General features: G+C 36.7%; 5 protein-coding genes and 1 pseudogene across 9 annotated transcripts in view; 1 reads left to right on the top strand and 5 right to left on the bottom strand.

The window, feature by feature from the left end:
* Window positions 1–8,562: 8,562 nt before the first annotated feature.
* On the bottom strand, window positions 8,563–10,312 carry LOC132862511 (ecto-ADP-ribosyltransferase 5-like). The gene is made up of 3 exons (XM_060894551.1): window positions 10,238–10,312; window positions 9,554–9,641; window positions 8,563–9,465 (listed from the first exon to the last, which is right to left on the bottom strand). The coding sequence occupies exons 2-3, from the start codon at window positions 9,632–9,634 to the stop codon at window positions 8,794–8,796; spliced, it is 753 nt and encodes a 250-aa protein (XP_060750534.1). The 5' UTR covers window positions 9,635–9,641; window positions 10,238–10,312; the 3' UTR covers window positions 8,563–8,793.
* Window positions 10,313–15,635: 5,323 nt separating this feature from the next.
* Window positions 15,636–19,339, bottom strand: LOC132862500 (erythroblast NAD(P)(+)--arginine ADP-ribosyltransferase-like). The gene is made up of 3 exons (XM_060894542.1): window positions 19,163–19,339; window positions 16,624–16,717; window positions 15,636–16,535 (listed from the first exon to the last, which is right to left on the bottom strand). The coding sequence occupies exons 1-3, from the start codon at window positions 19,174–19,176 to the stop codon at window positions 15,867–15,869; spliced, it is 777 nt and encodes a 258-aa protein (XP_060750525.1). The 5' UTR covers window positions 19,177–19,339; the 3' UTR covers window positions 15,636–15,866.
* Window positions 19,340–26,709: 7,370 nt separating this feature from the next.
* On the bottom strand, window positions 26,710–27,466 carry LOC132857730 (ecto-ADP-ribosyltransferase 5-like; annotated as a pseudogene).
* A 6,200-nt stretch (window positions 27,467–33,666) lies between these two features.
* On the bottom strand, window positions 33,667–42,394 carry LOC132858983 (erythroblast NAD(P)(+)--arginine ADP-ribosyltransferase-like). 4 transcript variants are annotated; one of them, XM_060889522.1, is made up of 3 exons: window positions 42,320–42,379; window positions 34,798–34,888; window positions 33,667–34,712 (listed from the first exon to the last, which is right to left on the bottom strand). In XM_060889522.1, exons 2-3 carry the CDS (start codon window positions 34,879–34,881, stop codon window positions 34,047–34,049), a joined length of 750 nt encoding a protein of 249 aa, XP_060745505.1. In that variant the 5' UTR covers window positions 34,882–34,888; window positions 42,320–42,379; the 3' UTR covers window positions 33,667–34,046. The 4 variants fall into 4 exon arrangements, 3 of the variants coding, with proteins under 3 accessions (XP_060745505.1, XP_060745514.1, XP_060745496.1); XM_060889531.1 differs by lacking the exon at window positions 42,320–42,379 and adding an exon at window positions 38,639–38,746; XM_060889513.1 differs by lacking the exon at window positions 42,320–42,379 and adding an exon at window positions 35,862–35,913.
* A 14,893-nt stretch (window positions 42,395–57,287) lies between these two features.
* On the bottom strand, window positions 57,288–59,214 carry LOC132859003 (NAD(P)(+)--arginine ADP-ribosyltransferase 2-like). Its single transcript, XM_060889550.1, has 3 exons — window positions 59,054–59,214; window positions 58,370–58,457; window positions 57,288–58,281 (listed from the first exon to the last, which is right to left on the bottom strand). The coding sequence occupies exons 2-3, from the start codon at window positions 58,448–58,450 to the stop codon at window positions 57,565–57,567; spliced, it is 798 nt and encodes a 265-aa protein (XP_060745533.1). The 5' UTR covers window positions 58,451–58,457; window positions 59,054–59,214; the 3' UTR covers window positions 57,288–57,564.
* A 6,706-nt stretch (window positions 59,215–65,920) lies between these two features.
* Window positions 65,921–72,089, top strand: part of LOC132862529 (NLR family CARD domain-containing protein 3-like) — a 15,072-nt gene continuing 8,903 nt past the window's right edge. The window contains exons 1-3 of one of the 2 annotated variants that reach the window (XM_060894600.1): window positions 65,921–66,011; window positions 69,120–69,192; window positions 69,479–70,185. The gene's annotated coding sequence lies outside the window, so the exon portion shown is untranslated. The remainder of the gene's footprint in view (window positions 66,012–69,119; window positions 69,193–69,478; window positions 70,186–72,089) is intronic. The other variant, XM_060894591.1, reaches the window with a different exon arrangement.

Genomic DNA, 72,089 nt, shown 5'->3' on the forward strand with positions numbered 1-72,089 from the left:
CTGTTGAGGCAGGCTTGAGAGATGAAGTTCCCTGCCGAGCCGGAGTCCACCAGCACATCCACAGAGAGAGAGAGAGGTAGTTAGAAGCGTCACCGGGAGTGTGGACAGAGTAGAAATGTCTGATGGAAACTCTACCGTACTCACCGCTGCAGGAGCAGGACACGTGGGGCATCTGGCGATGGAGTGGCCAGGGCTGCCACCATACAGGCACTTGCCCGAAGCCCGGCGGCTGTTCCTCCCCCACCGGGGAAGCCTCTGAGAACCCAGCTGCATGGGTTCGGCGTCGGGAGCGGGCGCCAGTCCAGGCTGTTCCCCCGAGGTTGGTGACATGGGGTGGCATGCGGACAGTCGCTGAGAAAGGCCGATGGATTTCCCAATGAAGTCCTCCAACCCCGTAGCACCATCAAACACCGCCATGGCCTGTTTAATCTCGGTAGAAAGACCCAGCCGATATACCCCCAGTAGCGCCGCCTCGTTCCAGCCACTAGATGCCGCCAAGGTGCGGAAACGCAAGCTGTACGCCGTGATGTCATCATTCCCCTGGCGCAAGCTAAGCAGCTGGTCAGCCGTGGATAGGACCCCGGAAGCGGCACTGAAAACTTTGCGAAAGTGTGCCGCGAAATGAGCGTATACGTCCATCATGGGGCTGGCATAGTCCCATAACGCTTGAGCCCAAGCTAGCGCTCTTCAATTTTTCAAAAAATTTCAAAATTTATTTTTTCTTTCCTTTTTTTCTTTTTTTTTTTTTTTTTTTCTTTTTTTTTTTTTTTGGAGGTCCGTTATTCTGTTATGCTAGACACAGAGGTGGAAGCCGAAGTGAAGGCAAACAGAGTTTTAATGGCAAAAACACACTGGTTAGCAGAGACAATGATATATCCGGTGGTGCGCTAGGGAGAGCAGCCCACGAAGTCCTGAAGAGAATGCCAAAGGCAGTCTGTGTCCAAATCCGAAGGAGCGCTTTAGCCGAAGCGCGAAGCTGGGCATTTACACAGGCGTGTAGTGAAAAGCACAGCCAAACCATAGATAATAACGGACGGAGGTTAGAGTGAGAGAGGGGATTATATATGGTGGGTGATGAGGTTGAAACGAGAGTCAGGTGTGTGTAATTAGTAAGCCGGCGAGCCGCTCCGTGCGGGCGGGGACAGACTGGTGTTTTATTTAATAAAAAGACAAACACAGGAAAACTAAGCAACAATACACAAACAGGATACAGGGAATAAAAGAGTACTGTATTAATGTATTAATGGTGGAGGTAATTAGAGAAACATAAGGAACAGGTGTGCAGCGGTGGGAAGGGGATAAATATCAGGAAGGGCAAACACACATGAGCGCAAAACAAAAACAAAAGCCCTATTCGGACAGGACTAGTTTTACAGGGGGTCGTTAGAGAAATTTCAGTTTCACAGACGTACTTTGTGATTTTAATCCCGTCTGAATCTGCCATGTCTGTCTTTTTCTCACACGACCTGTGTAAAAATTCCAGAGCAAATTACCTACTGTTTTTCAGCAAAATCGGTGCTCCTCTGAGAAATCTAATCCCGTCCGAATGCGAATGTCTGTGATTGCCGAAAATATTTTTTCCAAAACGCGTTTTCTTGTCTGTTTTGGTCAACGTGAACTACCATATTAACCCTAGCGCACCGGTATTCAAGTTTCTGCTTTCTGCACACCAATAATGGATGTAAATGTGTTTGCTACTTTGCGAAGAAATAAAAAAATGAAATCAACAAGAAGAGCCAAATCACGTAAATTGTTAAGACTGGCTACTGTAATATCAGTTTCAGGTACTTTCATTTCTATATAGTCAATTACGTACATAACGTGAAAATTATATAAAAACGTATTTATTCCAGTGGGTTTATAAGAAGTTCTATATAAAACCATATGATGTTAAACATTTTTTACATTTGTTTTTTATTATTATTTTTTCGCCACCATTTTACAATTGATCGGTCATATGACCATACGCAATCCACGCATCCTGGACATGTGGTCTTGTGCAACTCCCACATGTAAAACAGACACTCCTACCTCCGTAATAAACACAGAGATTAGTCCCGTCCGAATCCATACATGAAATGACAGACGTCGGCTGGAAAAAATTCTAACTCAAACGTCATTTGGAAAACTAGTCCTGTCCGAATAGGGCTAAAGACACATGGCATAAGACATCCAAACCTCTGCTTGAACGCCCCCTGGTGTACAGGCAGAAACGAGTCCAAGCCAGCTAAGACAGTTTGTTTAAATAAAGAATGGACAAAAGATATTTCTGGTTCACGTGTGGAATGTGTTTCAATAGCATTCATAAGCTATATATTTATTTTAAATAAATAAAACTCAGAATTTAATGTGGATTAATCTGGCTGGTGTCATGTTTCCCAGAATTCAGCATGGCCTCACATCATGGGAAACAAAAATGGCTCCTTTTTCCAACCGCGCCTACGTCCATTTCCATAGATGAGGTCTCCAGCCTTCTAATTACGCACACACCTTCACACAATCACACACACACACACTCCTTCACACTCCTACACACAGCCCAGATTCTCAAATACACCTTGTAAAGTCAGACACCATCATCATCATCATTATCATCGATTCTTTGGTGATAATTTTTTGACCATTTGTGACATTTTTGTTTGACATCTTTGGTAACCAACAGACTAAGCATCTTATTTCTCTTAGATCACAGTTCCTTGGTTTAATCTTTTGCTCTCAGCTGTAGACTACGTGTAGAATAATTAGACAGGAAGTAATTAAACTCTTCCTTTGGCTCCGACTTAAAGGTAATGAGACTTAAAGCTGCAACCTGCCTAATTATTTCATTAACTCATAAGCACTCGTGTGCTTTGCATATGGATTTTAATTGCACTGTGTGCTTGAGAAAACATAAAGGTAAAAAAAAAAGGAAAATCACATACAGGCAAATGGATCTTGGGTGTGTATGTAAAATCTGTAGCACTCTGAAATGAGTCATTTACAAATCAATGAATTCATCAATCAAACGATCAATCAATCATTCATTCATTCATTCATTCATTCACTCATTCATTTTCTACCGCTTATCCGAACTACCTCGGGTCACGGGGAGCCTGTGCCTATCTCAGGCATCATCGGGCATCAAGGCAGGATACACCCTGGACGGAGTGTCAACCCATCGCAGGGCACACACACACTCTCATTCACTCACACAATCACACACTACGGACAATTTTCCAGAGATGCCAATCAACCTACCATGCATGTCTTTGGACCGGGGGAGGAAACCGGAGTACCCGGAGGAAACCCCCGAGGCACGGGGAGAACATGCAAACTCCACACACACAAGGTGGAGGCGGGAATCGAACCCCCAACCCTGGAGGTGTGAGGCGAATGTGCTAACTACTAAGCCACCGTGCCCCATCCATCAATCAATCAATCAATCAATAAAAAAAATCTTTTAGACCTGTTTATACATTCAATCAGTTTATGTCTATGTACATGGTACGAAGTGCTGGGATCAGAAATCAAAGTCGTGAGCACGGTGTGCCGAACGCAAACACTGCTCCTTTAATGAGAAATGCTCGTTATATCCCTGAACAGATGTTTTAATATGACCATGATGTAACTCCTGCTCGTGTTATGATGGTGTTTTCTGTTTAAAAAGGAGGCAATACACATTAAAATTGAAGGACTTAATCCGAGTGCGGTCCATCATCCCATAATGCGGGAGTACTTACCGCCCGATATGAGGCTTTGGGTGCACTTAACAGATCAGATCTGCTTCAATTAGATGTTTTTAATGTGGCTTTTGCAATGATTACACCACTGTGCAGGGCCTTCTGTTGTGCTGGTGTGCATAGCAAAGAATTTTAGGGATGGAAAGCAGACTGAAAATAAAAAAATAAATAAATAAAACATAAGTGTATCTTATGGTGAGGTTGCTACAGAGGCTGCAGATGGGAGTCTGAAATCCATTAATCTCATCTATGTATATCTAAAATCTCAGTCTAGCCGTGTTTATAGTGTTCATTTACTCTTTTATTTGGGGTTTTTATTTTTTCCAATGGCTAACAAGCATCGTTCAACTTTGAAGCCACTTTTTTTTAACTTCCTCATACAGTCTGTATGAATTGTGGCCAAACAATTAAACTGATATCCAAAATTTTCTCAACTCACCAAAACACTTCATAAATGTCACAAAAAAAGCTCATTGGAACAAAACGCTGGCAATGACTCTCACTCTGAAAGCACAAATTACACTCACAACGCACACACTCATCATAAAACACTAACAACAGGGAGCATATATGATGAACCTTTGATTTATTTAAAGTTTGAATTAGTTTTTCACATAAATCTGCATTTTATTTTAAAGTAAGAATCACCATTTTCACTTTATTGTACAAAATTATAGGTATTGTAACAAAAAACAAATCATAAATGCAATAATTTGCTTCAATATCCTTTATTTTTTGTCTTTGTTTAAGTTTTTATATGGATCTGTCTCTCACTGCCCCATATGTCCCAATATTCTATCACCCCCCCCCCTCTCTCACCCTCCTGTCTCTGTCCCACCTTCTCTGGCTCTTCTCCTCCCCCATCTCTCTTTCCCCCCTCTCTGTCTGTCTGTCTCTCTCTCTCTCTTCCCCCTCTCTGTCTGTCTGTCTGTCTGTCTGTCTCTCTCTCTCTCTTCCCCCTCTCTGTCTGTCTGTCTGTCTGTCTGTCTCTCTCTCTCTCTTCCCCCTCTCTGTCTGTCTCTCTCTCTCTCTCTCTCTCTCTCTCTCTCTCTCTCTCTCTCTCTCTCTCTCTCCCCATCTCTCTCTTCCCCCTCTCTGTCTGTCTGCCTGTCTCTCTCTCTCTCTCTCTCTCTCTCTCTCTCTTCCCCCTCTCTGTCTGTCTGTCTCTCACTCTCTTCCCCCTGTCTGCCTGTCTGTCTGTCTGTCTGTCTCTCTCTCTCTCTCTTCCCCCTCTCTGCCTGTCTGTCTGTCTGTCTGTCTCTCTCTCTCGCTCTCTCTCTCTCTCTCTCTCTCTCTCTCTCTCTCTCTCTCTCTCTCTCTCTCTCTCTCTATCTCTCTCTTTTCCCCCTCTCTGTCTGTCTGTCTGTCTGTCTCTCTCTCTCTTCCCCCTCTCTGTCTGTCTGTCTGTCTCTCTCTTCCCCCTCTTCCCCCTCTCTGCCTGCCTGCCTGCCTGTCTGTCTGTCTGTCTGTCTGTCTGTCTCTCTCTCTCTCTCTCTCTCTCTCTCTCTCTCTCTGTCTCTCTCTCTCTCTCTCTCTCTCTCTCTCTCTCTCTGTCTCTCTCTCTCTCTCTCTCTCTCTCTCTCTCTCTCTCTCTTTCTTCTCTAATTCTCTCTCTTCATTCTCTTCCTTTCTTCCTTGTCTTCTTTAATCCTTGTTTCCAAACAAAATCATTACAAAGGAAGACATTAATATAAACATTTTTGGACTTGATTTCACAGCTGCTGTTATACAGTAGAAAAACACATTTTGACCAATCAGAATAAAGAATTCAACACTGTGGAAAAACTATCATAAATTACTTTTCGAACTAACCGAAAAGCGCAATCTTAGCTCGCTAGCTGTCAAGGTAGTCACTTACATGTAATTACCCATTGAAAATGTATGACTAACTTATAAATTAAATGTTCTACAGCTTTTCTTCAGCTGGCTCCAGGTGCTTTGTTAATTTTTGAAATGGTTCTCAAGTCTATCGACACATGAAGCCAAATTTCAGTGCTTGTGTCACACTCGCTTGCTTTTCTAGTATGTTGACAGACATCTGTGCAACCATAAATGATCCATAATCCTGTTTGCTGCAGCAAATATCCACTGACTTCATTCAGGCTCAGACATATTGCCTCTATGTGCCTGCTAAGAAACTTGCCAAAACGGCTTTGTTGTCACATTTATCAGAGGAAATGCCCTGAATCAGCCGTTGTAAACACTGATTCGTTGTGGTTCGTGTGGTCACTCACGGTCTCACGAGACACCCGGTTTCACAAACGCCTGCTGAAGGTGTGGTGGTACTGTAAGGTTGTTGTCTTCTTCAGGATCGTCTTGGATTTAATTCTGTACAGAAAACATGTAGAACAAGAACTTCTAAATGATAAGTGTAGAATAAGTCTTGCAGATTAAAACAGACGAACAGAAAATGTATGTATTATCTATAAACAACAATTCCTACCCAATAAACAACAATTCCTTATCAATAAACAACAATGCCTAAACTATGAATAATTTCTTATCTACAAACATCAATTACTGATCTATAAACCATTCCTGATGTATAAATAACAATTCCTTATCTATAAACAACAATTCCTGATCTATAAACCATACTTATGTATAAACAATAATTCGTTATCTATAAACATTCATTTTTGATCTATAAACAACAATTCCTGATCTATAAACAATTCCTTATCTGTAACAATTCCTGATCTATAAACATTTATTTTTGTATAAACAACAATTCCTGATCTATAAACAATTCATTGTGTATAAACAACAATTCCTGATCTATAAACAATTCCTTATCTGTAACAATTCCTGATCTATAAACAATTCATTGTGTATAAACAACAATTCCTGATCTATAAACAATTCCTTATCTGTAACAATTCCTGATCTATAAACAATTCATTGTGTATAAACAACAATTCCTGATCTATAAACAATTCCTTATCTGTAACAATTCCTGATCTATAAACAATTCATTGTGTATAAACAACAATTCCTTGTGTATAAGCAACAATTCCTTATGTATAAACAGAAATTCCTGATCTACAGTATAAACAATGCCTGAGGTATAAACAACAAATCCTGATCTATAAACAATTCCTTATCTATAAAGATTAATTATTGATCTATAAACAATTCCTTATCTATAACAATTCCTTATCTATACACAACAATTCTTAATCTATAAACAATTCCTTATCTATAAACATCAATTCATGATCTATAAACAATTCCTGATCTATAAACAATTCCTTATCTATAAACAACAATTCCTTATATATTATAAACTTAATTACTTATATACAGTTTGTTATCTGCAGACAAAAATTTATTATCTGTAGACAAAAAATTATCTGTAGACATCAACGAAGATTTCCCAAAGACTTTTTGAGAATGCATTTGGAGATATTACAAAAATATGTCTACATATAAAATATGTCTACATATTAATTATTCATACAAAATTCTTCAGAACACTAATACACTAGTACATACGGCAGGAAAATGAAGATTTCCGCAGTGTAGTGCTTTAGCGCCTCCCGGTGGTTCAATAGAGAAGTGCTGCTCTGAGGTACTGTAAGATATAACAGGAGCAATCTTCTCTCAGATGTTCCTCAACGCTACAGTACAAAAAAAAGTACAATTATTATATAAGTAAATAAGTAAAATAAAGTAAAATAAAATAAAATTATAAGTAAAATACAATTTTTATTATTATATAGAACAAAAAATCAAATTATTATAACAGAAACATGTTCAGGGTTGACTGCTATAGTAAAGTAAATAAATAATTAAATAAATGAATGAATAAATAAATAAATAAATAAATAAATAAATAAACATCAGCTCACACAGTGACAAAAAGAAAATCATTTTGCATAAAGAATTCAATATTTTGGGTGTCACAACATTTTGCAGACATAAAGCAGAGTTGTGATGTCCAATAAAACAGAAAAATAGAGTAAAAATAAATAGCTAAAATAAATACAAATAAAAATAATACAAAACAAACAAACAAACAAATAAATAAATCATACATACATACATATTTGAATATAATATGACTGTTTATGAATAAAATATCTGAATTCATTGTGTTTTGGGGACTTTTATTTTGTCAGCCATTGTTCAGTAATTGATTTATATTTAGCCCTTACTTCACTTCTTTGTGTTTCTTTTCCTGTATTGTCTCGTTTGTTGTTCTTAATGTTTTTGTTTTGCTTCTTTGTGTTAGAATGATTTGTGTTAAATATTACTCTATGGCATGTTTGCTGAATCTATTTATGGTTATATTTTTATTATTATTTGGTCTCCCTGTCAGTTTTATTTTATTTTGTTTTGTCTCTTTTTTCTTTTTCATCTTCTTTAAACCAACTCCTATAATCATCAATCAAAAACAAGGACCATTATATCTGTCCATTCATCCCTCCATCCATCCATCCATCCATCTATCCATCTATTAATAAGTGAACAATCATCTAAACTCTTTATATTATATGTACATACCATAACATGTGGTATATTTTTTGACTGAGGTTTGCTCCTATCACAAAACCTATGCTTTGTATATTGTCCTAATGTAAGTGTAACACAGTTTGGACATTAATTTGTGTGTAAATGTTATTCTACAGAAATGTTATTCTGTTGTTGTTGTTTTGTTTGTTGTTTTGTGTCTCATCCCTTTTTTATGTAGAAAATGAGAATTTAAAACTATTGAGCCACCACTGCAATAAATATTTATTTATTTATTTGTTTGTTTGTTTATTTATTTATTTATAATATTCTTGGGACTATAATAACAACACAAAAAAAGACACAATTCTTTATTTATGAACCTCGAACATATGGTCCAGATGTCTTATAATTTCAAAAGCATTCAGACATTAAATTCCATTCAAACAAAAGCTCAGACAAAATGGTTAAAATTACAATGTTGTCATTATTATTAAGCAATTTTATAATGTAATAACAAATAATGTATATCCTTGACATCAATACATGCTTAGAACACATTGCATCATGGCCTTAAATTATCCAGTCATGTTAGTGGTTGTGCTATAATAACATCAACAGTTCAGTAGAGCTTTTTAACCAGCTTGCAGTTCATATTGCTAAAAGTTCCCGCACTCTTTAGAGTGTAAATGACTTCACAGTTCATCTGGTTTTCTGTAATGTTTGTGATAGTAAATTTTTCAAAAGGTGGGACTAGCACCTCTTCCTCATTAGTTATCTTAGAAATTTTGGCTATGTTTGAACCATAGCATGTGTTAATCTTAAAACAGGATTTAGTTCCAAATATTTTGTGCATGTCATCTTTTACTGAAGTCGATGCAAACCTGCCAAATCGCATTTCATCATTAATCTTGGGTCTCTCAAAATCAACAGTGGTTCTACGGAAAACATTAACACAGCTCTGCACTTTATAAATTTGTATGGCACGTGTTAGCAAGAAATGAAAGGCTACGTAGTTGAAGTTTTGGGGGTAATCGTTTTTTCCTGAACTGACAGCATCATTTAATTTTGAATAAAGTTTTCCCAGTGGATCGGTGTAGACCATAATTATTCTTATAAAATTATCCTTAACGTTTGAGTATTTATTCCAAGATTGTTGAAACTTTTTATTTTTATTTAACTCTTCCCCTAGGACCTTGTCTATTATCAGTTTGTTGGTTTCTTCAGCGCAGCCTATAAATTGGTCATCAACAGAATCCTTTGCCATGTCCAGTTTATAAGCAGGGTTTTTTTTCTATAAAATTAGAGGAGGGAAAAACAATATAAGAAAATTACTGATAAGAAAATGTCTACTCAGTGCAGAACTTGAAAGAGAAACCCACCCGGTTGGACAAAACTGCTCCAGTGTTGATGATGACGATGATGATGGCAGTGGTGGTGAGGATGAAAACAGCTTGCCTCATTGTTCATCTTAAATAAAAAGCATGTATAGAGAATATATACAAATTGTATACAAAGGACTATTCTACAAATGAGTGAGACATCAACTGAATTTATCATTGTGGAGATTATTGAGTAGTCCTAGTGCATTTTTTGTATATCTTTCTCACACAGAAAAAAAAGGAGGCATGTCTCTGTTCTTTATGTAAACTCCAAACGTCTTGAAACATCTCCACTACAGTCTGAATAGTGCTTAGGTTTGGCATACTGTATGAGTTGTGAAAACCATTGTGTGAAAGTTTGGTATGAACAATGCTTCATTGCGCACGCAACTCAACTGCCTGAAGAGAAAAAGTTTTCTGCCTTTCTATCTGATAACACAATGCATCATATCAACATGTACAATATTGAAAACCTCAGAAACAACCTCACATGGTTTGATAACACATTTTCTAGCTTGAATTATTCCAGTAACATAGTGAATAATGTTCTCATAATATCATAAATAATACAGTATTGTGTCTTAAGTAAATGTACAGTATGCTTGAAGATCAGATAATATAATTATATCTAAACAAACTGTGATGGAAGTAATATAACTTTTCCAGTACGATCATAATACTCACAGATCTGATGCGCTCAAGGCTTCTTAAATATATAACGAGGAGGTGCTCAAACCAACAGTGTGTCAGACCTTCAACTCATCGCTATTTATACTCAACTACTTCCCTTTTTATTTACCATAAATGGAGTTGTTTTCTCCTCAAAATACAACGTGTGCATTTTTGAAAGAAAGGCAGAAAGAAAGACAGAAAGACAGAAGTGATGATTTACAATCCTGAATTATTTCAATTGGATTAAGGTAAATAATATGAATAAATGCAGTTTATAGTTTTCTTCAAGAGCAAGTTTGACTGCCAAAAATTTTCCAATCACAGATGTTGTAGTTTTGCTCTTCTTGGGGTCACCTTGATGGAGAAAAAAAAGCCACAGGGTCCATCTTCCTCCCAAAGCAATGGATAAGCACAGACATAACCCCTGTTTCTGAGCCATCTACTGCTATAATAATGTAGGACCTGGCAGGGTCATAGTGTAGGATATGATGAACATGTGTATATGTAGTTCTGTAAGAAACTAGAGGAGAACGTTATAGCATATGTGTGTGTGTGTGTGTGTGAGTGTGTGTGTGTGAGTGAATCCACTTGCCAATTTTGTAAAGGATATTTTCTTCAATTCAAGTAGTTTTCCATTTAAAAAGCACACTGCACATTTTGAAAAGAAAAAGCAAAAGCAATAATTTTTTGGCCAAAGATTCTGTGAAATCCTGAATGAACTGACTAATAAGAAAAAACAGACTATCCCAGATTAATGCATAAAAAAGTACAGCATTGATACTGTATATTTTCTACAGTATGTTCAGTGCCACATCGGCAAAAATGTTTGACTAAGGAATTGAAAAGTGTGAAAGAAACTTAATAAAAAAAGAATGTTAGCGTGCACAGTGTGTGTGTGTGTGTGTGCATGTGTGTGAAACACACATGAATAGCACTAAACTTCACACTCTGCAAATTGAAAAAAAAAAACGGCTGCAAAATCAGACATTTGTGTTATTTGTTAATAAAACAGCACTCAGATATATTTACTTATAAATTGGTTCAAATGGGAAAATATTCAGACCTTGTATTGGACTGTAGATACAGCTTATATCTGGTGCTTCTAGTGTGAGAAAGTCTATTTTACTTGAATTAAAATGTGATTATTATTTAATATTGATACATTTTTGTCGTAGTTTGAAACTATGTGTTTGAACCAACATAATTTACACTGAATATTTAATACAGTAGAACTACACAATCTACTCAATCACTCACTCAAACACTCTTTGACCCTTAGTAGATTTTTAACCTTAATGTAAAGCTTTAACAGTTGATCTTATGAGACAAAAAGCAAAAATAAAGCGTAACTTTGGACATCAAAATTTTAAAAAAACTCAAACTTTTCCAGCTGCTGGAAGGCCTGTTCTGTCTCCTCCATCAATTGCACCCGGTTGTCCTTTTTTTGTGTGTGAGTGAATCCACTTGGCAATTTTGTAAAGGATATTTTCTTCAATTCAAGTAGTTTTACATTTAAACAGCATACTGCACATTTTGAAACGAAAAAGCAAAATCAATAATTTTTTGGCCATAACAAAAAATTCTGTGAAATCTTGAATGAACTGACTAGTAAGAAAAAAACATAGACTATCCTAGATTAAAGGCGGGGTCTCTGATTTTTGAGAAATGCTTCATAAAACTGAGTCGGGCCAAAAACTAAACAAAAATCTAAACAAACGTGTAGCCAATGAGTAGTAAGGGGCGGATCTTGTCAATATGCGGTGGAGAGAGTGTTCAGTTCGCATGTGTGACATTAACAGAAAGCGGTTTTAACATTGACATGGAGGATAAAAACAAAGAAAGAAAGCAAAGAAAGGCTTACGATAAGACAAGAAGTAGGACGTGTTAATATAGGATCAGCTTTGCAGCGCTGGAGAGAACTGAAGGAGCAGGAAGTTGGTCACATATTCACAGATTGGAGTTTCCTGAGTCAATAACTCCTGAGCTAAACGCTGTTACCACACAAATAACCTCTTTTCTATCGTAGTAATGTAGAGACGCAGCTACAACCGTGTAAGTAACAGTGTTTAGCTCAGGAGTTATTGACTCGGGAAACTCCAATCTGTGAATATGTGCCAACTTTACTTAAGACGCCGAGGCGCTTTTTTCCTTCTCGATAGGTGAGTAACATTGGTTTTGCTTTGTTACACAGAACTAATATATGTCTTTGTCCTTTACATGATTATGCTTGTGTGTCATTTTTGCTTGTTTGTTTATCTGAAATCGTATTGTTCTTCCCTTCAGCTATGATAAAGACACATTTCTTTCCAGTTGTTGCCTGGGTTACGTATGTATGTGTGGGCGGAGCTATCAATACAGGGGTGGGACCCATTTGGGTTAGGGGCGTGTTTGTTTTGGTGATTTTATATGTCAACATTGGCTTTCAAAAATCTGAGACCCCACCTTTAATGTACAGCATTGATACTGTATATTTTCTACATATGTTCAATGCCACATCGTCAAAAATGTTTGACTAAGAAATTCAAAAGTGTGAAAGAAACTTAATAAGAAAACATGTTAGACTGCACAGTGTGTGTGTGCGTGTGTGTGTGTGTGTGTGTGTGTGTGTGTGTGAGTGAATCACTTGCCAATTTTGTAAATTATATTTTCTTCAATTCAACAACAATTCCTGATCTATAAACCATTCCTTATATATAAACAACAATTCCTTATCTATAACAATTCCTTATCTTTTAACAACAATTCCTTATCTCTAAGCAACAATTTTTGATCTTTAAAAAATTCCTTATCTATAAACAACAATTCCTTATTCCTTATATATGATAAACTTAATTACTTATATACAGTTTGTTATGTACAGACAAAAAGTCATTATCTGTAGACAACAATTCTTTATCTATAGACATCAACAAAGATTTCCCAAAGATATTTTAAGAATGCATTTGGAGGTATTACAAAAATATGTCTACATATAAAATATGTCTACATATTAATTATTCATACAAAATTCTTCAGAACACTAATATTACAGGAGCAATCTTCTCTCAGATGTTCCTCAACGCTACAGTTTGTCTCAATGCGAATATTATTATTATTTTTTTTTTTACTTTTAACAATACTTTTACATTTTTTATTAATTTAATCATGTTTGTACATGTTTGTGCACAAACATAAGTATAATTATCTACAATTTCTTACAAATTTTCACAGTTCATAACTTCATAATTCATCACATGCAAATCGATCTATTTAGTTATCTAAATCTCTCAGACACAAATTTATATTCTATAAAAGTGACCCTTTTTATAGTAATTTTCTTTTCAGTGTATAGAACATGACAAATATTTTTAAGTATAGACTTTAGGAAATGTGTAAAAATGGACAATCAAGTGTGACTTTTCTGCTTCCATGCAACATTTAGCTACAAAATAAATCCACTGTATACATACAAATGTGCAAATTCATTTTCTTTGTAAAACTACAGTGGCCGAGAAGTCCAAAACAAATTAACAAATCCGGAAAAAAAATTAACAAAACCGAAAACACATTAACAAATCTGAAAACACAAAAAGTCAGACAACCCGGAAGAGGGAGGTATAGTTTGTGAATGGAAACTTACCGATCATCGGACGAGACACCTTTCATTCACCTGTATATCTTGAATGACAGGTGTCTTGTCCAATGATCGGTAAGTTTCCATTCACAAACTATACCAACCTCTTCCGGGTTGTCTGAATCGGTGCACGAAACACGTTAACAAATCCGAAAACACAACGACAATTCAGACAACCCGGAAGAGGTTGGTATAGTTTGTGATTGGAACACGTACCGATCATTGGACAAGACACCTGTCACTCAAGGTATACATGAAGTTCAACAGTCTGCTGCAGGGAAAAGTTGGAATGGATGGATGGAATGGATTACTGTGGATTCATTCTGTTATTTTCTTATATTTAAACGGAGAACTTTACACATTACACATAAGATTCCATACCTGTATATCTTGAGTGACAGGTGTCTTGTCCAATGATCGGTAAGTTTCCATTCAAAAACGATACACTACCGTTTTCGGGTTGTCTGACTTGTCGTTGTGTTTTCGGATTTGTTAATGTTGTTTTCTGATTTGTTAATGTGTTTTGCACTTCTCGACCACCGTATAAAACAGATTTTTTTCCCAGTAAACCTGTATATAATGTATGAAAAAAACACAATACACAACTGAATTCAGGTTAACAAAACTGACATGCTTGTATGGTAAATGAAGATGTTCAGGGTTGACTGCTGTGGTAAAAAAAAACAAAAAAAAAAACAATCAGCTCACACAGTGACAAAAAAAAAAAAACATTTTGCATGAAGAATTCAATATTTTGTCCAGAAAAACAGAACAATTGTCAAAATAATAAAGTTAAAAAAAGATATTTTTAGAGAAAAATAAAAAAAAGTAAAGTAAAATAAAATAGAATAAAATATTGTAATTGGCTGTAAAAAAAATAAGGAAAAATAAATAGCTAAATAATAATAATAATAATAATAATAATAATAATAATAATAATAATAATAATAATGTTATTTGAATATAATATGACTGTTTATTAATAAAATATCTGAATTCTAAAATATCTGAATTCATTGTGTTTTTCAGACTTTTATTTTGTCAGCCATTATTCATTTTGCATGAAGAATTCAATATTTTGGGTGAGTCACTAAATTTTGCAGACATGATGTAGAGTTGTGATGTCCAATAAAACAGAAAAATAGAGTCAAAATAAATAGCAAAAATAAATAAACAAAAATAAATAAATAAATAAATAAATAAATAAATAAATAAATAAATAAATAAATAAATTATTATTATTATTATTATTAATAACAATAAATTTGCTGAATCTATTTATGGTTATATTTTTATTATTATTTGGTCTCCCTGTCAGTTTTATTTTGTTTTGTCTCTTTGTTCTTTTTCATCTTCTTTAAACCAACTATAATCATCAATCAAAAACAAGGACCATTATATCTGTCCATCCATCCATCCATCCACCTATTAATAAGTGAACAATCATCTAAACTCTTTATATTATATGTACATACCATAACATGTGGTATATTTTTTGACTGAGGTTTGCTCCTATCACAAAACCTATGCTTTGTGTATTGTCCTAATGTAAGCGTAACACCGTTTGGACATTAATTTGTGTGTAAATGTTATTCTACAGAAATGTTATTCTGTTGTTGTTGTTTTGTTTGTTGTTTTGTGTCTCATCCCTTTTTTATGTAGAAAATGAGAATTTAAAACTACTGAGCCACCACTGCAATAAATAAATATTTATTTATTTTTTTATTTATAATATTCTTGGGACTATAATAACAACACAAAAAAAAGACACAATTTTTTATTTATGAACCTCGAACATATGGTCCAGATGTCTTATAATTTCAAAAGCATTCAGACATTAAATTCCATTCAAACAAAAGCTCAGACAAAATGGTTAAAATTACAATGTTGTCATTATTATTAAGCAATTTTATAATGTAATAACAAATAATGTATATCCTTGACATCAATACATGCTTAGAACACATTGCATCATGGCCTTAAATTATCCAGTCATGTTAGTGGTTGTGCTATAATAACATCAACAGTTCAGTAGAGCTTTTTAACCAGCTTGCAGTTCATATTGCTAATAGCTTCCACACTCTTTAGAGTGTAAATGACTTCGCAGTTCATCTGGTTTTCTGTAATGTTTGTCATAGTAAATTTTTCAAAAGGTGGGACTAGCACCTCTTTCTCATCGGGTATCTTAGAAAGTTCGGCTATGTCTGCACCATAGCATGTGTTAATCTTAAAACAGGTTTTCCTGCCAAATTTTTGCAAGTCCTTGTTAAGTGAAGTCGATGCAAACTTGCCAAATCGCATTACATCATTAATCTCGGGTCTCTCAAAATCATCAGTGGTTCTACGGAAAACATTAACACAGCTCTTCACTTTATAAATTTGTACGGCACGTGTTAGCAAGAAATGAAAGGCTATGTAGTTGAAGTTTTGGGGGTAATCGTTTTTTCCTGAACTGACAGCATCATTTAATTTTGAATAAAGTTTTCCCAGTGGATCGGTGTAGACCTTTATTATTCTTATAAAATTATCCTCAATGTTTGAGTATTTATTCCAAGATTGTTGAAACTTTTTATTTTTATTTAACTCTTCCCCTAGGACCTCGTCTATTATCCGTTTGTAGGTTTCTTCAGCGCAGCCTATAAATTGGTCATCAACAGAATCCTTTGCCATGTCCAGTTTATAAGCAGGGTTTTTTTTCTATAAAATTAGAGGAGGGAAAAACATTATAAGAAAATTATTGCTAAGAAAATGTCTACTCAGTGCAGAACTTGAAAGAGAAACCCACCTGGTTGGACAAAACTGCTCCAGTGTTGTTGTTGATGATGACGATGATGATGGCAGTGGTGGTGAGGATGAAAACAACTTGCCTCATTGTTAATCTAAAATAAAAAGCATGTATAGAGAATATATACAAATTGTATACAAAGGACTATTCTACAAATGAGTGAGACATCAACTGAATTTATCATTGTGGAGATTATTGAGTAGTCCTAGTGCATTTTTTGTATATCTTTCTCTCACAGAAAAAAAAGGAGGCATGTCTCTGTTCTTTACGTAAACTCCAAACCTCTTGAAACATCTCCACTGCAGTCTGAATAGTGCTTAGGTTTGTATTTGTATTTGTATTTGACAACCTATCATTGTTGTTTACCGCCCTCCTGGTCCACTAGGTGACTTCCTGGAAGAAATGGACACACTGCTTAGTGTTTTCCCTTCCGATAGCTCCCCTCTGACGCTGCTTGGTGACTTCAACCTCCCCTCTGACAAGCTACAATCTTCTTCCCTCCTGTCTCTTCTCGACTCATTCACCCTTACACTCAACAGCTACATCCCCACACACAAAGGAGGCAATGTCCTGGACCTGGTTTTCACCCGTCCTTCTCCAGCTACAGACGTGACTGCTACCCCACTACACGTCTCTGATCATCACCTGGTATCCTTCACCATCACTCTCCCTACCCTACCTAAAACTACCTCTCACCCCCTCGCTCTTACCCGCCGCAACCTTCACTCTGTCTCCCCTTCTGTAGCTTCTGGCACTCTTTCTTCCCTTCCTGATCCTGAGTCTTTTTTCTCACTACCCTTGGACTCAGCCATGGATACTTTCCTCTCATCTCTTTCCTCAACTATGGACTTTCTCTGCCCTATGTTCACTAAACCCAAGAAAACGTCTTGTTCTGCTCCTTGGCTTTCAGATGTGCTGCACAACAATCGAAGAGAGCTATCCTCAGAGAGAAAGTGGAAGAAATCACAACTTGATGCAGATCTTGATTCTTACCGAACACTTCTTGCCAAGTTCTCCTCAGATGTGACTTCTGCCAAGACTTCCTTCTACAATAAAAGCTTGAAGCTTCCTCACATGACCCTCGGAAATTCCACAACATCATCTCTTCTCTGCTCAACCCCCAGCTCCACCTTCTTCATCCTCCCTGACTGCAGAAGACTTTGCTTCTTTCTACCAGGAGAAGACTGAGGAACTCTCCCGGACCTTCACTTCAGCCCCGACTGCACTTATATCTCAGAATATGGATTCCCCTACACCTTTGTTGTCGCATTTCTCAACTGTAGCAGCAAAAGAGATTTTGCAGCTCATCCAGTCTTGCAATCCTACCACATGCCCATTGGATCCACTCCCTTCCACTATGCTCCAGACCATCTCGCAAGACCTTCTGCCCTTCATTTCCACTATCGTCAATAGATCCATAGCATCTGGTCAGGTACCAACTACTTTCAAGAGAGCAAGGGTTATTCCCATCCTAAAGAAACCCGCTCTGGATCCATCAGACATCAGTAACTACAGACCTTTATCACTTCTCTCATTTCTTTCAAAAATTCTTGAACGCATTGTCTATAATCAACTGTCTGTCTATCTCTCACAGAACAACCTCCAAGACCCCAACCAGTCTGGCTTTAAAGCAGCTCATTCCACAGAGACAGCCCTTTTGGATGTCTCTGAGAAACTACATGCTGCGAGATCAGCCAAACTGTCATTTGTCCTTATCCTCCTTGACCTTTCAGCAGCGTTTGATACAGTCAACCACAAGACTCTCTTATCCACCCTCAGAAGTCTTGGGATTTGCGGATCAGCTTGGGAATGGTTTGCTTCCTACCTGGAAGGACGCTCATATCAGGTAACAGGGGAGTGACATCTGCTCCACGCAGATTCTCCACTGGTGTCCCACAGGGCTCAATACTTGGTCCTCTTCTTTTCTCCCTGTATACTCACTCTCTTGAAGTTATTTCCTCACATGGGTTCTCTTACCACTGCTATGCTGATGATACATAACTTATCTTCTCTTTCCCACCCTCAGATGCCACAGCTTCTGACCGGATCTCAGCACGTCTGGCAGAAATTTCATCATGGATGACTGCTCATCAGTTAAAGCTCAATCCTAGCAAAACTGAACTGCTGTTCATCCCAGGTGATTCATCCCCAGGTCATGATCTTGCTATATCCTTGCACAACGATCTGATCTCCCCTTCAGCCACAGCTCACAACCTTGGGGTAACCATGGACAGTCAACTGTCCTTTTCCTCTCATGTTGCTAATGCGACTCGCTCATGTCGTTTTTTTTACTTCTTCAGTCTCTTGTCATTTGTAGTCTGGATTACTGCAACGCACTGCTGGCAGGTCTACCTATGAACGCAATCCGTCCTCTGCAAATGATCCAAAATGCAGCTGCCCGGCTTGTTTCAACCTGCCAAAGTTCTCGCATACCACCCCGCTGCTGCGATCCCTCCACTGGCTTCCGGTAGCCGCACGCATCAGATTCAAAACACTGATGCTGGCCTACAAAGCCAAAAATGGACCAGCTCCCTCTTACCTCAAAGCCCTCATCACTCCTCGCACTGCACCCCGCACCCTCAGATCTACCAGCACTGCTCGACTGGTCCCACCATCTCTCAGGGTAAGAGGCAAGTATACTACAAGACTCTTCTCTGTTCTGGCACCAAGGTGGTGGAATGAACTTCCCCTAGAGGTCCGGACAGCTGAGTCACTGGGTATTTTCAAGCGGCGGTTGAAGAACTACTTATTCAGGAAACACTTCAACTAGCACTTCTTTCCTTATCTTTTGCATTTAAAAAAACAAAAAAAACAAACACAACCTTTGACACTTTTTCATTGTAACTTTGAACAAATGTTTTAAACTCATGGTATCTTAAGTATGTAACTTAGTGAGCCAGCATTAATGTATTCAATGCTAGAGATTTAAGCACTTATGTACGTCGCTCTGGATAAGGGCGTCTGCCAAATGCTGTAAATGTAAATGTATTTGCATCAATGCCCCAATGCGCACCCAACTCAACTGCCTGAAGAGAAAAAGATTTCTGCCTTTCTTTCTGATAACACAATGCATCATATCAACATGTACAATATTGAAAACCTCAGAAACAACCTCACATGGTTTGATAACACATTTTCTAGCTTGAATTATTCCAGTAACATAGTGAATAATGTTCTCATAATATCATAAATAATATAGTATTATGTCTTAAGTAAATGTACAGTATGCTTGAAGATCAGATAATATAATTATATCTATATAATTATATCTATATAATTATAATTATAGTGTGTCAGACCTTCAACTCATCACTATTTATACTCAACTACTTCCCTTTTTATTTACCATAAATGGAGTTGTTTTCTCCCCAAAATACAAGGTGTGCATTTTTGAAAGAAAGACAGAAAGACAAAAGTGATGATTTACAAACCTGAATTATTTAAATTGGATTAAGGTAAATAATATGAATAACTGGAGAAACTAGAGGAGAACGTTATATGTGTGTGTGTGTGTGTGTGTGTGTGTGTGTGTGTGTGTGTGTGTGTGTGTGTGTGTGTGTGTGAAACCACTTGCCAATGTTGTAAAGAATATTTTCTTCAATTCAGTAGTTTTCCATTTAAAAAGGCACACTTTTTTTTATTTTTTTGGTCATAACTTAAAAAAATCTGTGAAATCCTGAATGAACTGACTAGTAAGAAAAAACAGACTTTCCCAGATTAATGCATAAAAAAGTACAGCATTGATACTGTATATTTTCTACAGTATGTTCAATGCCACATCGGCAAAAATGTTTGACTCAGAAATTCAAAAGAGTGAAAGAAACAATAAGAAAACATGTTAGTGTGCACAGTATGTGTGTGTTTGTGTGTGTGTGTGTGTGTGTGTGTGTGTGTGTGTGTGTGCATGTGTGTGAAACCACTTGCCAATTTTTTTAGAGGACACAAAATAGCACTAAACTACACACTCTGCAAATTAAAAAAAAAAACGGCTGCAAAATCAGACATTTGTGTTATTTGTTAATAAAACAGCACTCAGATATATTTACTTATAAATTGGTTCAAATGGGAAAATATTCAGAGCTTGTATTGGACTGTAGATACAGCTTATATCTGGTGCTTCTAGTGTGAGAAAGTCTATTTTACTTGAATTAAAATGTGGTTATTATTTAATATTGATACCTTTTTGTCGTAGTTTGAAACTATGTTTTTGAACCAACATAATTTACACTGAATATTTAATACAGTAGAACTACACAATCTACTCAATCACTCACTCAAACACTCTTTGACCCATAGTAGATTTTTAACCTTAATGTAAAGCTTTAACAGTTGATCTTATGAGACAAAAAGCAAAAATAAAGTGTAACTTTGGAAATAAAAAAAACCTCTAAAATCCTGGAGGGATTTATCAGTAAGAAAAAGCCTAGAACTCATAATACATAAAGTAATTATATATTCTGCTCACTAGCATATGTTTAATCATCACATCCACAAACTTACATTGACTTACGATCTTTGAGCTGATAAAAAGAAACATTTCACAAATTTGGATTTCCAAAGTTGTAAGATTTACTATTGAAGCTTTACATTTGAGCGGAAAAAATATTGTCAAAATGTTGTCTCATCTTTTAGAAGGTGTGAAAACTGAAAAAAGCACTTGCATGTGTGTAAGTTTGTGGGTGTGAATTTGTGTGTGTGAGTTGTTCAGCATTGATACTGTATATTTTCTCAGCCAAAATACATGTTCAATGCCACCTCAGCAAAAATGTTTGACTCAGAATGTGTGAAAGAAACTTAATGAGAAAACATGTTAGAGTGCACAGTATGTGTGTGTGTGTGTGTGTGCGCACCTATTCAGAGCTGTGAGGGACTGAACACAAACACAAGAGAAGTCAATGGTGTGCCAACAGAATCACTATTTATTATCACAGTACAATAAATAAATTAGGCAGCAACAAAGGGGTGAAAGCTCAACACCATCAATGAAAGGTGACTTTGTCCTTTTTTGCTGCGATGTTGAAGGCCGATTTCCAATGAGGTCTCTAGTGGCAGGGCTGGACCCAGGAGACTGTCAGTGTGCAGCAGGTTCAGGGAGGCTTCCTCTTCTTCCTCACTGTTTTCCCTGTGTGGGAGAGCAGAGAACATGTATTGTATTCTGCTGCCTAAGGCCCCTTACCTCTGTGGAAGTGCTGCACCATGTGGTCTCCAGCTGTCCAGGAAGGGAAGGCTGAAATCTGGGTTTTTGAGAACTAGGCTCCCTGTGAGGGCTTTTTCCAGCTGCTGGAAGGCCTGTTCTGTCTCCTTCATCAATTGCACCCAGTTGTCCTTTTTTGTGTGTGAGTGAATCCACTTGGCAATTTTGTAAAGGATATTTTCTTCAATTCAAGTAGTTTTACATTTAAACAGCATACTGCACATTTTGAAACGAAAAAGCAAAATCAATCATTTTTTGGCCATAACAAAAAATTATGTGAAATCTTGAATGAACTGACTAGTAAGAAAAAAACATAGACTATCCTATATTAAAGGTGGGGTCTCCGATTTTTGAGAAAGTCGGGCCAAAAACTAAACAAAAATCAAAACAAACGTCTAGCCATTGAGTAGTAAGGGGCAGATCTTGTCAATATGAAGTGGAGAGGGTGTTCAGTGCGCATGTGTGACATTAGCAGAAAGCGGTTTTAACATTGACATGGAGGATAAAAACAAAGAAAGAAAGCAAAGAAAGGCTTACGATAAGACAAGAAGTAGGACGTGTTAATATAGGATCAGCTTTGCAGCGCTGGAGAGAACTGAAGGAGCAGGAAGTTGGTCACATATTCACAGATTGGAGTTTCCCGTGTCAATAACTCCTGAGCTAAACGCTGTTACTACACAAATAACACCTCTTTTCTATCGTAGTAATGTAGAGACGCAGCTACAACCGCGTTTTGTGTAGTAACAGTGTTTAGCTCAGGAGTTATTGACTCGGGAAACTCCAATCTGTGAATATGTGACCAACTTTACTTAAGACGCCGAGGCGCTTTTTTCCTTCTCGATAGGTGAGTAACGTTGGTTTTGCTTTGTTACACAGAACTAATATATGTCTTTGTCCTTTACATGATTATGCATGTGTCATTTTTGCTTGTTTGTTTATCTGAAATCGTATTGTTCTTCCCTTCAGCTATGATAAAGACACATTTCTTTCCAGTTGTTGCCTGGGTTACATATGTGTGTGTGTTTGGTCGGAGCTATCAATACAGGGGTGCGACCCATTTGGGTTAGTGGCGTGTTTGTTTTGGTGATTTCAAATGTCAACATTGGCTTTCAAAAATCTGAGACCCCACCTTTAATGTACAGCATTGATACTGTATATTTTCTACATATGTTCAATGCCACATCGGCAAAAATGTTTGACTAAGAAATTCAAAAGTGTGAAAGAAACTTAATAAGAAAACATGTTAGAGTGCACAGTGTGTGTGTGTGTGTGTGTGTGTGTGTGTGTGTGTGTGTGTGTGTGTGTGTGTGTGTGTGTGAGTGAATCACTTGCCAATTTTGTAAATTATATTTTCTTCAATTCAACAACAATTCCTTATCTATAACAATTCCTTATCTTTTAACAACAATTCCTTATCTCTAAGCAACAATTTTTGATCTTTAAAAAATTCCTTATCTATAAACAACAATTCCTTATTCCTTATATATGATAAACTTAATTACTTATATACAGTTTGTTATGTACAGACAAAAAGTCATTATCTGTAGACAACAATTCTTTATCTATAGACATCAACAAAGATTTCCCAAAGATATTTTAAGAATGCATTTGGAGATATTACAAAAATATGTCTACATATAAAATATGTCTACATATTAATTATTCATACAAAATTCTTCAGAACACTAATACACTAGTACATACGGCAGGAAAATTAAGATTTTCGCAGTGCACTGCTTTAGCGCCGCCCGGTGGTTCAATAGAGAAGTGCTGCTCTGAGGTACTGTAAGATATAACAGGAGATATAACATCTCCTCTCAGATGTTCCTCAACGCTACAGTTTGTCTCAATGCGAATATTATTATTTTTTATTTTTTTTTACTTTTAACAATACTTTTACATTTTTTATTAATTTAAGCATGTTTTTACATGTTTGTGCACAAACATAAGTATAATTATCTACAATTTCTTACAAATTTTCACAGTTCATAACTTCATAATTCATCACATGCAAATCGATCTATTTAGTTATCTAAATCTCAGACACAAATTTATATTCTATAAAAGTGACCCTTTTTATAGTAATTTTCTTTTGATTGTATAGAACATGACAAATGTTTTTAAGTATAGACTTTAGGAAATGTGTAAAAATGGACAATCAAGTGTGACTTTTCTGTTTCCATGCAAAATATAGCTACAAAATAAATCCACTGTATACATACAAATGTGCAAATTCATTTTCTTTGTAAAACTACGGTGGCCGAGAAGTCCAAAACAAATTAACAAATCCGAAAAAAAAATTAACAAATCCGAAAACACAAAAAGTCAGACAACCCGGAAGAGGGAGGTATAGTTTGTGAATGGAAACTTACCGATCATCGGACGAGACACCTTTCATTCACCTGTATATCTTGAATGACAGGTGTCTTGTCCAATGATCGGTAAGTTTCCATTCATTTACATTTACATTTACATTTATGGCATTTAGCAGACACCCTTATCCAGAGTGACTTACAACTGAGCAACTGAGGGTTAAGGGCCTTGCTCAAGGGCCCAGCAGTGGCAGCTTGGTGGACGTGGGGTTCAAACCCATGACCTTCCGATCAGTAGCCCAACACCTTAACCACTGAGCTACCACATCCCCCATTCACAAACTATACCAACCTCTTCCGGGTTGTCTGAATCGGTGCACGAAACACGTTAACAAATCCGAAAACACAACGACAATTCAGACAACCCGGAAGAGGTTGGTATAGTTTGTGATTGGAACACGTACCAATCATTGGACAAGACACCTGTCACTCAAGGTATACATGAAGTTCAACAGTCTGCTGCAGGGAAAAGTTGGAATGGATGGATGGAATGGGTTATTGTGGATTAATTCTGTTATTTTCTTATATTTAAACGGAGAACTTTACACATTACACATAAGATTCCATACCTGTATATCTTGAGTGACAGGTGTCTTGTCCAATGATCGGTAAGTTTCCATTCAAAAACGATACACTACCGTTTCCAGGTTGTCTGACTTGTCGTTGTGTTTTCGGATTTGTTAATGTTGTTTTCTGATTTGTTAATGTGTTTTGCACTTCTCGACCACCGTATAAAACAGATTTTTTTCCCAGTAAACCTGTATATAATGTATAAAAAAAAACACAATACACAACTGAATTCAGGTTAACAAAACTGACATGCTTGTATGGTAAATGAAGATGTTCAGGGTTGACTGCTATGATAAAAAAAAAACAAAAAAAAAAACAATCAGCTCACACAGTGACAAAAAAAAAAAAACATTTTGCATGAAGAATTCAATATTTTGTCCAGAAAAACAGAACAATTGTCAAAATAATAAAGTTAAAAAAAGATATTTTTAGAGAAAAATAAAAAAAAGTAAAGTAAAATAAAATAGAATAAAATATTGTAATTGGCTGTAAAAAAAATAAGGAAAAATAAATAGCTAAATAATAATAATAATAATAATAATAATAATAATAATAATAATAATAATAATAATAATAATAATAATGTTATTTGAATATAATATGACTGTTTATTAATAAAATATCTGAATTCTAAAATATCTGAATTCATTGTGTTTTGCAGACTTTTATTTTGTCAGCCATTATTCATTTTGCATGAAGAATTCAATATTTTGGGTGAGTCACTAAATTTTGCAGACATGATGTAGAGTTGTGATGTCCAATAAAACAGAAAAATAGAGTCAAAATAAATAGCTAAAATAAATAAACATAAAAATAAAAAATAAAAATTAAATAAATAAATAAATAATAATAATAATAATAATAATAATAATAATAATAATAATAATAAAATAATGATAATAATAATAATAATAATAATAATAATAATAATAATAATAATAATAATAATAATAATAATACAGTTACTTGAATATAATGTGATTGTTTATGAATAAAATATCTGAATTCATTGTGTTTTTGGGACTTTTATTTTGCCAGCCATTGTTCAGTAATTGATTTATATTTAGCCCTTACTTCATTTCTTTGTGTTTCTTTTCCTGTATTGTCTCGTTTGTTGCTCTTAATGTTTTTGTTTTGCTTCTTTGTGTTAGAATGATTTGTGTTAAATATTACTCTATGGCACGTTTGCTGAATCTATTTATGGTTATATTTTTATTATTATTTGGTCTCCCTGTCAGTTTTATTTTGTCTCTTTTTTCTTTTTCATCTTCTTTAAACCAACTCCTATAATCATCAATCAAAAACAAAGACCATTATATCTGTCCATCCATCCATCCATCCATCCATCCATCCATCTATCTATTAATAAGTGAACAATCATCTAAACTCTTTATATTATATGTACATACCATAACATGTAGAATCTTTTAGACTGAGGTTTGCTCCTATCACAAAACCTATGCTTTGTGTATTGTCCTAATGTAAGCGTAACACCGTTTGGACATTAATTTGTGTGTAAATGTTATTCTACAGAAATGTTATTCTGTTGTTGTTTTGTTTGTTGTTTTGTGTCTCATCCCTTTTTTATGTAGCCACCACTGCAATAAATAAATATTTATTTATTTGTTTGTTTGATTATTTATTTATTTATAATATTCTTGGGACTATAATAGCAACACTTTCAAAAAAACACAAATTTTTATTTATGAACCTCGAACATATGGTCCAGATGTCTTTTAATTTCAAAAGCATTCAGACATTAAATTCCATTCAAACAAAAGCTCAGACAAAATGGTTAAAATTACAATGTTGTTATTATTATTAAGCAATTTTATAATGTAATAACAAATAATGTATATCACTGACATCAATACATGCTTAGAACACATTGCATCATGGCCTTAAATTATCCAGTCATGTTAGTGGTTGTGCTATAAAAACATCAACAGTTCAGTAGAGCTTTTTAAGCAGTTAGCAGTTCATACAGCTAAAAGTTCCTGCACTTTAGTTTAGAGTGTAAAGGAATTCGCAGTTCATCTGGTTTTCTGTAATGTTTGTGATAGTAAATTTTTCATAAGGTGGGACTAGCACCTCTTCCTCATCAGTTATCTTAAAAATTTTGGATATGTTTGAACCAAAGCATGTGTTAAACAGGATTTAGTTCCAAATTTTTTGTGCATGTCATGTTTTACTGAAGTTGATGCAAACCTGCCAAATCGCATTACATCATTAATATCGGGTCTCTCAAAACTAACAGTGGTTCTAAGGAAAACATTAACACAGCTCTGCACTTTATGAATTTGTACGGCACGTGTTAGCAAGAAATGAAAGGCTATGTAGTTGAAGTTTTGGGGGTAATAATTTTTTCCTGAACTGACAGCATCATTTAATTTTGAATAAAGTTTTCCCAGTGGATCGGTGTAGACCTTTAGTATTCTTATAAAATTATCCTTAACGTTTGAGTATTTATTCTAAGATTGTTAAAACTTTTTATTTTTATTTAACTCTTTCTTTAGGACCTTGTCTATTATCCGTTTGTAGGTTTCTTCAGCGCATCCTATAAATTGGTCATCAACAGAATCCTTTGCCATGTCCAGTTTATAAGCAGGGTTTTTTTTTCTATAAAATTAGAGGAGGGAAAAACATTATAAGAAAATTACTGATAAGAAAATGTCTACTCAGTGCAGAACTTGAAAGAGAAACCCATTGTTGGGAAACCCATTGGCTCCAGTGTTGATGGTGACGATGATGATGGCAGTGGTGGTGAGGATGAAAACAGCTTGCTTCATTGTTAATCTAAAATAAAAAGCATATATAGAGAATATATACAAATTGTATACAAATGACTATTCTACAAATGAGTGAGACATCAACTAACTGAATTTATCAGTGTGGAGATTATTGAGTAGTCCTAGTGCATTTTTTGTACATCTTTCTCACACAGAAAAAAGGAGGCATGTCTCTGTTCTTTCCGTAAACTCCAAACCTCTTGCAACATCTCCACTACAGTCTGAATAGTGCTTAGGTTTGTATTTGCATCAATGCGCCAATGCGCACGCAACTCATCTGCCTGAAGAGAAAAAGTTTTCTGCCTTTCTTTCTGATAACACAATGCATCATATCAACATGAAAAAAAATATTGAAAACCTCAGAAACAACCTCACATGGTTTGATAACACATTTTCTAGCTTGAATTATTCCAGTAGCATAGTGAATAATGTTCTCATAATATCATAAACAATACAGTATTATGTTTTAAGTTAATGTACAGTATGCTTGAAGATCAGATCATTTCCTGGACGATCATAATACTCACAGATCTGATGCGCTCAAGGCTTCTTAAATATATATAACAAGGAGGTGCTCAAACCAACAGTGTGTCAGACCTTCAACTTATCGCTATTTATACTCAACTACTTCCCTTTTTAATTACCATGAATGGAGTTGTTTTCTCCCCAAAATACAAGGTGTGCATTTTTGAAATAAAGATAGAAAGAAAGACAGAAAGACTAAAGTGATGATTTACAAACCTGAATTATTTCAATTGTATTAAGCCTGTAAAACCTAAATATTGAAAAAAATAAGCAAAAACACCTCTCATATATTGTTTTAGGAGGCCTCTGATGTACAGTAGAAATTAAAGATTTTTCACATTTTAGTAAGTTTTTAGGGAAATGTAATATTGCAACGTTGGGCTCTGCTAGGAGCAGAATTTCTGTATTTGTACTCACTTTGTCTGAACAGATATACAGAGCATTTAAGCATTCATTTGCAGGGTTGATTTCTTACTTTGCCCCAACAGTATATATCATGAGTAATAATCACACAATTAATATAAATATTGAAAAAATATATTTAAAACATGGGGCAAAGTGTGTTTCTTTGGTTGGGGCTTGATGTCCACATCCTCAATGGCTGGGCAGTCAATGGGTTGGTGGTTTTCTTTGTCCATTGCACCTGCATCTTCATTCTCTGAATCACTTGCATCAGGGTCATTTGAGTCAAAAAAATTTCAAAATCGCTCTCTCCATTTTTGGACTGCAGCAATCGCATCCTGCACAGTTAATAGCTGGCCTTTCTGCACTGGTGGCATTCTGAAATGGAAAAAGTAAAAATAAATAAATTAGTGAATAACATACAGTATGGGTCTTATATTGTAGTAGATAAACTGAAAGAATAGACTAAGACTAACTGAAAGATAGATCTAAGTATTATATATCAAAGTATTATCAGTTCAATGCAAATGCTAATCAAAATTCCAGTACTACATTCAAACAATACTCTCTGGATGACCTATTATGCTATCTGCTTATCATACTAAAGGGAATACACGCATCCCCCCATATCACAGTTCATATTCAAGACCATTTACACCTGTCCCTGAACAATGCAAGAGGAATCACCATAAAAAATGCAGAACATTCAGAGCCTTCTTTTCTATATCCTAATGTTATAAACTGCTACTTGGGCAACACTCAAATCTCAGGATCGTTTAGACGTTAAATAACAAACAAAAAACTACAGAGATACAGGGAGTTTCAGATACTGCTCTATATGATGGAGTTTCAAATACCACATAAAACTTATTCTTGTGTTTAATTATGTTCTAATCTAAACTATGACCAAATTTAACAGAAAAGCACATTTAGAAATGAGTTACAGTGAATTATCTAAGTTTAAATTTCAATTTGTGACCTTGTGAGAAATGCAGTGTCCTTATGTAATGTGTAAGGTGCACAGGCTATTTTGACTACCACTCTGGCCCAACGTTGTACAATTACAACATGGACATAAATCAAACTTTATTAATGTTTTCCAAAATAACTAAATATGTATGTGTTCTAGACATTGTAATAAACACAGAAAAAAATATCTGAGTGTGGTAAGATGGCCGGTGCAGTGGCTAACTGGCAGCAAAAGTGGCAAAACTCTAGAAAAGTCCAAGGAAAAGTCTCTTTATTTAGGTGAGCCACCATCTTTCGAGAATCAAGAATTTTGATTCTCCATTGAGAATCAAAATTTAACAAAAAAAAATGAATAAATAAACTATTCAAAGTACAACTCACTTAACAAATAAATAAATGGTTGGCTACTGTTCCAACAAACACCCCTCTCTCTTCTGCAACATTTCCTTTGTTGTCTTATAATCCTGGTCCCCTCCCTTCATATTCAAACGGAACAATCATAACACTCCATTTGTTAGCAACACTATATTTTACACTTCACAGAGCTTTTCACTTTACAAGTCACACCAAAATAAAGTCTCTGTGTAATCAAAGGCATTGTCCTTTAATAAATCAACAAAATATCTACATACAAGGCATTTTAATCCTTGCTTGCTTGATTAGGCGACTCCTCCCCTTCAGGATGCTTTAAAACTAGCTTCCTGTTCATGGGCCACTCCCTCTTAGGCCTTTCCAGAACCAGTAAGACAAAAACATTCACATTAATATACAAACATTTATTGATTTTTCCTTACTTTGTATGTTTCTTGTTGCTAGCAGTCACCATGGAATGTGCACCTTTCATGTGACTGCTTCAAAAGTAAAACAAGCACAAAATAAAGAACTTACCAAACTGTCTTGTGTATTTACTGTATTTAGCTTGAACTGTGTGTGCCACACCACAGTGAGGAATTTTACTTACTTGAATCTTGACAAATCCAGCAATGGATAAGCCCAGCTATAACCCTTGTTTCTGGGGTTCTACTGCTATAATAATGTAGGACCTGGCAGGGTCATAATGTAGGATGTGATGAACATATGTACAGTATATGAACTGTAGTTCTGTAAAAAAAAAAAAACTAGAGGAAACGGTTATAGCATTTGTGTGTGTATGTATGTGTGTGAAACAAAAATGTTTGACTATGAAATTGAAAAGTGTGATAAACAAGAAGAAAAAAATGTTAGCATGCACAGTGTGTGTGTGTGTGTGTGTGTGTGTGTGTGTGTGTGTGTGTGTGTGTGTGTGAAACCACTTGCCAATTTTTTTAGAGGACACAAAATAGCACAAACTTCACACTCTGTAAACTGGAAAAAAAAATCAGACATTTGTGTTATTTGTTAATAAAAAAGCACTCATATTTTATTTAAAAATGGGGGAAAAATATTCAGAGCATGTATTGGACTGTAGATACAGTTTATATCTGGTGCTTCTAGTGTGAGAAAGTCTATTTTACTTGAATTAAAATGTGGTTATTTAATATTGCTACCTTTTTATATCGCAGTTTGAAACTGTGTTTGAACCAACATAATTTACACTGAATATTTAATACAGTAGAACTACACAATCTACTCAATCACTCACTCAAACACTCTTTGACCCATAGTAGATTTTTAACCTTAATGTAAAGCTTTAACAGTTGATCTTATGAGACAAAAAGCAAAAATAAAGCGTAACTTTGGAAATAAAAAAATACTCTAAAATCCTGGAGGGATTTATCAGTAAGAAAAAGCCTAGAACTCATAATACCTAAAGTAATTATATGTTCTGCTCACTAGCATATGTTTAAACATCACATCCACAAACTTACATTGACTCTTTGTTTTTACTTCAGTTTGACTTGCGATCTTTGAGCTGATAAAAAGAAACATTTCACAAATTTGGATTTCCAAAGTTATTTACTTTTGCTTTTTATCTTGTAAGATTTACTATTGAAGCTTTACATTTGAACAGAAAATATATTGTCAAAATGTTGTCATCTTTTAGAAGGTGTGAAAATAGAAAAAAAGCACTTGCATGTGTGTAAGTTTGTGGGTGTGAATTTTCTCAGCATTGATACTGTATATTTTCTCAGACAAAATACATGTTCAATGCAACATCAGCAAAAATGTTGACTCAGATGTTGAAGGACGATTTCCAATAAGGTGTCTAGTGGCAGGGCTGGACCCAGGAGACTGGCAGCGTGTAGCAGGTTCAGGAAGGCTTCCTCTTCTTCCTCAGTGGTTTCCCTGTGTGGGAGAGCAGAGAACATGCATTATATTCTGCACCCTAAGGCCCCTTACCTCTGTGCACCATGTGGACTCCGTCTGTCCAGGAAGGGGAGGCTGAAATCTGGGTTTTGGAGAACTAGGCTCCCTGTGAGGGCTTGGTCCAGTTGTTGGAAGGCCTGTTCTGTCTCCTCCATCAATTGCACCTGGTTGTCCTTTTTTTGTGTGTTAGTGAAGCCAATTTTTTAAAAGGAGTTTTTCTAAATGACGCCTGAGATAGGCACAGGCTCCCCGTGACCCGAGGTAGTTCGGATAAGCAGTAGAAAATGAATGAGTGAGTAAACCTGTATATAATGTATAAAAAAAAAACACAATACACAACTGAATTCAGGTTGACAAAACTGACATGCTTTTATGGTAAAGTAAGATAAACAACAAAAAAATTCAATAGAACAAAACATAAAATTATTATAAAAGAAACATGTTCAGGGTTGACTGCTATAGTTAAAAAAAAAAAAATCAGCTCACACAGTGACAAAAAAATTCATTTTGCATGAAGAATTCAATATTTTGTCCAGAAAAACAGAAAAAATTGTCAAAACAAAAAAGGTTAAAAATAGATATTTTTAGAGAAAAATAAAATGAAATAAAGTAAAGCAAAATAAAACAGAATAAAATATTGGAATATTAGCTATTTATTTTTACTTATTTTTTTTACAGCCAATTCCAATATTTTATTCTATTTTATTTTATTTTACTTTACTTTATAATAATAATAATAATAATAATAATAATAATAATAATAATAATAATAATAATAATGTTATTTGAATATAATATGACTGTTTACTAATAAAATATCTCAATTCTAAAATGTCTGAATTCATTGTTTTGCAGACTTTTATTTTGTCAGCCATTATTGATTTTGCATGAAGAATTCAATATTTTGGGTGAGTCACTAAATTTTGGAGACATGATGTAGAGTTGTGATGTCCAATAAAACAGAAAAATAGAGTCAAAATAAATAGCTAAAATACATTAAAAAAAAGAATAAAAATAATAAAAAGAAATAAATTATTATTATTATTAATTATTAATAATAATAACAATAACAAAAATACAGTTACTTGAATATAACGTGTTTGTGTATGAATAAACTAACTGAATTCATTGTGTTTTTGGGACTTTTATTTTGCCAGCCATTGTTCAGTAATTGATTTATATTTAGCCCTTACTTCATTTCTTTGTGTTTCTTTTCCTGTATTGTCTCGTTTGTTGCTCTTAATGTTTTTGTTTTGCTTCTTTGTGTTAGAATGATTTGTGTTAAATATTACTCTATGGCACGTTTGCTGAATCTATTTATGGTTATATTTTTATTATTATTTGGTCTCCCTGTCAGTTTTATTTTGTCTCTTTTTTCTTTTTCATCTTCTTTAAACCAACTCCTATAATCATCAATCAAAAACAAAGACCATTATATCTGTCCATCCATCCATCCATCCATCCATCCATCCATCCATCCATCCATCCATCTATCTATTAATAAGTGAACAATCAACCAAACTCTTTATATTATATGTACATACCATAACATGTGGTATATTTTTTGACTGAGGTTTGCTCCTATCACAAAATCTATGCTTTGTGTATTGTCCTAATGTAAGTGTAACACAGTTAGGACATTAATCTGTGTGTAAATGATATTCTACCACATGTTTTCCTCACAGTTCACTAATGCACATTAGACATGACATGTTTTTGTTGTTGTTGTTTTGTGTATCTCTCATTCCTTTTTTATGTAGAAAATGAGAACTTAAAACTATTGAGCCACCACTGCAATAAATATTTATGTATTTATTTATTTTTTTTTATTTATTTATTTATTTATTTATTTATTTATTTATAAATAATATTCTTGGGACTATAAAAACAACACTTTTAAAAAAAGACACAATTTTTTATTTATGAACCTCGAACATATGGTCCAGATGTCTTTTAATTTCAAAAGCATTTAGACATTAAATTCCATTCAAACAAAAGCTCAGACAAAATAGTTAAAATTACAATGTTGTCATTATTCTGTGATGGGTTGGCACTCCGTCCAGGGTGTATCCTGCCTTGATGCCCGATGACGCCTGAGATAGGCACAGGCTCCCCGTGACCCGAGGTAGTTCGGATAAGCGGTAGAAAATGAGTGAGTGAGTGAGTGAGTGAGTGTTGTCATTATTATTGAGCAATTTTATAATGTAATAACAAATAATGTATATCCTTGACATCAATACATGCTTAGAACACATTACATCATGGCCTTAAATTATCCAGTCATGTTAGTGGTTGTGCTATAAAAACATCAACACTTCAGTAGAGCTTTTGAACCAGCTTGCAGTTCATATTGCTAATAGCTTCCACACTCTTTAGAGTGTAAATGACTTCGCATTTCATCTGGTTTTTTTCAATGTTTGTGATAGTAAATTTTTCAAAAGGTGGGACTAGCACCTCTTTCTCTTTAGGCATCACAGAAAGTTCGGCTATGTCTGCACCATAGCATGTGTTAATTTTAAAACAGGATTTCCTGCCAAAATCTGTCAAGTCATCCCTATGTGAACTCGAGGCAAACCCGCCAAATCGCATTACATCATTAATCTTGGGTGTCTCAAAACTAACATCGGTTCTACGGAAAACATCAATACACTTTTTCACTTTATGAATTTGTACGGCACGTGTTAGCAAGAAATGAAAGGATATGTAGTTGAATTTTTGGGGGTAATAGTTTTTTCCTGATTTGACAGCATCATTGAATTTTGAGTGGATTTCTATTGAACCGGTGTAGACCTTTATTATTCTTGTAAAAGGATCCTTAATGTTTGAGTATTCATTCCAAAGTCTTTTAAACTCTGCATCTTTATTTAACTCATCATCTAGGATCTTGTCCATTACCCGTTTGTAGGTTTCTTCATCGCAGCCTTTAAATTGGTCATCAACAGAATCCTTTGCCATGTCCAGTTTATCAGCAGGGTTTTTTTTCTATAAAATTAGAGGAGGGAAAAACATTATAAGAAAATTACTGATAAGAAAATGTCTACTCAGTGCAGAACTTGAAAGAGCCAACCCGGTTGGACAAAACTGCTCCAGTGTTGTTGATGATGACGATGATGATGGCAGTGGTGGTGAGGATGAAAACAGCTTGCCTCATTGTTAATCTAAAATAAAAAGCATATATAGAGAATATATACAAATTATATACAAAGGACTATTCTACAAATGAGTGAGACATCAACTGAATTTATCATTGTGGAGATTATTGAGTAGTCCTAGTGCATTTTTTGTATATCTTTCTCACACAGAAAAAAAAGGAGGCATGTTTCTGTTCTTTACGTAAACTCCAAACCCCTTGCAACATCTCCACTACAGTCTGAATAGTGCTTAGGTTTGTATTTGCATCTGAGTTGAGGTGAAAACCATTGTGTGAAAGTTTGGTATGAACAATGTCTCAATGTGCACGCAACTCAACTGCCTGAAGAGAAAAAGATTTCTGCCTTTCTTTCTGATAACACAAGCATCATTCATTCATTCATCTTCTACCGCTTATCCGAACTACCTCAGGTCACGGGGAGCCTGTGCCTATCTCAGGAGTCATCGGGCATCAAGGCAGGATACACCCTGGACGGAGTGCCAACCCATCGCAGGGCACACACACACACACACACACTCATTCACTCACGCAATCACACTAGGGACAATTTTCCAGAGATGCCAATCAACCTACCATGCATGTCTTTGGACTGAGGGAGGAAACCGGAGTACCCGGAGGAAACCCCCGAGGCACGGGGAGAACATGCAAACTCCACACAAGGTGGAGGCGGGAATCGAACCCCGACCCTGGAGGTGTGAGGCGAACGTGCTAACCACTAAGCCACCGTGCCCCCAACAAGCATCATATCAACATGTACAATATTGAAAACCTCAGAAACAACCTCACATGGTTTGATAACACATTTTCTAGCTTGAATTATTCCAGTAACATAGTGAATAATGTTCTCATAATATCATAAATAATACAGTATTATGTCTTAAGTAAATGTACAGTATGCTTGAAGATCAGATAATATAATTATATCTAAACAAACTGTGATGGAAGTAATATAACATTTCCAATACGATCATAATACTCACAAATCTGATGCACTCAAGGCCTCTTAAATATATAACGAGGAGGTGCTCAAACCAACAATGTGTCAGACCTTCAACTCATCACTATTTATACTCAACTACTTCCCTTTTTATTTACCATAAATGGAGTTGTTTTGTCCCCAGAATAAAAGGTGTGATTTTTGAAAGAAAGACAGAAAGAAAGACAAAAAGACAAAAGTGATGATTTATCATCCTGAATTATTTCAATTGGATTAAGGCAAATAATATGAATAAATGCAAATAGTTTTAACTAAATTTTGTTTTCTTCAAGAGCAAGTTTGACTGCCAAAATTTTTCAATCACAGATGTTGTAGTTTTGCTCTTCTTGGGGTGACTTTGAGGGAGAAAAAAAGGCCACAGGGTCCATCTTCCTCCCATATCACAGACATAACCCCTATTTCTGAGGCATCTACTGGCAGGGTCATAGTGTAGGATATGATGAACATGTGTATATGTAGTTCTGTAAGAAACTAGAGGAGAACATTATAGCATTATTTGTGTCTGTGTGTGTGTGTGTGTGTGTGTGTGTGTGTGTGTGTGTGTGTGTGAGTGTGTGAGAGAGAGAGTGAGTGTGTGAGTGAATCCACTTGCCAATTCAAGTAGTTTTCCATTTAAAAAGCACACTGCACATTTTGAAAAGAAAAAGCAAAAGGAATAATTTTGTGGCCAAAAAAATCTGTGAAATCCTGAAGGAACTGACTAGTAAGAAAAAACAGACTATCCCAGATTAATGCATAAAAATGTACAGCATTGATACTGTATATTTTCTACAGTATGTTCAATGCCACATCAGCAAAAATGTTTGACTAAGAAATTGAAAAGTGTGAAAGACACTTAATAAGAAAAAAAATGTTAGAGTGCACAGTGTGTGTGTGTGTGTGTGCATGCGTGTGTGTGAAACCACTTGCCAATTTTTTTAGAGGACACAGAATAGCAGTAAACTTCACACTCTGCAAATTGAAAAAGAAAAAAAAAAACGGCTGCAAAATCAGACATTTGTGTTATTTGTTAATAAAACAGCACTCAGATATATTTACTTATAAATTGGTTCAAATGGGAAAATATTCAGAGCTTGTATTGGACTGTAGATACAGCTTATATCTGGTGCTTCTAGTGTGAGAAAGTCTATTTTACTTTAATTAAAATGTGGTTATTATTTAATATTGATACCTTTTTGTCATAGTTTGAAACTATGTGTTTGAACCAACATAATTTACACTGAATATTTAATACAGTAGAACTACACAATCTACTCAATCACTCAAACACTCTTTGACCCATAGTAGATTTTTAACCTTAATGTAAAGCTTTAACAGTTGATCTTATGAGACAAAAAGCAAAAATAAAGCGTAACTTTGGGCATCAAAATTTGAAAAAAACTCTAAAATCCTGGAGGGATTTAGCAGTAAGAAAAAGCCTAGAACTCATAATACATAAAGTAATTATATATTCTGCTCATTAGCATATGTTTAAACGTCACATCCACAAACTTACAGTACATTGACTCTTTGTTTTTACGGCAGTTTGACTTGCGATCTTTGAGCTGATAAAAAGAAACATTTCACAAATTTGGATTTCCAAAGTTATTTACTTTTGCTTTTTATCTTGTAAGATTTACTACTAAGCTTTACATTTGAGCGGAAAAGATGGTGTCAAAATGTTGTCTCATCTTTTAGAAGGTGTGAAAACTTAATTTTCCTGCCGTATGTACTAGTGTATTAGTGTTCTGAAGAATTTTTAATGAATATTTAATATGTAGACATATTCAAATACCTAATATTTAAAATGTCTTTGGGAAATCTTTGTTGTTGTCTATAGATAAAGAATTGTTGTCTACAGATAATGAATTTTTGTCTGTACATAACAAACTGTATATAAGTAATTAAGTTTATAACATATAAGGAATTGTTTTTTATAGATAAGGAATCTTTATAGATCAGAAATTGTTGTTTATACATCAGGAATTGTTGTTGAATTGAAGAAAATATCCTTTACAAAATTGGCAAGTGGATTCACTCACACACACCCACACACACACACACTGTGCACTCTAACATGTTTTCTTATTAAGTTTCTTTCACACTTTTGAATTTCTTAGTCAAACATTTTTGCCGATGTGGCATTGAACATACTGTAGAAAATATACAGTATCAATGCTGTACATTAAAGGTGGGGTCTCAGATTTTTGAAAGCCAATGTTGACATTTGAAATCACCAAGACAAGCACACCTCTAACCCAAATGGGTCCCACCCCTTTATTGATAGCTCCGACCAAACACACACACATACAGTACGTAACCCAGGCAACGACTGGGAAGAAATGTGTCTTTATCATAGCTGAAGGGAAGAACAATACGATTTCAGATAAACAAACAAGCAAAAATGACACACAAGCATAATCATACAAAGGACGGCATATATTAGTTCTGTGTAACAAAGCAAAACCAACGTTACTCACCTATCGAGAAGGAAAAAAGCGCCTCGGCTTCTTAAGTAAAGTTGGCCACATATTCACAGATTGGAGTTTCCCGAGTCAATAACTCCTGAGCTAAACGCTGTTACTACACAAAACGCGGTTGTAGCTGCGTCTCTACATTACTATGATAGAAAAGAGGTGTTATTTGTGTAGTAACAGCGTTTAGCTCAGGAGTTATTGACACAGGAAACTCCAATCTGTGAATATGTGACCAACTTCCTGCTCCTTCAGTTCTCTCCAGCGCTGGAAAGCTGATCCTATATTAACACGTCCTACTTCTTACCTTATCGTAAGTCTTTCTTTGTTTTCTTTCTTTGTTTTTATCCTCCATGTCAATGTTAAAACTGCTTTCTGCTAATGTCACACATGTGCACTGAACACTCTCTCCACCGCATATTGACAAGACACGCCCCTTTCTACTCATTGGCTACACGTTTGTTTAGATTTTTGTTTAGTTTTTGGCTCAGTTTTATAAAGCATTTCTCAAAAATCAGAGACCCCGCCTTTAATCTAGGATAGTCTATGTTTTTTTCTTACTAGTCAGTTCATTCAAGATTTCACATAATTTTTTGTTATGGCCAAAAAATGATTGATTTTGCTTTTTCGTTTCAAAATTTCAGCCTCCCTTTCCTGGACAGCTGGAGACCACATGGTGCAGCACTTCCACAGAGGTAAGGGGCCTTAGGGTGCAGAATATAATGCATGTTCTCTGCTCTCCCACACAGGGAAACCAGTGAGGAAGAAGAGGAAGCCTCCCTGAACCTGCTGCACACTGACAGTCTCCTGGGTCCAGCCCTGTCACTAGACACCTCATTGGAAATTGGCCTTCAACATCGCTGCCAAAAAGGACAAAGTCACCTTTCATTGATGGTGTTGAGCTTTCACCCCTTTGTTGCTGCCTAATTTATTTATTTCACTGTGATAATAAATAGTGATTCTGTTGACACACCATTGACTTCTCTTGTGTTTGTGTTCAGCCCCTCACAGCTCTGAGTAGGCACACACACACACACACACACACACTGTGCACTCTAACATGTTTTCTCATTAAGTTTCTTTCACACATTCTGAGTCAAACATTTTTGCTGATGTGGCATTGAACGTGTATTTTGGCTGAGAAAATATACAGTATCAATGCTGAACAACTCACACACACAAATTCACACCCACAAACTTACACACATGCAAGTGCTTTTTTCAGATTTCCGCAGGGCACTGCTTTAGCGCCTCCCGGCGGTTCAATAGAGAAGTGCTGCTCTGAGGTACTGTAAGATATAACAGGATTTTTTTACTTTTAACAATACTTTTAAATTTTTTATTCATTTAAGCATGTTTTTACACGTTTGTGCACAAAAATAAGTAGATTTATCTACAATTTTGTTACAAATTTTCACAGTTCATAACTTCATAATTCATCACATGCAAATCGATCTATTTAGTCATCTAAATCTCTCAAACACAAATTTATATTCTATAAAAGTGACCCTTTTTATAGTAATTTTCTTTTCAGTGTATAGAACATGACAAATGTTTTTAAGTATAGACTTTAGGAAATGTGTAAAAATAGACAATCAAGTGTGACTTTTCTGTTTCCAGAAAAGTATAGCTACAAAATAAATCCACTGTATACATACAAATGTGCAAATTCATTATTTGTGTAAAACAGAATTTTTTCCCAGTAAACCTGTATATAATATATATAAAAAAAAAACACAATACACAACTGAATTCAGGTTGACAAAACTGACATGCTTGTATGGTAAAGTAAGCTGTCAGGGTCAACAAAAAAAAGTAAACATCAGCTCACACAGTGACAAAAAAATTCATTTTGCATGAAGAATTCAATATTTTTGGTGAGTTACTACATTCTGCAGACGTGAAGTAGAGTTGTGATATCAAAATAAAAAAGTTAAAAATAGATATTTTTAAATAAATATGATATTAATTAGTAGATTTAAGAAAAGCTTTTGAATTCTCCTTTTGTGCCACTGTTAAGTGAATATGAGCCCTTTTGCACATGTACTATCATACATATAATATCATATAATAACAACACTTAAAAAAAAAAGACAATTTTTTTAGACACACCATATGGTCCAGATGTCTTTTAATTTGAAAAGCATTCAGACAGTAATTTGGTGTTTTGCTGAAAAGCGCTGCTAGATTCCATTAAAACAAAAGCTCAGACAAAGTGGTTAAAATTACAATGCTGTCATTAATATTGAGCAATTTTATAATGTAATAACAAATAATGTATATCCTTGACATCAATACATGCTTAGAAAACATTGCATCATGGCCTTAAATTATCCAGTCATGTTAGTGGTTGTGCTATAAAAACATTAACCCATTGACATCAACACATTACCCCATGTTTCTATGTAGGGGGTAATGTGGGGGGTGGTGGTGGTGTTTAAGCAGCTCGCAGTTCATATATCTAAAAGTTCCCGCACTCTTTAAAGTGTAAAAGACAGATGACTTCGCAGTTCATCTGGTTTTCTGTAATGTTCGTGATAGTAAATTTTTCAAAAGGTGGGACTAGCACCTCATTAGGTATCACAGAAAGTTTGGCTATGTTTGCACCAAAGCATGTGTTAATCTTAAAACAGGATTTACTGCCGAATTTTTGCATGTCATCTTTTACTGAAGTCGATGCAAACCTGCCAAATCGCATTACATCATTAATCTTGGGTCTCACAAAACTAGCAGTGGTTCTACAGAAAACATTAACACACCTCGGCACTTTATGAACTTGTACGGCAGGTAATATTTTTTTCCTGAACTGACAGCAGCATTGAATTTTGAATAAAGTTCTCCCAGTGGATCGGTGTAGACCTTTTATTATTCTTGTAAAATGATCAGTAATGTTTGAGTATTTATTCCAAGATCGTTCAAACATTTTATTTTTTTTTTAACTCTTCATCTAGGACCTTGTTTATTATCTGTTTGTAGGTTTCTTCAGCGCAGCCTATAAATTGGTCATCAACAGATTTCTGTGCCATGTCCAGTTTATAAGCAGGGCTTTTTTTTCTATAAAATTAGAGGAGGGAAAAACATTGTAAGACAATTACTGATAAGAAAATGTCTACTCAGTGCAGAACTTGAAAGAGAAACCCACCCGGTTGGACAAAACTGCTCCAGTGTTGACGGTGACGATGATGATGGCAGTGGTGGTGAGGATGAAAACAGCTTGCCTCATTGTTAATCTAAAATAAAAAGCATAAATAGAGAATATATACAAATTTTATACAAATGACTATTCTACAAATGAGTGAGACATCAACTGAATTTGTCAGTGTGGAGATTATTGATGTCTTGGAGTAGCTCTGGAGTTCAGGACATCACATTCAGCTTCTTATTAGGCTAGTGACTAGACTTTTTCACTTGTTCCAGTCAAATCAATTACCTTACAGATGGCACTGAGCTTCTCTCGAGTCCTAGTTCATTTTTTGTACATCTTTCTCACACAGAAAAAAAGGAGGCATGTCTCTGTTCTTTACGTAAACTCCAAACCTCTTGAAACATCTCCACTACAGTCTGAATAGTGCTTAGGTTTGTGTTTGCATCTGAGTTGTGAAAACCATTGTGTGAAAGTTTGGTATGAACAATGTCTCAATGCGCACGCAACTCAACTGCCTGAAGAGAAAAAGATTTCTGCCTTTCTTTCTGATAACACAATGCATCATATCAACATGTACAATATTGAAAACCTCAGAAACAACCTCACATGGTTTGATAACACATTTTCTAGCTTGAATTATTCCAGTAACATAGTGAATAAAGTTCTCATAATATCATAAATAATACAGTATTATGTCTTAAGTAAATGTACAGTATGCTTGAAGATCAGATAATATAATTATATCTAAACAAACTGTGATGGAAGTAATATAACAAATAACTAACATTTGTATATAACAAATAACATCATAAATAACATTTCCAGTACAATCATAATACTCACAGATCTGATGCGCTCAAGGCTTCTTAAATATATAACGAGGAGGTGCTCAAACCAACAGTGTGTCAGACCTTCAACTCATCACTATTTATATTCAACTACTTCCCTTTTTATTTACCATAAATGGAGTTGTTTTCTCCCCAAAAGACAAGGTGTGATTTTCAATCACAGATGTTGTAGTTTTGCTCTTCTTGGGGTCACCTTGCAGGAGAAAAAAAGCCACAGGGTCCATCTTCCTCCCAAAGCACAGCCATAACCCCTATTTCTGAGGCATCTAAAGACAATCACTTCAACAGCAACTTAGTGTTTTCACTCACCAACAGGTGACAACAAAGGCTAATTGTATGAAAATAAGAGCCAGTTTCAACAGTCAGACAGTTTTAGAATACAATAGTGATTTCAGCCAATAATTTTTTAAAGTATAAAATTAGAGATTAAGCTTTAACTTTTAACAAGAAATACCAGACCAGACCAATTAGAACAGAACATGAACTACTTATTGATATTACTATAGCCTATTTGTTCTTCCTGGGCATGCATAAAATATATGCATCCAAAACAATGCACACAAATTCCAGGATACAATCAAACGAAACTTTTGAAAGAAAGACAGAAAGAAAGACAGAAAGACAAAAGTGGTGATTTACAAACCTGAATTATTTCAATTGGATTAAGGTAAATAATATGAATAAATGCAAATAGTTTTAACTGAATATTGTTTTCTTCAAGAGCAAGTTTGACTGCCAAAATTTTCCAATCACAGATGTTGTAGTTTTGCTCTTCTTTGGATCACCTTGCAGGAGAAAATAAGCCACAGGGTCCATCTTTCTCCCAAAGCACAGCCATAACCCCATTTCTGAGACATCTACTGCTACTGTATAATAATGTAGGACCTGGCAGGGTCATAGTGTGTGGGATATGATGAACATGTGTATATGTACTGTAGTTCTGTAAGAAACTAGAGGACAACATTATATTTGTGTGTGTGTCTTTGTGTGTGTCTACAGTATGTGTGTGTATTTGTGTGTGTCTGTGTGTGTATCTGTTTACATGCAACATATAGCTACAAAGTAAATCCACAGTATACACACAAATGTGCAAATTCATTTTCTGTGTACTACTGATTTTTTTTTCCCAGTAAACCTGTATATAATGTATTAAAAAAATCACAATACACAACTGAATTCAGGTTGACAAAACTGACATGCTTGTATGGTAAAGTAAGCTGTCAGGGTCAACAAAAAAAAAAGTCAATAGAACAAAAAATACAATTATTTTAAAAGAAACATGTTCAGGGTTGACTGCTATAGTAAAACAAACAAACATCAGCTCACTGTTTTGTTTTGTTTTTTTTTTTTTGCACGAAGAATTCAATATTTTGGGTGAGTCACTACATTTTGCAGACGTGAAGTAGAGTTGTGATGTAAAAATAAAAAAGTTAAAAATAGATATTTTTAGAGAGAAATAAAATGAAATAAAGTAAAGTAAAATTAAATAGAATAAAATATTGGAATTTAAAACTATTTTGAGGCAAATGAGGACAAGCAAGGGGGGCACGGTGGCTTAGTGGTTAGCACGTTCGCCTCACACCTCCAGGGTCGGGGTTCGATTCCCGCCTCCGCCTTGTGTGTGTGGAGTTTGCATGTTCTCCCTGTGCCTCGGGGGTTTCCTCTGGGTACTCTGGTTTCCTCCCCCGGTCCAAAGACATGCATGGTAGGTTGATTGGCATCTCTGGAAAATTGTCCCTAGTGAGTGAATGAGATTGTGTCCGTATGTGTGTGCCCTGCGATGGGTTGGCACTCTGTCCAGGGTGTATCCTGCCTTGATGCCCGATGACGCCTGAGATAGGCACAGGCTCCCCGTGACCCGAGGTAGTTCGGATAAGCGGTAGAAGATGAATGAATGAGGACAAGCAAAACATGCAAAAGAGGCTGACTAAAGGAGGTCATGATACATGAACATTAACATGGAACTCATCCATTAATCAATTAATAAACATCTACAACCTTTACATCTTCTTAAACAGGACTTTTCACACATAATTCTCCTGCATGTACCCAATATTTGTCTCTCTTTCATGATATTAATTAGTAGATTTAAGAAAAGCTTTTGAATTCTCATTTTGTGCCACTGTTAAGTGAAGTGTTACGTTTTGCACATGTACTATCATCTTTCCCTGTCTACAGTGGGCCGTATGCATCATATGGGGAATATACCTATAGGGAATCTTCACTCTGAGTTTGACCCCTGGATCTTAAAGTTACTGGATTCATGTTTCCTAACTGAACAGATACACAGATCACTTGTAGGCTTTAGGGCATCGATCCTTCCATCAACTTATCTATCATCCATATAATCAAATAACAAGTTACATTATGCATCATTTAAATTTTTTTTTTCTTGCATACACGTGGTATCTTTCTGAGGTATCGTAGATAGATATCATGATGGATCGAAATATAGATAGAATTAATCAATGATAAAACATTGAAACATTCAAATAAAAAAATCAATATGTGATGCTGCCTTGTGTATTGCTCATGCTGTGTGCTGCTTGCAAATTGGTCAATTAATGTCAACTAAATTTTGAAATTTAGAATTAAAATAATTCAAATTGGGGATCAGGAGGAAACCAAATGATTATGTCATCTAAATAATTATCACTGTGTTCCGATTAGCTTAGAAGCAGCAATAATTTTTTTTTCCCTAAAGCATTTTTCATTTTAATCAATCAAACTGACACAAAATATCTGAGTTTATAGACTAATTATTAATTAAAAGTCACATCACTGATCCTAGGGATTATTGTATGAGCCTCATAGATAGTTAAACACATTGTGTTCCCTGCTGTTTTTCTCTAACCCCACATTTCCTTGCTTAAACATCAGCTTTCTGTGTTTTCTGAGTGCTTTTCTTTAGGTGGTCCAGAATAGTGACCCCACCAGTCAGAACCTTTTCATTGCTTAACTCATAGTTATGTACAGAGTAGTTTGAATTTTTGTATGCAGTCAGATAACGACCCCCCAAAGACGACAAACTCAGTAATAGTTTTCAAGATTTACTGCTGAATAAATAAATTCAATTCAATAATTCAAAATAAAGAACTCTAAGCATACATATTCAATAATATGTTCACAAACATAACAAAGGCTCTTCACATTCCTTGTAGCTAGCATCAACTATTTCCAGAAATTGATTGTGCCATTCAAGAAAACAAAAAGAGATAATTAACAACTGGCATACAAAATATAACAATTTACTGTAAATATGCATGGAAACTATGATGTTGAAATATCTGCATACAGAAAGTGCCTTCAAATCAACTTAAATCAATGAGCAGTAGCCATAACCACATGCTCTTTCCTGCTGCTGAAAACTAGACTCACATTTGTGATGTCATCACATAATATGCAATACCCCATTTGAACAGAAGGGGTCACTCTAGAAAACATTTCAACAAACAATACAAGTGTGTTCGTAAATACCAAACCCTTTTAATTGAGTTTAAACCTGAATAGTCTATTTAGAATCTTCATTATTTATGTAGGAGTACTCTCTCATTAATAGGTCTCAGAAACAGTTTGGGTCCATCTTTCCCAATGATTTTTACTTGCACTTTCCATACTCGCACATCTTGGCTGGGGTGAGTTTCTGTTATGATGCCCAGGGGCCAATAGTTCAGTTTAGACTGAGAGTCCTTGAGCAGAACTATGCATCCTTTGGAAATGTTGGGTTGCTGGTGGTGCCATTTTCGTCGATGCTGTAGGGTAGAAAGGTACAGAGCTAGCATCAGTCTTTTGGGTAAGTAATGTGGCAGGTGTTATTATGAAAGGATCTGCTGGATTGGTTGACATAGGTATCAGTGGCCTATTGTTTATAATGGCAGTGACTTCCGCCATGAAGGTGGAGAGTACATCGTGTGTGAGTTTAGAGGATGTTATCTGCAGAAGCATAGAATCCAAGATCCTGTGAGCAATGCCAATCATCCTCTCCCATGCATCCCCCATGTGAGAGGAATGCGGAGGATTAAATGTCCAAATGCAGCCATGATCTGACAGGAATTGTTTCACCACCTTTTCATCAACATTGGAAAAGATTTGCAAATCTTTACAAGCTCCAATGAAATTGGTGCCTCTATCAGAGCGAATCTGTTTCACTGGACCCCGGATTGCCAGAAACCTCCTTAAAGCATTAATGAAACTGGAAGAGTCCAGGAACACGATCACTTCTATATGAATTGCTCTGATGCTTAGACATGTGAATAGGACTGCCCATCTTCTGCCCATCTTTAGCCGCCTCTTGTCCTACGAGCAGATACAGACCAGGGACCAAATACATCTATTCCCACATGTGTGAAGGGAGGCTCTGTGCTAAGCCTGACAATGGCCAGATCTGCCATCTTATGAGTCTCGCAGCCCCTCCTGAGTTTGCGGCATATAACACAGGAATGGATGAGATTGTTCACACATCTTTTGACTCCAATTATCCAATAGCCAGCAGATCTTAACCCTGATGATGTGTTTGCTCATGAAAGTGTTGTGTCAGAAGTAACGATACATGATTCATGCCGGGTATGATGAGGGGTCTTTTTTCTTCAGAACCTAGATCTGCTTTATCCAAACGACCTCCGACCCTCAACAACCCACTTTTATCAATGAAGGGATCTAGACTTCGAAATGTGCTAGTTTTGGGAAGTGGTTCGTTCCATTTAAGGAGCTGCAACTCGTCAGCATACGTTTCCTGTTGTGCCACTCGTATGACAACTTCTGCACTCTGGAGTATTGTGTCAGCATTTAAAGGAAGTTTGCAACAGTGCCTTCCTTTGTATACCAGAGGAGTGTCTTTTTGACCCTGCTTATAAGAGCGTGCAATATGAATCAGCTTTCTAACAGCTCTAACAATTCGGCTCCAGTCCGAAAAGTGGTCAAAGTGATTTGAGACAGTGGTATACAACACTGTGACCTCTGGAAAAACTTCTGAATATTGATCAGGATCAACAAGTGCAAAGGATTATTTAGATTATTCTCTGATTTTGGATGATGCAAGAATGGTGGCCCGCTGAACCATATGGTGTCCTGCAATTTGGTTGGAGCTATCGGTCATTTTACAAAATCAGCAGGATTATGCTCTGAGCTCACATAATTCCATTGTTCTGTATTGCTGCTGTTTCGGATTCTTTGTACACAGTTGCTTACATAGACATGAAAACTATGTTTCTCGTTATAGATATATCCAAGGAGCACTCGACTATCCGTAAAGAAGGCAATCTCATCAGATTCGACAGCAATCACTGCAGTGATCGTTTGATTTGCCTGCGATAAACCCCATGTGACAGTTACCATCCGAGTCAACTGTTTTCAGGTAAGCAACTGCTGCGATCACTCCCTCAGAAGCATCAGAAAACACACAGAGCTCCTAGAACGTAGCTTCTGACAATGATGTGGGCCCGTAGCTTCTTGGGACTTGTACTGTACATTTTGCAGTTCTTGCAATGAATCTCTCCATCCCTCCCACACCTTTCGTTTGTTTGCGGGTAAGGGCGTGTCCCACTCAGCAACATTCTCAGTTAACTCTCACAGTAGAACTTTGCCTTGAATTGTGATAGGGGCCATAAATCCTAGTGGATCGTACAAACTGTTGATTACAAACAGCAATCTATGCCTAGTATAAGGCTTTCTATCCTGTTGGACATGGAAGTTGACGCGGTCTGTGTCCAGATTCAAAGCAAGCCAAGACTTTGTTGCATAGGAAGTGAGCTAACACCTAAATTCAGTTCTTTCAGTGAGTTTGCGTAATCCTCAGATGGGAAAGCTCTCATAACCTCCTTGCTGTTTGAGGCTAATTTATGCAACTTCAAATTAGACCCAGCCAACATATCCTGTGTCCTTTTTAGAAGGTCTATTGGATGATTGTTCAGGATATACTGCCTTGGCTGTCTGAATGGGAGTCAGAGGTGGGAGTAAGTCACACATGTGCAAGTCACAAGTAAGTCTCAAGTCTTAACCTTCAAGTCTCAAGCAAGTCCGAGTCAATTTTCGTGAGAGTCAAGTCAAGTCAAGTCACTGCTTTATGTCAAGCAATTCAAGTCAAGTTGTAGCTTGAGTCAAGCAAGTCACTGGCAAGTCATACAGATGTTTGATGATTTAACTAAATGTATATATTAAACAAAGTTAAATCTCAGTATTTATGGACTATGAGAGTTTTATTTGCACCAAAAATGATTATATGCATTTATTTTTAAAATGTGTCCACATACAGGTGAGTTGTAAATACAATAAAAATCTAAAAATGAATAAAAATCAAAACTACAAAGCCTAAGATGTAAATGTAACTGAAATAAGGCCAACATAAAAGCATGAAAAGTTTCAATATGCCTCAAACATGGCAGAAGACCATGGAAAAGTATATAAAAAAGTACAATGGTTTCTATGCAACCAAATGGCATTTTTTCAACAGGCATTCACCTTTAATGGGACATGAACACATCCTTAAATTAGATCCTTCCTTTTTAACAACAGAATAACAACAACAATCAATCATGTCAATCACGCTCTCACTCACTCATTTTCTACCGCTTTTCTGAACTACCTCGGGTCACGGGGAGCCTGTGCCTATCTCAGGCGTCATTGGGCATCAAGGCAGGATACACCCTGGACAGAGTGCCAACCCATCGCAGGGCACACACATACGGACAATTTCCCAGAGATGCCAATCAACCTTCCATGCATGTCTTTGGACCGGGGGAGGAAACCGGAGGAACCCGGAGGAAACCCCCGAGGCACGGGGAGAACATGCAAACTCCACACACACAAGGCGGAGGCAGGAATCGAACCCCCAACCCTGGAGGTGTGAGGCAAACGTGCTACCGTGTGAGGCAAACCGTGCCCCCCTCACGTCAATCAAAAAAATTGTAAATTATTGAATCACACAAACCTTGAAGTGAATTAACTATTGGAGAGAGAGAGAGAGAGTAATTTATTAATATCAATAATAAATAAATACTGTTGAGGTTTATTAGTTAGTACGCGCTCTCCCGCTGCTTCAGTGGCGAAACTAGAGTTTTATACATGGGTAGCCAGGGGGTGGCCAAGGCAACTTTAGGTATATTATGTATATTATGTTTATTATGGCTAAACTGGGGAACGAACCAATCTCTCTTGTCTGATTAATCTGTTAATAGCGTCTAACGTCAATTTATATAGCAACGTAACTTTTGAAATATTTTTCTGGAAAACTAAATCCTGATGTTTAATCTCAAAACTTACCGAAATTTGATGTTACAGTATTAGACTGTTACAGTATTCTTCTCTACCTCTCAACTCTTTCTTGTCATTGATTGATGGATTTGAAATGTTGAGCGGGGCCGTGACCAAATGTCAAACGAAGACTTCTTTTGATAGGTGAAATGAGATGTCAATCAGCAACAAACTTCCAACGCTATCAAATATAAATTCGGGGTGGCACCTGGGGTGGCCAATCAGATGTCATGAGTGGCCAATCAGATGTCACCCCGGACACCTCCCTGGCTCCACCTGTCTGCTGTGTCACGTGGTTAGATTACGCTCTTGCGTGCGTTCAAAAACAGATTAAAAAAAAAAAAACAAGTTATTTCGAGTTATTTAAAAGTCACAAGTAAGTCTCAAGTCATGAATGTCAAGTCAAATTCAAGTCGAGTCTTTTTTAATATTTGTCAAGCAAGTCTCAAGTCTCAAATTTGCGACTTAAGTCTGACTCGAGTCATGTCATATGAGTCAACTCAAATTTGCGACTTAAGTCTGACTCGAGTCAAGTCATATGACTCGAGTCCCCCATCTCTGATGGGAGTGGCACAACCCATGATTTTTCCTCATCTTTATAGACTTCCCTGTCCATGATCTGCAGAAACTGTCTGTCCTCTATTGACAGAGCTGTTTTCTCATCGTCTTTTGTTCTCTGAAATACATCCAATTCTGTTAGTCCTTGAGTTTCCTCCTTGATAAGGGACTTGGTGAATATCAGCCTTTGGAACCTATTCTTTACATTGTAATTGTTAGGACACGGGTGAAAATATGTAGACTTACCGTTTTCCATAATGTTGGTGTGGTAACTTTGGATGAAGGTAGGCTTATGAACTTTCCCGCGGCACATGTCTCCAATGCTGACCCATCCATCCTAAGTCCAACTTTTGTGCAAAGGGAGCATTTGCTGGGTTGTTCACCTGCTTATGGGCTTTGTGGACTCTGATAATATCTCTGCCTAACAGGAGAAGAATGGGAACGTGATGATGTGGCTCTGGAATGTACTTCGCAAGATGTTTTAAGTGCCAGTGGTTACTAACCACTTCTGGAGTAGGGATTTCAGAACGATTGTCCGGAATTTCGTTATACTCAAGAAGCACTGGTAGGGGCAAGACTAAGCTTCCATCAAAGTATTCTACTTGAAAGCCTCGTGCTTGTCTGCCTTCTGTTTCGACAGTGCCTGCATATGTTTTGAGCATATAGGCTACATTGTACTCTGTAATGCCAAACAGATTGAAGAATTCTGATCTTGCGAGCAATCTGTTACTTTTATCATCTAATATCGCATACATTTTGACTGCTTTCTCACGGTGGCTTTCAGGAAATACTTTCACAAGACAAACCTTGGAGCATGAGTGTGGAAGTTGACTGTCTCCGCATACATCCGTACAAGCTGAGGGAACCTCGGATTCCATGGGTACGTCCTCACTCACTTTGTGATCTTCTAAAGTAGGGGATTGTGGTTCTCTGGTCCATGGTGCTGGACCTGGATGGAGTGCTGCCATGTGGGAAGCACTGCCACATTCTGATCACTTGACAGCCTGATCACAGTTCTTTGCCATGTGTGCTATGGAGCTGCAACATTTGAAGCATATGCCTTGTTGTTTAAGTAATTACGTTCTCTCTTCCATAGGTTTCATCCTGAAAACTCTACATCTGGACAGAGGATGAGGCTTATTGTGTCTGAAGCACTGTTTTGCTGGGTTTACTTTATTTTTAGTTCAATGGCAACTGAAAAACTTTCAAAAGAGACCTGAGTCTTGTGTGTGGCAACAGCTCTGAGGAAAACCATTTTGTTTGATTGTCTGTATGGTTTGCACGATTCTTCCTGTACTGCTGTGAGAAAGAGACTTGGATCATTGCGCATTCTAGCTTGCTGGCACTCAAGGTCTACTAGAAACTTAAATGGTGGAAAGGAGACTCTGTAGTCCTTTTTGTACTTAGATCCCACTGTGAGCCATTTTTCTTGTAAGCTGAACAGTAATTTTTGTATTATCGGATTCACCCCGTGGTGTGTCTAGATAGGAAAGACCCATCAAATTGCCATCCTGCTTAGCTGCTTGGATCTCCATGAGCAGATCTCCCAGCTCACGCAATTCAATTCAAGTTTTCAATTCAAGTTTATTTGCATAGCGCTTTTTACAATAGACACTGTCTCAAAGCAGTGAGCAAGTCACCAATCACCAGTGAGCAAGTCTGAGGTGACTCAGGCAGTGGCAAGGAAAAACTCCCTTAAATTGGTAAAGGAAGAAACCTTAAGAGGAACCAGACTCAAAGGGGAGCCCATCCTCATAGGGGTGACACTGGAGGGTGTGATTATAAATATACAGTCAAACAAATGTTGTAATTGGTGTAAGGATCACATGGAGTTCAGATCTCCTCTTTAGTATCACAGAGTCCAACTGGAGCTGGTAGATCTGTAGATGTCTCAGGATTCTCACAGAGTCTGCCTCATCTCAGTGGAGGTCCAAAATCTTCATCGCACGGGAGACAATCGGAGCTGGTACAATGTCTGGATGCCTCAGGATGGGCAGTGGAAAAAGATTAACATATCTGCTGTTCATACAAAATGTGCAAGTCTGATGTAATAGTGCACAATATTATGGGATGTATTATGTGTATGCCTGACTAAAGAGGTGAGTTTTTAATTTACATTTGAACTGGGAAAGTGTGTCTGAGCTCCGAACACTATCAGGAAGACTATTCCAAAGTTTGGGAGCTAAATAAGAAAACGCTCTACCACCTTTAGTAGACTTAGATATTCTGGGAACTACCAGAAGTCTTGAGTTTTGTGATCTCAGAGAGCGCGAAGGACTGTAACGTGTTAGAAGACTAGTTAGATACATGGGAGCTAAAGCATTAAGTACAATTGTATGTAAGTAGCAGCAGCTTGTAACCAATTCTAAGCTTAACAGGTAGTCAGTGTAGAGATGATAAAATTGGGGTTATATGGTCATACTTTGGCAGCTGCATTTTGGACTTACTGTAGCCTATTTATTGAAGATGCAGGACAACCACCTAGTAACGCATTACAATAGTCCAGTCTAGAAGCCAAGAAAGCATGAACTAGCTTCTCAGCATCAGATACAGACAGGATGTTTCTCAGCTTGGCAACATTCCAAAGGTGGAAGAAGGCTGTTTTCAATCTGTGATTGTCTCTGTTTGATATTTTTGGGAAGCTCTCCAGTTTGAGTGCTTTCTACCATTTCCGGCAAGCCATACGTTTCATAAAGTCCCAAATCAGACTGAGCCCATGTAGTGGATAGTTAATGTGCACAGCTCTGATCCATTTTGCATGCTCAGCTGACTCGCATACCAGCCATCTCCTGGCTAGGTGAGAGGTTAAGTTCTTTAGTGACATTTATGAAGGATGCCCTCCATGCTCTGAAAGTCTCCGGACGATCATTACAGTAAACTGCGTTAGGCCGGTGGACACTAATTCACGTCTTGCAAGAAACTTGATGATATCAGACATTTGGTTATTTGCATGAGGATTGATTTGATACGGTCCAGCTTGTAAGGGTGTAGCTGACTGGATTGGAAAATAGTCGAATGTCACTCGCCTGTCTCCGCTCCTTTCCTCGTTGCCTTGAAATGCCGTAGAACATGAGTGATACACGTCTTGAGGTAACCTGGAGTGCGTGTCATGATGAGCTGAGAGTGTAAAGTGTCCACGACTCTATCTGCTTGTTCCACTAAGTAAGCCTGTGTGCGTTCTTTTGTTTCCTTGATAGGTAACTCTATTATACTCTAATTTCCTCTACTTTCTTGCTCTGCAGCTTCTTCTAAGGCATTGGGCTTCGCTTGTGTTGCATCTTGAAATACCAACCAGCAAACACACAGAGAAGTCATTCTTGATGGTCGCTTTATTTGGGACACATCACAGCAGCCAAACATACACAAGTTAAGTGTCTAACAGTGGTGAGCACCGATAGCTCTTCTTCACAGGCTTTTAACAGTGCCAAGACATTACGTTACTGCCACCTGCTGGACAGACCAATAGATCTCACCATACAACAGCTTGTATGGCTGCAACTCTTTTTTCCAGCTTTAAAGTGTCTAATGATGCCTGAAGCTGTGCTTGTTGTATTTTCAGTTCGCTTTCTTTCTTAGCAAATGCTATTTATGCTTTAGCAGCTTTGGCTTCTGCTCTAGCTTCTGCTCTAGCCATCGCGGCGGTGGCTGTGGTTACGGTCGATCAGCCTCGTGAGTGCTGTGGCGAACATGATGCATTAGATGCTTGCCTCTGTGATCCAGACTTGCAGCTTGACTTAGACATTGTAGAAGGAAGTTCACCTTATGAGCTGGCTAGCTCCCCGCCATAGAGTTTGATACTGGAGGTTGATCACAGAAGAGTTTTCGTTTTACTGTTCTGCCCTTTATCTCAAACGCCTTGCAGATAACGCCCCCAAAGACGACAAACTCAGTAATGGTTTTCAAGATTTACTGCTGTCCATGGAGTAACGTAAAACTGTAAAAGTACAAAATAAAGAACTCTAAGCAAACATATTCAATAATATGTTCACATAAACACAACAAAGGCTCTTCACATTCCTTGTAGCTAGCATCAACTATTTCCAGAAATAGACTGTGCCATTCATGAAAGCAAAGATAATTAACGTCGGTCGTACAAAATATAACAATTTACTGTAAATACACATGGAAACTATGATGTAGCAATATCTGCATACCGAAAGTGCCTTCAAATCAACTTAAATCAAGGAGCAGTAGCCATGACCGCATGCTTTCCCTGCTGCTACTGCTGAAAACTAGACTCACGTTTGTGACGTCATCATATAAAGACTTAAACTTTAATATGCAATACCCCATTTGAACAGAAGGGGTCACTCTAGAACAACATTTCAACAAACAATACAAAATTGTTCGTAGAGAACAGCACAATATGGTCCAGATGTCTTTTAATTTCAAAAGCATTGAGACATTAAATTCCATTCAAACAAAAGCTCAGACAAAATGATTAAAACTACAATTTTGTCATTATTATTGAGCAATTTTATAATGTAATAAATAATGTATATCATTGACATCAATACATGCATCAATACATAGAACACATTGCATCATGGCCTTAAATTATCCAGTCATGTTAGTGGTTGTGCTATAAAAACATGAACGGTTCAGTAGAGCTTTTTATGCAGCTTGCAGTTCATATAGCTAAAAGTTCCCACACTCTTTAGAGTGTAAAGACTTCGCAGTTCATCTGTTTTTTTGCAATGTTTGTGATAGTAAATTTTTCAAAAGGTGGGACTAGCACCTCTTCCTCATTACGTATCACAGATTTTGGCTATGTTTGCACCAAAGCATGTGTTAATCTTAAAACAGGATTTATTGCCAAATTGTTTGTGCATGTCATCTTTTACTGAAGTCGATGCAAACCTGCCAAATCACATTTTCCAACTTGAATTATTCCAGTAGCATAGTGAATAATGTTCTCATAATATCATAAATAATTCAGTATTATTATAAATAAATACACAGTTTTATATATATTTATTATAATTAATGTACAGTATGCTTGAAGATCAGATAATATAATTATATCTAAACAAACTGTGATGGAAGCATACTGGAGGTTGTTGCAGGCAGCAGAACGTTCTCCACAGCGTCTCCAGACTCGGTCACGTCTGTCACAGGCTCAGTGTGAACCTGCTTTCATTTGTGAAGAGCACAGGGTGCCAGTGGCGAATTTGCCAATCTTGGTGTTCTCTGGCAAATGCCAAACGTCCTGCCCGGTGTTGGGCTGTAAGCACAACCCCCACCTGTTTACGCCAGGCCCTAATACCACCCTCATGGAGTCTGTTTCTGACCATTTGAGCAGAAACATGCACATTTGTGGCCTGCTGGAGGTAATTTTGCAGGGCTCTGGCAGTGCTCCTCCTATTCATCCTTGCACAAAGGCGGAGGTAGCGGTCCTGCTGCTGGAGTTGTTGCCCTCCTACGGCCTTCTCCATGTCTCCTGATGTACTGGCCTGTCTCCTGGTAGCGCCTCCATGTTCTGGACACTACACTGACAAACACAGCAAACCTTCTTGCCACAGCTCGCACTGCTGTGCCATCCTGGATGAGCTGCACTACCTGAGCCACTTGTGTGGGTTGTAGACTATGTCTCATGCTACTACTAGAGTGAAAGCACCACCAGCATTCAAAAGTGACCAAAACTTCAGCCAGAAAGCATAGGAACTGAGAAGTGGTCTGTGGTCACCACCTGCAGAACCACTCCTTTATTGGGGGTGTCTTGCTAATTGCCTATAATTTCCACCTGTTGTCTATTCCATTTGCACAACAGCATGTGAAATTGATTGTCGATCAGTGTTCCTTCCTAAATGGGCAGTTTGATTTCACAGAAGTGTGATTGACTTGGAGTTACATTGTGTTGTTTAAGTGTTCCCTTTATTTTTTTGAGCAGTGTATGAGAGGTCAGAATTTTTTTGCTTTTTTTTTTTTTTTTTTTTAATATTTGGGTTTTACAGGGTTAAATATAGACTTTTTTAAGTATAGACTTTAGGAAATGTGTAAAAATGGAAAATCAAGTGTGAATTTTCTGTTTACATGCACGTGGTATCTTTTTGAGGTATCATAGATTGATATCATGATAGATTGAGATATAGATAGAATTAATAAATGATAAAACAGCCAAAAGCTTTACACTGTAGATAATGTTAACTTTTTTTGTTTGTCTGGCATCCAAACGTAAATGTCATAAAAATCCGACTTTAAACTGTGTGTGATGCTGCCATGTGTATTGCTCATGCCGGGTGCTACTTGCAAATTGGTCAATTAATAACTAAATTTTGAAATATGGAATTAATATTTCAAATGGGGGGATCAAGAGGAAACCAAATGATTATGTCATCTAAATAATGATCACTGTGTTCCAATTAGTTTAGAAACATCAATAAAAAAATCCCTAAAGCTTTTTCATTTTAATCAATCAAACTGACACAAAATATCTGAGTTTATAGACTATTTATTAATTAAAGGTCACTTCACTGATCCCTAGGGATTATTGTATGAGCCTCATAGATAGTTACAGTAAAGACATTGTGTTCCCTGCTGTTTTTCTCTAAACCCCATATTTCCTTGCTTAAACATCAGCTTTCTGTGTTTTCTACAGGAGTCAGAACCTTTTCATTGCTTAACTCATAGTTATGTACAGAGTAGTTTGAATGTTTGTTTTCTCAGTGGAACAAAATGTGGCATAAATAAATATTCATTCATTCATCTTCTACCGCTTATCCGAACTACCTCGGGTCACAGGGAGCCTGTGACTATCTCAGGCGTCATTGGGCATCAAGGCAGGATACACCCTGGACGGAGTGCCAACCCATCGCAGGGCACACACACACTCTCATTCACTCACACAATCACACACTACGGACAATTTTCCAGAGATGCCAATCAACCTACCATGCATGTCTTTGGACCGGGGGAGGAAACCGGAGTACCCGGAGGAAACCCCCGAGGCACCAAACTCCACACACACAAGGTGGAGGCGGGAATCGAACCCCGACCCTGGAGGTGTGAGGCGAACGTGCTAACCACTAAGCCACCGTGCCCCCTGCATAAATAAATAAATAAATAAATATAATATAATATAATATAATATTCTTGGGACCATAATAACAACACTTTTTTATGCCACAAATAAAAACACAATTTTTTTAGACACAACATATCGTCCAGATGATGTCTTTTAATTTGAAAAGCATTCAGACAGTAAGTTGTTGTTTTGCTGAAAAGCGCTGCCAGATTCCATTGAAACAAAAGCTCAGACAAATTGGTTAAAATTACAATGTTGTTATTATTATTAAGCAATTTTATAATGTAATAACAAATAATGTATATCATTGATATTAATACATGCTTAGAACGCATTGCATCATGCCCTTAAATTATCCAGTCATGTTAGTGGTTGTGCTATAAAAACATTAACCCATTGACATCAACACATTACCCTATGTTTCTATGTGGGGGGTAATGTGGGGAGTAATGTGGGCGGGGTTGGTGTTTAAGCAGCTCGCAGTTCATATAGCTAAAATTTCCCGCACTCTTTAGAGTGTAAAGGACTTCGCAGTTCATGTAGTTTTTTTCACGTGTAATGTTTGTGATAGTAAACATTTCATAAGGTGGGACTAGAACCTCTTCCTCATCAGGTAAACGAGAAATGTTGGTTATGTTTGCACCAAAGCACGTGTTAATCTCAAAACAGGATTTATTGCCAAAAATTTTCAAGTCCTTCTTAAATGAAGTCGATGCAAACCCGCCAAATCGCATTGCAGCATTTATCTTGGGTATCTCAAAACTAACATTGGTTCTACGGAAAACATTAACACAGCTCAGCACTTTATAAATTTGTACGGCACGTGTTAGCAAGAAATGAAAGGCTGTGTAGTTGAATGTTTTGGGGTAATATTTTTTTCCTGATCTGGCAGCAGCATTGAATTTTGAATAAAGAACTCCTGGATGGGTGTAGACCTTTATTATTCTTGTAAAATTATCAGTACTGTTTGAGTATTTATTCCAAAGTTTTTTAAACTCTGCATCTTTATTTAACTCTTCTCCTAGGACCTTGTCTATTATCAGTTTGTTGGTTTCTTCAGCGCAGCCTATAAATTGGTCATCAACAGAATCCTTTGCCATGTCCAGCTTATAAGCAGGGTTTTGTTTCTATAAAATTAGAAAAGGGAAAAACAATATAAGAAAATTACTGATAAGAAAATGTCTACTCAGTGCAGAACCTGAAAAAGAAACCCACCCGGTTGGACAAAACTGCTCCAGTGTTGATGATGACGATGATGATGGCAGTGGTGGTGAGGATGAAAACAGCTTGCCTCATTGTTAATCTAAAATAAAAAGCATATATAGAGAATATATACAAATTGTATACAAAGGACTATTCTACTAATGAGTGAGACATCAACTGAATTTATCAGTGTGGAGATTATTGAGTAGTCCTAGTGCATTTTTTGTATATCTTTCTCACACAGAAAAAAAAGGAGGCATGTCTCTGTTCTTTACGTAAACTCCAAACCTCTTGAAACATCTCCACTACAGTCTGAATAGTGCTTAGGTTTGTGTTTGCATCTGAGTTGTGAAAACCATTGTGTGAAAGTTTGGTATGAACAATGCTTCAATGCGCACGCAACTCAACTGCCTGAAGAGAAAAAGTTTTCTGCCTTTCTTTCTGATAACACAATGCATCATATCAACATGTACAATATTGAAAACCTCAGAAACAACCTCACATGGTTTGATAACACATTTTCTAGCTTGAATTATTCCAGTAACATAGTGAATAATGTTCTCATAATATCATAAATAATACAGTATTATGTCTTAAGTAAATGTACAGTATGCTTGAAGATCAGATAATATAATTATATCTAAACAAACTGTGATGGAAGTAATATAACATTTCCAGTACGATCATAATACTCACAGATCTGATGCGCCCAAGGCTTCTTAAATATATAACGAGGAGGTGCTCAAACCAACAGTGTGTCAGACCTTCAACTCATCACTATTTATACTCAACTACTTCCCTTTTTATTTACCATAAATGGAGTTGTTTTCTCCTCAAAAGACAAGGTGTGATTTTCAAAGGAAGACAGAAAGACAACAGTGATGATTTACAAACCTGAATTATTGAAATTGGATTAAGGTAAATAATAAGAATAAATGCAAATACATTTAACTCAGGTTTGACTGCCAAAATTTCCCAATCACAGATATTGTAGTTTTGCTCTTCTTGGGGTCACCTTGCAGGAGGACAAAAAGCCACAGGGTCCATCTTCCTCCCAAAGCACAGCCATAAGCCCTATTTCTGAGGTATCTGCCACAATAATAATGTACTACCTGGCAGGGTCACAGTGTAGGATGTGATGAACATGTGTATACAGTATGTAGTTCTGTATGAAACTAGAGGAGAACATTATAATTGTGTCTGTTTTATTTTTTTGGCCATAACATAAAAAAGAAATCCGTGAAATCCTGAAGGAACTGACTAGTAAGCAAAAACATAGACTATCTCAGATTAATGCATAAAAAAGTACAGCATTGATACTGTATATTTTCTCAGCCAAAATACATGTTCAATGCCACATCGGCAAAAATGTTTGACTCTGAAATTCAAAAGTGTGAAAGAAACTTAATAAGAAAACATGTTAGTGTGCACAGTGTGTGTGTGTGTGTGTGTGTGTGAAACCACTTGCCAATTTTAAAGTGACGTGACGTGACATGACATACAGCTAAGTATGGTGACCCATACTCAGAATTCGTTCTCTGCATTTAACCCATCCAAAGTGCACACACACATCAGTGAACACACACACCGTGAACACACACCCGGAGCAGTGGGCAGCCATTTATGCTGTGGCGCCCGGGGAGCAGTTGGGGGGATTTGGTGCCTTGCTCAAGGGCACCTCAGTTGTGGTATTGCCGGCCCGAGACTCGAACCCACAACCTTAGGGTTAGGAGTCAAACTCTCTAACCATTAGGCCATGACTTCCCCTCTAAAATGTTTTAGAGGACACAAAATAGCACTAAACTTTACACTCTGCAAATTGAAAAAAAAAAACGCTGCAAAATCAGACATTTGTGTTATTTGTTAATAAAACAGCACTCAGATATATTTACTTATATATTGGTTCAAATGGGAAAAATCTTCAGAGCTTGTATTAGACTGTAGATACAGCTTATATCTGGTGCTTCTAGTGTGAGAAAGTCTATTTTACTTGAATTAAAATGTGATTATTATTTAATATTGATACCTTTTTGTCGTAGTTTGAAACTGTGTTTGAACCAAATAATTTACACTGAATATTTAATACAGTAGAACTACACAATCTACTCAATCACTCACTCAAACACTCTTAGACCCATAGTAGATTTTTAACCTTAATGTAAAGCTTTAACAGATGATCTTATGAGACAAAAAGCAAAAAAAAAAAAAAAAAAAAAAAAAAAACTCTAAAATCCTGGAGGGATTTATCAGTAAGAAAAAGCCTAGAACTCATAATACATAAAGTAATTATGTTCTGCTCACTAGCATACGTTTAAACGTCACATCCACAAACTTACATTGACTCTTTGTTTTTATGTCAGTTTGACTTACGATCTTTGAGCTGATAAAAAGAAACATTTCACAAATTTGGATTTCCAAAGTTATTCTTTACTTTTGCTTTTTATCTTTTAAGATTTACTATTGAAGCTTTACATTTGAGCAGAAAAGATGGTGTCAAAATTTTGTCTCATTTTTCAGAAGGTGTGAAAACTGAAAAAAGCACTTGCATTTGTGCAAGTTTGTGGGTGTGAATTTGTGTGTGTGTGTGTGTGTGTGTGTGTGTGTGTGTGTGTGTGTGTGCTGAACACAGACACTAAAGAAGTCAAGTGTGTGTCAACAGAAGCATTATTTATTATCACAGTGCAACAAATAAATACATTAGGCAGCCACCAGTAAAAAACAAACATAGACTCACACAGATTAATATGTAAAGAGTTACGACATTGATATATTTTCTTAGCCAATATACAGTAGGTTTAAATGCACAAAATTACTGGTTCAGTTTGACCTAGAATCTTTAAGCTAATAAACAGAAATATAAAAGAGTTAAAGGTGAAAATAGCCAAGATTAACTAAAATGGAGAAGGATCAAAACAGGGATTATGTGTACTTAAAGTAATTTAGGGATGTGGTGGCTCAGTGGTTAAGGTGGTTTTAACCGGAAGGTCATGGGTTCAAATCCCAAGGCCAACCAAGCTGCCACTGATGGGCCCCTGAGCAAGGCCCTTAATGCAAGGTTAATTAAGAGTTAAACTGGGAAAGTGTGTCTGAGCCCCGAACACTATCAGGAAGACTATTCCAAAGTTTGGGAGCTAAATAAGAAAAAGCTCTACCGCCTTCAGTAGACTTAGATATTCTGGGAACTACCAGAGGTCCTGAGTCTTGTGATCGATCCACCGGAAAGAACCGGGTGCTGGTTCAGAGCTAGCACTGGTGCTGGTTCAAAGTTGGTTCCACTGGCGAACCTTCTAAGAACCGGTTTGTCTTTCCACCGGCTAGAGAGCATCAAGAGCCGAGTGTGACGTCACTTTATACGTGTCACGTGTCCCAGCAACTTTAGCGCAGCAGCGGCAAACACAAACACATCAACAATGGCGGATGTTGCTTTACTGTTAATGCTCATGGCTTTGTGAACCTACATTAACGCGGCGAAAAAAACGTTTACGTGCAGCTCCATGTAATCTGTATAAACGGAGGTTGTAATCGATAAAGTACGTAACGTTATTTTATCGTTAACACAGAAAAAAAGTTAGCCTTAGCATGTAGCTACTTACTATCATGTGTGCTGATAATGTATCATATCGCGGTAAAGTAAAAGTGTATTAAACATTAGTATACTTAAGGTACATTAACAAATGCACTAACTGTAGCCCCGCCCACAGCCCCTGACACAAGCGGTTCTTAAGTCTAGACCAGCAAAGTTTTGGTGCTACTTAAGAACCACTTTTCCTGGTTCAGAGCCGGTGCTTTGGCTGTCGAAAAAGAAAGAACTGGTTCTAAATTAGGCTCCGAACCAGCACTCAAACTGCCTCGGTGGAAAAGGGGCAGAGCGTGAAGGATTGTAACGTGTTAGAAGACTAGTTAGATACATGGGAGCTAAACCATCAAGAGCCTTGTATGTAAGTAGCAGCAGTTTGTAATCAATTCTAAACTTAACAGGTAGTGTAGAGATGATAGAATACTGCATACTGCACATTTTGAAAAGAAAAAGCAAAATCAATCATTGATTAGTAAGAAAAAACATAGACTGTCCTAGATTAATGCATAAAGAAGTACAGCATTGATACTGTATATTTTCTCAGCCAAAATACATGTTCAATGCCACATCGGCAAAAATGTTGACTCAGAAAGTGTGAAAGAAACAATGAGAAAACATGTTAGAGCACACAGTGTGCGTGTGTGTGTGTGAGTGTGTGTGTGTGTGTGTGTGTGTACACGTGTGAGCATTGTGTCTACTCAGAGCTGTGAGGGGCTGAACACAAACACAAGAGAAGTCAATGGTAGCAACAAAGGGATGAAAGCTCAACACCATCAATGCAAGGTGACTTTGTCCTTTTTGGCAGCGATGTTGAAGGCCGAAGACTGTCAGCGTGCAGCAGGTTCAGGGAGGCTTCCTCTTCTTCCTCACTGGTTTCCCTGTGTGGGAGAGCAGAGAACATGCATTGTATTCTGCTGCCCAAGACCCCTTACCACTGTGAAAGTGCTGCACCATGTGGTCTCCAGCTGTCCAGGATGGGGAGGCTGAAATCTGGGTTTTGGAGAACTAGGCTCCCTGTGAGGGCTTTTTCCAGCTGTTGGAAGGCCTGTTCTGTCTCCTCCATCAATTGCACCTGGTTGTCCTTTTTTTGTGAGGTATGAGGTGGGGTAAGCTATAGAAGAGAAGTTAGGCACAAATCTTATGTAGTATCCAGCTAGCCTTAAAAAGGCATGTATCTGCTTTTTGGTTGGAATTTGGAAGTCATTACATAGGTGCAGGCTTCCGTCAGGCTTAGGCTAGGCACGATGGGGCTTGACCTGGTGCTGGCAGACTGCTTGATGATGTCTTCCTCTAACATTCGGCCTACCTCTGCTTCTACGGCCTGATGGCAGGCTTGGGGGACCCGGTATGTCTGCTGCTTTACCACCACCTTAGTGGAGGTCTTGATCTTGTGGAGGCCTGGAGAAGAGAAGAACACATACGCATATTGATCCACCAACTCTGTTAAGTCTTGCTTCTGGGTCGGAGTAGGACTGGGCCCCTGCTGGACCACGGTACACGCTCACGGATCTGTGGGGAAGGGATCTGTAGTGAACACACATGTAGCAGCAACAGGTTCCAATCATTTGTTTGAGCAAATTTATGTGGTAAAGCTCTTTATTTGCATGCTTAACCAGCTTTTGCAGGTGGTTGACTGTGCCCACCCTCTCAGAGACTATGTATGGGTCCTGCTACTAGGCCAGGAATTTGATTGTTATTAATTATTGATCATTGTTATATTAATTCAGCCACAAGTAACTTAACTATAAGTCTCTTTCCCAATGGCGCAAGTTTGATTTTGTCATTGGTGGGGACAACATTCCCCGTATTTTGTGCATAAAACTGTTGTTATAAGAATACTTTCTTACTCACATACCAGTAGCCTGCATAATCACGTTGCATATTGCGGCCAATCCTTTTAGAGAGGTGAGTTACCGAGGCAGGATTCATTGCAGGGGTAAATCTGTTAACCGTTTGTGTTCCACAAGTTGCGCTATTTTTTACAGAACGCTGTTGTAAAATATTTTTCATCTTATTTAATGATTCCTGGATAAATGTTAAATGAAATAATTGAAAAAGCACAAGACACAGACGGACATCAGTGGATTATATATATATATATATATATATATATATATATATATATATATATATATATATATATATATATATATAGGCTTGGTCGAATTATTGCTAGGGAGTGTTCCCTGGATATTGGTAGGGACATGTCCCTACCCAAATCTACACCCTTGCTCTTTCCTATTTGGCAAGTTGTCAAAAGCCTGGCTGAGGAGCTCTATAACATTATGGTAAGTGTCACAGCCCTATGTCAGCCCTGTGCTTTACTTTTGCTTCATGTGTCTCAAGATCTTGTGAGATTGTTTGCAAAATTAAAATTTCAAAAGGTGTCAAAGAAAGAAAAGTGTGTGTGTGTGTGTAAATCCATTTGCCAATTTTGTAGAGGACATTTTCCCCAGCAACATTAAGCATTTTGGCCACAGCATCAAGACCCCTGAGCAAGAACACGCTCAGTTGTATTGAAATTAAAAAAATATGCAAGTCACTCTGGATACTGGGGTCTGCTAAGTGCCATAAATGTAATACATATTAAATATTATAATTAAATATTATACATATGATGTTGATAAAGCTGCAACAACCAAGATCTCCGAATATCCAGAGTTAAAGTTAAAGCAGATAAACGTAAATGAATGTCCTCTAAATGTATCTATCAAATTAAAACGATAGAAATAGATTTAGTCAGTTCTGAGTGCTAAAAAAAATAAAAATAAATAAATAAATCAGTTTGGCCAGCAGGGGTCGTATAAACATTGTTTATTAAGAATTATTTAGAGAATTTAAAATGTTACTCATTTTGTAAATGTGTTTTCTTTTCAGAACTTTTCAGATTCTTTTCAGAATAAAAGCAAATCATGCTGAATTGTAGAGTAAAAACCTTTAATTTTCTAATCTGGTTGTAAATTACTGATAAGGATAGAGGCTAGTTCAGGCAAAGTGCTACCAGGATGGTGTGCCCATTAAAACAGAAGCTCCAAATAATCCAGTTCCTTAACGTTTTATTGTCAAGCAACCATGAGACCAGAGTTGTATGGTATCTAAATCAAGCAAAACAACATTTTAGAATTCAAACACATAACAAATCCATCAATCACAAAGATTACAAATATGAAGCAAATAATAATACTAAGCATTACATAACTTAAATATATTTAAAGTGGTAAAGCTTAGTGGTTAGCACGTTTGCCTCACACCTCCAGGGTCGGGGTTCGAATTCCCGCCTCCACCGTGTGTGTGGGGAGTTTGCATGTTCTCCCCGTGCCTCGGGGGTTTCCTCCGGGTACTCCGGTTTCCTCCCCCGGTCCAAAGACATGCATGGTAGGTTGATTGGCATCTCTGGAAAATTGTCCGTAGTGTGTGATTGCGTGAGTGAATGAGAGTGTGTGTGTGTGTGCCCTGCGATGGGTTGGCACTCCGTCCAGGGTGTATCCTGCCTTGATGCCCAATGACGCCTGAGATAGGCACAGGCTCCCCGTGACCCAAGGTAGTTCGGATAAGCGTTAGAAGATGAATGAATGAATGTCTGTTAATTGTTTCATTTGTTTATTATTTGATTGATTGATTTATTTTTTATTCTTATTTTATCTTGTCACTAATAAAGTGTTCAGCAGGGGGCACTGTAACATACTCTTTTTCTTAATCTTTACATAATCTCTCCACACACACACACACACACACACACACACACACACAAAATACCTAATATTACAAAATACTTATTTATTAAAATATTACTCCTCAATATGAAGAGGTCTAAAAGTATGACATGACAGTAAACTAGTCAGAATGAGAGTGAAGTACAAGCTGAAATATTTAGTATACATTTTGCAGTCTCATTATCAGCTCCACACAAACATTGACATTGTTCTTTAATAAAATAAACTAGTTTTACCCCCCTGTAGGAACGCCCTTGATGACGTCAACACGTTCCTGCTTGGGATTGGACCATTGCTTTTTTGTCAAACCGAAACTGTCTAACAGAAGAGGAAAAGACAACAGAAACGTTTTAAATGTCGTTGGGTGAGTGAAGTAAAAACATTATTGATCATTATTTTCTATGTGTGTGTGTGTGTGTGCGTGCGTGCGTGCGTGTGTGTAAACAGTGCTGACATCAAAACATGCATGAAATGAAAAATAACAGCGTTGTGTGTGTGTGTGTGTGTGTGTGTTAACATTGCTGACATCAAAACATGCATGAAATGAAAAATAACAGAGCGTTGTGTGTGTGTGTGTGTGTGTGTGTGTGTGTGTTAACATTGCTGACATCAAAACATGCATGAAATGAAAAATAACAGAGCGTTGTGTGTGTGTGTGTGTGTGTGTGTGTGTGTGTTAACATTGCTGACATCAAAACATGCATGAAATGAATAACAGTGTCTGTCAAGGTCAACACAATACACTTTGAACTTTATCTCCATATTCTCTTTTATTCTTTTTATTTGCTTAGTAAGATCCATCTTGTACCAGGAGCTTTTCATTTCTTACTCATTTCCTTATTCATGTCACATGGCCTCCTTTCTCTTATGGACTCGTACACACTTGTTCAGCTAATGTTGCCCACAATATTAGAAAATAATGAAAATAATACATTAAATGATTAGTATGAAAATAAAGAAAAGATGAAATGCGACGAGGAGTTTGTTTACGATGTGGGTAACTAGGCAACCTTTTAATAAACTTCCGTTATCTGATGTGTACTAATATCCGGTTATATGTTACATAATATTACTAAACAGTTTAAAGCATGTAGTTTTTCTTCACATACTTTTAGTGTACGGTATAAGTGAGAGAATTACATGTAACTTTTATATACAAATAATTTAATTAACCTTGTAGTAGTATTATTATTATTATTATTATTATTATTATTATTATTATTGTTAGGGGGGCACGGTGGCTTAGTGGTTAGCACGTTCACCTCACACCTCCAGGGTTGGGGTTCGATTCCCGCCTCCACCTTGTGTGTGTGGAGTTTGCATGTTCTCCCCGTGCCTCGGGGGTTTCCTCCGGGTACTCCGGTTTCCTGCCCCGGTCCAAAGACATGCATGGTAGGTTGATTGGCATGTCTGGAAAAATTGTCCGTAGTGTGTGATTGTGTGAGTGAATGAGTGTGTGTGTGTGTGTGTGTGTGTGTGTGTGTGTGTGTGTGTGTGCCCTGCGATGGGTTGCCACTCCGTCCAGGGTGTATCCTGCCTTGATGCCCGATGACGCCTGAGATAGGCACAGGCTCCCCGTGACCCGAGGTAGTTCGGATAAGCGGTAGAAGATGAATGAATGAATGATTATTATTATTAGTAGTAGTATTTATTTATTTATTAATTATTACTATTATTATTGTTGTTATTGTTATTAATTTTTCTTCTTATAATAATAATAATACTAATAATAATACTAATAATAATAATTAGTAGTAGTAGTATTCATTTATTTATTAATTATTATTATTATGGATTTTATTAGTAGTAGTAGTAGAAGTGGTAGTATACTCTTATTTATTTATTTATTTATTTATTTATTTATTTATTTATTTATTTTTACTTTTTATTATTATACTTTTACCTTGTCACGTTTTTGTCTTTAATTAAGTCAAATTAAAAACAAACTTCATATTTCTTTTTTTTCTAGAAAGAAAAAATCTTGTCGTTTCTGTAACTTCATTTCCTTTATTTCTCTTAAAGTTTCCTTTAATCGTTTATTAGCTTCGCCCACTGAGGGACAAGAAAAAGAAGACATGATTTAAGACTTGGTTTAAGACGTTTTACTGTGTTAGATTGTTTTACTTAAAAACTAATTTCCCCCACCGTCATTACTAAGTCAAATACAGTTATGTTAGTTTAATGAGTCAGTTTTTTATCAGAAGTCCTTTAAAAGTTCACTTTGTGTTGAAAGAGATTGTTCAACATCAGGATGTTTTTCTGTAACACACTTTTAGGAATGGATAAAGTCACAAAGCAGCTTTACAAAAGTATTACATTTCAACACGAGTTTCTCCCTAATGAGAAGGCCAGAGGCAACAGTGATTAGACAGAATGAGGTAGAAACCATGAGAGGACTCAGACTCAAACCATGTCCTCATTTGAGTGACACCAGATAGTGTGATTATACAATATTATCTGTTATAACTGTTTAGTATGTGGTCAAAATGTCAACTGTGATATCAGGAAATTCATTCTCTGTTTAACATGAAGTCACATTCATATGTGTTTACTGAACCGCTTGTATCAGATTTAGTCTCCCTTCTCTGTTATAATAAGCTCTTCTCTTCTCTTCTCTCTTTTCTCTCTTTTCTTCTCATCTCGTCTCTTCTCTTATCTTCACTTCTCTTCTCTTCTTCTTTTCTCTCCTTTCTTCTCTTCTTCTCTTCTCTTCTTTTCTCTCTTTTCTTCTCTTCTCTTCTCTTCTCTTCTCTCCTTTTCTCTCCTTTCTTTTCTTCTCTTCTTCTCTTATCTTCTTTTCTCTCCTTTCTTCTCTTCTTCTCTTCTCTTCTCTTCTTTTCTCTCCTTTCTTCTCTTCTTCTCTTCTCTTGTTTTCTCTCCTTTCTTCTCTTCTCTTCTCTTCTCTTCTCTTCTCTCCTTTTCTCTCCTTTCTTCTCTTCTCTTCTCTTCTCTCCTTTTCTCTCCTTTCTTTTCTTCTCTTCTACTCTTATTTTCTTTTCTCTCCTTTCTACTCTTCTTCTCTTCTCTCCTTTTCTCTCCTTTCTTCTCTTCTCTTCTCTTCTCTTGTTTTCTCTAATTTCTTCTCTTCTCTCCTTTTCTCTCCTTTCTTCTCCTCTCTTCTCTTCTCTTCTCTTCTCTTCTCTTCTCTTCTCTCCTTTTCTCTCCTTTCTTTTCTTCTCTTCTCTCATTTTCTCTCCTTTCTTCTCTTCTCTTTTCTCTCCTTTCTTCTCTTCTCTTCTCTTCTCCTCTTTTCTCTCCTTTCTTCTCTTCTTCTCTCTTCTCTCCTTTCTTCTCTTCTCTCCTTTTCTCTCCTTTTCTCTTCTTTTCTCTTCTTTTCTCTCCTTTCTTCTCTTCTCTTCTCTCCTTTCTTCTCTTCTCTTCTCCTCTCTTCTCTCCTTTCTTCTCTTCTCTCCTTTCTTCTCTTCTCTCCTTTCTCCTTTCCTCTCCTCTCCTCTCCTCTTCTCCTCTGAAGGTTTCCAAAGTAGATGTTGGAGTGAAGCTGTGGGGATTTCTGATCATTGAGGAAGCTCCAGTTCATCCCAAAGGTATTCAGTGGAGTCAGCGTCAGGGCTCTGTGCAGTAAATTTGCACAGAGCTCTGCATTAAAATTCCCGATTTAATAAAATTCCATAAAGATTAAAAGATAACCATAAAAGAACATTTAAGTGTGTTCTTCCCAGCTTCAGCGAAGAAGCACATATGTCGGTGATGGTCAGGGGTGCACATATTTTTGCTCATTGAGTACGTGTTTAGCAGTAAATATTTTCATGATATTTGCGTTTTAATTGGGGGATGAAACGTCTGAAGTGTTGACTGATGCTTATCTTTTAGTTTCATGCAGATTCGTGGAATGCTGGTTTCGATGATAACGCTGCAAACCTGTTGAACGAGTAAAACTCAAAAATTATTGCATCATTGCTATCTACAGTATATGATGTAACTGAACAATGGAATGCAAACAAACTGGAATATCTGTTTATCTTTCATTGTCATCAGCAGACAAATGGGTGTCTTATTTTGTATTTTCTCAAATTATTCTCAAATTCTGCATTTGTTAATCACTTTGGATAAAAGCTCCAGAATGAATGTAAATGTTATCTAAACTAAAAGTTCTATGTGAAACCACCAAGAACTTTTATTTACAGATTTTCTATGATTTTTTTACTTGTTGGCTTTCGAGCGTGGTAAGGGATTTTTTTTTCCCTTAAACGTTTAATAGTGTTGCATAATAAAAAAGAAGAACAAAATCTTCCGGGGAGAAAGTAGGGAATGTAAGGCATGTTTTTTTTTTTTTTTCATTTCTTTATTTATACTTCACTGCAGTTTTCAGGAGGAAGTTATCATTACATTAAGACTGTATGACTAAAATCATATGACTTTATGGATTAATGTCACAGGATTTAACTGAAAATGCAGCATGAGCCTCTCTATATATAGGGTGAGCCATCAAGTGGACTCTAAACTTTGGTGGTTACTTTTGAGAGAAGGTGCACGAAACAAGACGATGAAGCCTGATGACATTAGATGACAGAACATTTGTGAGTTTTTTGTTCGTTTCATTGGATAATAAGCAAGTCATTTGGACACTAGCCATCATTTATCCATAATAGCAAAAATCCATATTAAAATGAAAAAACCAAGTCATTCTGTCAAGTCATTCCGTTCCATTAATTAATGATCTCTTTGGTTCAGTGTGTAAAATATTAAGTTTACCAGTGCATGGTGGTTTAGTGGACCTCAGTGGTCCAAGATTCAGTTCCTGAATCCACCCTGTGTATGTGGAGCGTGTATGTTCTCAAAGTGCTTCTGGGGTTTCCTCTGGGTACTCTGGTTTTCTACTTCAGTCAAAAGGCATGTGTCGCTGGCTGATTGTGGTCTCTAAATTGTTGTGTTGTGTGTGTGTGTGTGTGTGTGTGTGTGTGTGTGTGTGAGTGAGAGAGAGAGAGATTATGTCCTGTGATGGGTGTTTGCCTTGTTTAGGCAGTCCCCTGCCTTGTGCCCTGAGTCCTCTGGGATAGACTCCAGGCTCCATCATGACACTGTGTAGGAAAAGTGCTACAGAAAATAGATAGATGGAAGGATATTAAATTTCTAGTTTTTTTGTCTATATCCTCATTTATATACTTTTGTATCTGTTTTTATATTGTTCATAAGGAATGTACATTTGAATGCATATTTCCTTCTGCAAGTGACATATTTTCAAGTGGAACTACATATACTGTATTGTGTGCATTGAGATGTGATAGGCTTGGGAGAATGTAACATGGAGTCAGATCTTTAGCAAGCAACTTTAGTCAGTCATAGACGAGTGCACATCTGCACACTTTGTTTGGTAGACAAAGTCACTGTTTTAGTACAACTAGACGGCTAAATGACTAAAAATCAGTGCAACTAGAAGACTAAATGACTACAAAACCTGGGACTGGACATTGAAATGCTGTGTGCATTAATGATAGATTAAATTACAATACATTGACTTCATGCTATGGTATCTTCAGGTGCCCTCTATGGAGATTTCTCAGATTTGATCTTGAGAACGTTTTTAAATGTTCTTGTGTTCATGTGAGGTTTTCCCCTGGGGCAAATGTGAGTGTATTTTCCTACCTTGTAATATATAAGTACCCACTGTGACCCTGAGGTTAATGATAATAAATAAATGGAGATCCCAGAATGCTTGGATCCCTAACGCTATGCCACATAAAAAGTGTGAATACATGGCTGATTATTAGAATATTTTCCCTGAGTGGAAGTATGTTTTGTATATAAAGTGTTACGGGCCTCCTTTTTGGTTTTGCAAATATACCAGAAGTTTCTATAGATGCTTAGTTTTTATGCTTCGATCATAGTTCAAGCACTTCGTAGCTTGAACTAAGGTCCAAATGATAAAGTGATGCAACTTACCATCTGAATTACTAAGCCCAACACATGATGTATTAAATGTCACAGAGATGATGGTGGGGTAAGCCTTAGGGAACTGAAAGTGCAGCATGCCAGCACCTAGTTGTGCATCTCTAGCATGAGTAGCATAAAAAAAGCATTTTCCTCCTGTCACAAAATTAAAGACTCTGAACACAAATGTGGAACTTTTCACACAAATGTTTGTATGTTCAAAGTAAACAGTGATATCAAACCTGTTATATCTCTGAGATGCCCCAAGTGCTTGTTCATAATCTTGTCAAATTTGAAGGTGCTGTCTTAAACCACTAAAATGCTATGTAGGTTTATCAACAGAATGAAAAACACACAGCTCACACTGAAAGCCAACAGAGTCCTGACTCATTTTATATCAGACTCGCATATCAAAAAAATCATTCATTTGTTTCAACTGATTGAAAATATCATCATGAAACACGTTTGCTAGTAAGGAAGGGTTATATTTCCTGGTAAATGTGTTGAATCCAGATCAGCCCCAGTCAGAATTGGACTGATGTACAGTATTGTA

Source organism: Tachysurus vachellii, chromosome 2 (genome assembly GCF_030014155.1).
Source record: "Tachysurus vachellii isolate PV-2020 chromosome 2, HZAU_Pvac_v1, whole genome shotgun sequence".
Lineage (NCBI taxonomy): Eukaryota > Metazoa > Chordata > Actinopteri > Siluriformes > Bagridae > Tachysurus > Tachysurus vachellii.

Coding starts and splice junctions, on each gene's coding strand:
- LOC132862511 (XM_060894551.1), bottom strand. CDS start 9,634: ATGAGGCAAGCTGTTTTCATCCTCACCACCACTGCCATCATCATCGTC. Junction 9,466..9,553: donor GAGCAGTTTTGTCCAACCGG/GTGGGTTTCTCT, acceptor CTAATTTTATAG/AAAAAAAACCCTGCTTATAA.
- LOC132862500 (XM_060894542.1), bottom strand. Junction 16,536..16,623: donor GAGCAGTTTTGTCCAACCAG/GTGGGTTTCTCT, acceptor CTAATTTTATAG/AAAAAAAACCCTGCTTATAA.
- LOC132858983 (XM_060889522.1), bottom strand. CDS start 34,881: ATGAGGCAAGCTGTTTTCATCCTCACCACCACTGCCATCATCATCGTC. Junction 34,713..34,797: donor GAGCAGTTTTGTCCAACCGG/GTTGGCTCTTTC, acceptor CTAATTTTATAG/AAAAAAAACCCTGCTGATAA.
- LOC132859003 (XM_060889550.1), bottom strand. CDS start 58,450: ATGAGGCAAGCTGTTTTCATCCTCACCACCACTGCCATCATCATCGTC. Junction 58,282..58,369: donor GAGCAGTTTTGTCCAACCGG/GTGGGTTTCTTT, acceptor CTAATTTTATAG/AAACAAAACCCTGCTTATAA.